The sequence below is a fragment of the Megalops cyprinoides genome, chromosome 3, assembly GCF_013368585.1.
Source record: "Megalops cyprinoides isolate fMegCyp1 chromosome 3, fMegCyp1.pri, whole genome shotgun sequence".
NCBI lineage: Eukaryota > Metazoa > Chordata > Actinopteri > Elopiformes > Megalopidae > Megalops > Megalops cyprinoides.
Genome location: NC_050585.1, coordinates 33,975,974 through 34,039,121, shown reverse-complemented (window position 1 = coordinate 34,039,121; position 63,148 = coordinate 33,975,974). Strand labels below are relative to the sequence as shown.

The 63,148-nt window shown below is 41.8% G+C and overlaps 2 protein-coding genes across 4 annotated transcripts; one reads left to right on the top strand and one right to left on the bottom strand.

Annotated features, from left to right (window-relative positions):
* Positions 1-7,955: 7,955 nt before the first annotated feature.
* LOC118775728 (glycerophosphodiester phosphodiesterase domain-containing protein 5-like) lies at positions 7,956-28,711 on the top strand. Of its 3 annotated transcripts, none has more exons than XM_036525781.1 (16): positions 7,956-8,026; positions 17,226-17,509; positions 18,053-18,156; positions 18,702-18,795; positions 19,291-19,350; positions 20,059-20,157; positions 20,636-20,729; positions 21,725-21,870; positions 22,411-22,493; positions 23,722-23,872; positions 24,555-24,779; positions 25,622-25,779; positions 26,008-26,155; positions 26,266-26,348; positions 26,748-26,827; positions 27,379-28,711. In XM_036525781.1, exons 2-16 carry the CDS (start codon positions 17,327-17,329, stop codon positions 27,501-27,503), a joined length of 1,833 nt encoding a protein of 610 aa, XP_036381674.1. In that variant the 5' UTR covers positions 7,956-8,026; positions 17,226-17,326; the 3' UTR covers positions 27,504-28,711. The 3 variants fall into 3 exon arrangements, with proteins under 3 accessions (XP_036381674.1, XP_036381672.1, XP_036381673.1); XM_036525779.1 differs by lacking the exon at positions 7,956-8,026 and adding an exon at positions 11,971-12,416; XM_036525780.1 differs by lacking the exon at positions 7,956-8,026 and having other exon boundaries at positions 17,048-17,509.
* A 4,015-nt stretch (positions 28,712-32,726) lies between these two features.
* On the bottom strand, positions 32,727-60,593 carry LOC118774475 (unconventional myosin-VIIa-like). Its single transcript, XM_036523817.1, has 46 exons — positions 60,465-60,593; positions 59,913-60,065; positions 56,819-57,003; positions 56,348-56,469; positions 55,592-55,734; positions 55,120-55,233; positions 54,729-54,882; positions 54,215-54,291; positions 52,806-52,925; positions 52,110-52,252; positions 51,618-51,828; positions 51,002-51,137; positions 50,606-50,712; positions 49,216-49,353; positions 48,819-48,977; positions 48,411-48,503; positions 47,886-47,980; positions 47,382-47,466; positions 46,706-46,924; positions 46,021-46,338; positions 45,348-45,551; positions 44,736-44,915; positions 44,124-44,213; positions 43,709-43,836; positions 43,149-43,275; positions 42,786-42,905; positions 42,391-42,564; positions 41,672-41,899; positions 40,843-41,013; positions 39,889-40,006; positions 39,553-39,679; positions 38,825-38,994; positions 38,427-38,620; positions 38,158-38,282; positions 37,760-37,908; positions 36,958-37,111; positions 36,372-36,527; positions 35,922-36,027; positions 35,589-35,702; positions 35,253-35,340; positions 34,704-34,810; positions 34,395-34,580; positions 33,831-33,947; positions 33,470-33,553; positions 33,231-33,350; positions 32,727-32,819 (listed from the first exon to the last, which is right to left on the bottom strand). Exons 1-46 carry the CDS (start codon positions 60,591-60,593, stop codon positions 32,727-32,729), a joined length of 6,531 nt encoding a protein of 2,176 aa, XP_036379710.1.
* Positions 60,594-63,148: the final 2,555 nt, after the last annotated feature.

The window sequence follows — 63,148 nt, the reverse complement described above, 5'->3', positions numbered from 1 at the left end:
AGAGAAAAATGCTGTTATTTCACAGCTGTTTTTATGGTACATTTGGGTGAGGATAAGTAGTGTTATTTATATAGAAGCACACAATTAGACAGAAATGGAGTAGTAGATTGCAAACCTGGTGAGAGGGGCTGGATTATAGTATTAATCCCACAAATCTTGGAAAATAGTATTGATCCTACATATCCTTTTATGCACTGCGGTGAGGAAAAAGCCCCAGCATCAGAATCCCTCCTGCAGGGACCATTCTTACATTGGGCCCCATGGTTCAGGGAACCTTCTCACTCTGGGCCCCTTAGTGTGCTGGTATGCATGCAGAAATGTCTGTCTCATAGAGCCTCCTGGTGCAGAAACAGCATAACTCATCCTATCGGGCTGTGAAGGACAGAGTATGGATAGCAATAAAACACCAGGCAGTTTCTTATATGTTGTCATAACATTGTAATGTACAGCCACATAAAACGGGGCCAGCGCCTCCCTCTAGTGGTAAGAAAGAAATGATGACGTGTAAGTGGAACATCTAACCTCTGTCCTCACTCTGTAACTTTTTGACTAATCTGATGAACTTCTCTCTTGAGTCTATGCATGGCGCTTGTGACTTTCTGCTGACAGTGAGTGATCACTTGTAACAGCAAGTGTTCAGGCTTTCTCTTTCACTGCTTGAGATTTTTAAACTCCACACAAGTGTCTTGTTTGATCAAGAGAACTTTTGTGTCTTCAGTGTCTCCCATTCACAATACCTTCCACAGTACACTGTACTACAAAGTGCCCCTGTACTTATCTATGCTCTATCCTTTCCTTTCCTACTGACATCAATGAGAGTTCTTCCTCCACTCTGGCATCTCTCCACAGATAAGCAAATTGTTCACCTGAGAAACTTGGAGTACCTGTCACCCACGCCTGATTGATTCATGAACTGTTTTGATAGGTATCCACCTGGTTCTGGTGTGTCAGTGGGCCTGAGACTTTTTCCTGTTTATGAGCAGTGAACACCTGTTTGAATATGAAGTGCAGTTAGTGATGTGGAAGGGTGTCCTGACTAAGCTATTAAGTAATGGAATACCTTGTAACATTGCAAGATGCACTAAATTACACTTATACACTGAAGTTATGATTGATTTACACTGTGCCCGTATACATTAGTTGTTTGCGATGAGTCGTAGTAATGAATCAACAACTTTTGCTTGGGCCTGTTCCAGTCAGCTATCAGGTGCATTATGGATGACTGAGCTGTAAGATAGTAAGGCAGCACACGGTTTCTGTAGCTGTATCACTGTCTCAAAATGTATGGGCAACAGAGTGGACAGGCTAGAACATCAGGTTGTGCCTGCTGTGGAATATCGCTTCAGAAGAATTTTTTTAATTTTAAACTGTGTTCTAACACAGATTTAATATTAGACAAGGTCACATCTGTCTACACTCTGACCAGAATAAGAAGCTAAATCCTGCCTGACAAACATCCCACCTGACAGGTTCCAGAACAAAAGCTCACTAAACCGAAAAAGAAAGTGTTGGTGTGAAAAGCAGGATGTGTGGCATTTCATTCTCTCCACCCTCTCTATTTCTCATTTAATTCCTTACTTCTAGCACCTTCCACCCTTTCCCATTTCTGTTCTTCTTCTTCCTCCCTCTTTCTTGTAACAAAATCTATGGAGCTTGGAGCAAATGAGACAGTTACTTCTCAAAGCTGCTCTTCTTTTTCCTTAACTGCTATTATTTTTTCACTTAAATGGTACATTCCAAAAGAACACATTCTGATCATACATGATTCAATTTATGTTTCACTTTCTTTTTTATTTTCAAACGTATACTACCAAACTGAACAGAGAGAAATGCTGTTATTTCACCACTGTTTTTCATGGTACATTTGGCATTGTTATGACTGCCAGATCATGCAGATTTGCGCTGTACAACATCAGGAAAATCAGGCCCTACCTATCTGACTATGCTGCCCAGCTCCTTGTCCAGGCACTGGTCATCTCAAGACTGGACTGCTGCAATGCTCTCTTGGCTGGCCTACCTGCATGCACTATTAAGCCTCTGCAGTTGAGACAGAATGCAGCTGCATGTCTGGTTTTCAACCAACCAAAAAGGGCTCATGTTACACCTCTCTTGGTCTCGCTCCACTGGCTCCCTGTAACTACCCGCATCATGTTCAAGGCCTTGATGCTTGCATACAGGGTGACCAACAAAACTGCACCTAACTACGTGAACTCAGTGCTGCAACACTATGGTCCCTCCCGACCTCTACGCTCTGCTACTGAATGGCGTCTGGTAGTTCTGTTGTATTGCGGCATAAAATCACTATCCAGCTCTCTCTCCACCGTTGTCCCCCCATGGTGGAATGAGCTTCCACACTTCACACGTGGCTGGAGATGAGCTGTTGGTGGTAATTGAGTACCTGGCTGGAGGCTGGCCGACAGTTGTGATAAAAGAGACACACAGTAAAACATGGATTTTTGCAGTACACTGTGAACTGAGTCCCCCTCAGTTACTGCAGGCTGTCATATAGTCAGTAACTATTAAAACATTAAGTCCCACAGTGGTGCATGACAGAGCCCTTGGTGGAGTGTCATTTTAGTTGCTATGGTGTAGCTCAATGTCAGAGCCCTTGGTGGAGCTCCATTTCAGGTGCTATGGTGTAGGCTCAATGTCAGAGCCCTTGGTGGAGCTCCACGTTAGGTCCCACAGAGGAGCTCTTGTTTAGTGCTTCCAAAGATGAACCATCATTCACAAGTGCAACTAAAAATGATCCCATCTTTATCCCTCCATTTGCGCATGTGTGTATTATTCAATCTTCTGGTGTGTTTATCAGTACCTGTGAGCAGTACTGTGGTGGGAAGTGAGTTTTACACATGCTGTAACAAACCACAACCTGCAGAGCTCAGGCACTCCAGGCAGGTGATCCAAAGGGACATCAAGAGCAAATAAGCGCGCCACCTCTTCAACAGTGAGAGGGGTGTCAATCACAGTACAGCCTGATCATTGCCCTGCTGCTAAATGTTTTACTGTACAAAATGTAAACATTTCAATAAGGGACAAAACTGTGAGTGATCGGAAGCCATGTAAAAAAAATATGTGAAGCATTGAGACACTAGGGGGAGATATTGTGACAAATTTTTGTTTCGATATTACCACACAGCGTTTTCACTGAAACGCACCTCATATATTGATTGCATGGAGGCGTATTATATTCTCAAACAGTATCAAATAAATCAATCATTAATATTATATCAATAATTTGTGTACTGTTCACTTATCATCACCTATTTTGTGTCTTAGTAGCCAATTTTGCGTTCTGTACCTAGATCACTCCAGAACTAAGTAAGGGCACCTTTATGGTGGGAACACTCTACTGGATGGCCTTTGAGGTTGTGACCTTCAAGGTGTATGGCTCCAAAGGAACATTTTTCCCCTGAATTCCATGGCCATCAAGATGATTGAGGAGGAGGCACCATACCTCAACAAAAACCCACTAAAGGTGAGGAGTCATTGGATATTGTCATGGGAACCACTCCAACAGCCTCACAATTATCAGCCCAGGGAGCTGCCTATGGGAACTTTATCATTTGTGGTTCACAGAGTTACCATGTGAAACCATGGATGACGTCAGCATCGCTAGTCAAGCAGTCTATCCAGTCTAAACACACAATACTGCAAGACAAACATGAAAAAAATAGTAAAATTCATTAAAGTGAGTGATGTACATTAATTGGCGGGTGACACACACTGAAAAATGAACTTATTTAAAAAGTCCACCCAGAAGTTTAAACTGTTCAAAGGAAAGTCATGGAGATTAAGCTTATTTTGGACACCATGATCAGGAGGAAAAACTATTTTTCTGAGGAGGTTGTTCTATCATATTCTCAAGACTAAAATTTTTAAACTTTAAATTTAAAATGTTTACATTTTTACCTGTTCTCCATCTCAAAGTTTTTGTATATAATAACAACCAAACTTCAGAATTCAAAATCTCAGAGAGGCTGTGATATTGTGATACCTCCTGATGTCTGGAGGTAAGCGTGGAGAAGAGGGTCTCAGCCAAGATGCTGCTGCAGGTGAGTGCCCCAGTGCCATAAGTCTTGGGGAGAGAGGGTGTCTATTCACTCTTGTTATTGCAATGACTATAACTGCAGTGTGGCGTTTGAAGAGAATCACCAAAACAATAAAAGTTATTAAAGTAGTATGTACTTTTCTCTTTCTTCAAATAATAACATGAGATATTTTCATCTTTGTAACCATTCTGAGGCCTGAAATTTTGATATTCCGAGAGATTCCGAGGGGGTGACACGGGGAGAGCTGCTGGGAGCCTACCTCTAAACAAAGAGACTGGAGCACAGTGAACCTTTGTTTTCTCCTAAGGGTAAGTCAGGGCAGAGCGGGGGATGGAGCTGTTTCTAAACAATGTCCAGTGAGGTTACATCACAAGCTGCTGCCTGGCCCCAGCCCAAAACATTCTCCACTCTCTCCTCTCCTAGAGCACATGGCTCGTCTTGGACCCACAGGTCTGGTGAAAAAGGTGTGGCACTCAACTCCTGTGAAATGTGTGGTGAAGAGGACCTGATTGAGAGCAGCAAGGTTGTGAGGTCTTGTACAAATTCTTCAGTATACGTTCCTGTAGTCACATTACCACACATACGCACTCAGCCCTGCATGCTTGCAGGCATGCACATTTACACGTGTTCCCCCATACTGTAAGCACACATACCCTGGGGTTATTTCGTCACGTTAGGCTGATTACTTACAAATAAAGCTCACAGTGTAGCTGACCAGCCCCCTGATCAACATCATTTCCTCTGACATGAGGGATAACCATGCTTTTTTTGCATGTGCCATTCACTAGTGAAGACCAATCTCATTACACAATCACTAGTCCTGCCCAGACATTTGGATCATATGCTCTCTTAAGGAGCTTATTTTTTGGTCACACGAAACAAAATGATCTCATTACTTTAAGCACTGTGACGTCTCAACTCTGACTTGCTGTTCTTGATATATGCCATTGGCACAGAGTCCTATTCCAACTGCCGTTACAGTGTGCCATCTTACTTCATGAATGTGTGACAGGGACGGCCTTTTGGTAACCATTCTGCCTGGGCTCAATGGAGTCATTGTTATCCGCAGAGTGGGGGTCAGCCTCACATTACGTTTAATTAAAGTACTGCAAAACCTGCAGGACTGATCGAGAACTGGCCTTACAGAACAATTTATCAATGACTCATTCAAATTTGATTAAATTCAGTGCCCTTGAAGAGTTGTATTGCATACATGTTTGGTCTTTGATCATCAGAAATGAAGTATAATCTGCGATATATCAGTTCATGCTCTGCTAACTCATTATTAATCAATGCTCTGTTTTCACGGATGATGATCAAGGATTTGTGTGATGTTGCAATGGGTTATTCTGAGTAGTTCAGTTGGCAAGGTGCTCCTCTTCAGTTCATCACCAATGGCCACAGTCTGAGCCCAATTGTGTCATCAGCTGGCATCAGTCTCCGGGGATAAGGGTGGGTACGTCAACAGGGTCTCCTCATCTCACCACATCCCACCACTCTCAGGAACCCTGCAACTCACCCGGCTCTTGTGAGTTGCTCATATGACATCAGCAGAGATACGACCATTCTCCAACTGGCATCCAATTCACTGTGGGATTTGTACTGTGAAAAGTTGCCATTAGTATGTTTATTTCAAATATTTAAAAAAAATCTTTTTACATAATTAACATCATAGAACACAACAATGATTCTGATAAATCTCTTCTTCCATTACTAACCTGCAGAAGGCAGAACTAAGTTTTCAATATTCTATACCCCTAATAGGATTCAGTTAATCTTACAACAACAAAAATGTAAATCCTCCATGAGTTAGCAAGTTCCTCCAGGCAGTCTTTTAATTGGCCAGCAATGTGAGCGCTTGTGGTTAGCTGAAGGACTTTGAACAGGGGATGTGGTGGGTTTGGTTTCCCAGGAGCTAGATAGATGTAGCTGAACAATGAATGCTGCCGTTAAAAATGTATTCTAAGTTTACTTAACTGAATATGCATGAAATCATGTAAGTATATAAGTATACTACCTCCCGGCTTCCATTCTGTTTATATCTTTTTGTTCATGTGTTTATTTTAACATAACAGATAACATTTCATTCTTCAAAAAACAATGTTTACTTTTGTTTTGACGAGAAAATAGTTAATCTTGCAATTTTGGTGCAGTGTTATGAATGCTTTATTGTTAAGTCCATCTATATGGCCTTCAGTCTGGAAAAACTTTCTCAGATAACTGACATTGTGTTGGTCATCATATCTGTGGGATCTTTCCTCTCTAGGAATCCATAATAAAACAGTTGAAAGAGGCAACACTGCATCAGTTTTACTTTTAAATTAGGAAATTGTGTAGGTTTACTTCCATATGAAGGGCTATCATTAACACTTTCCTCCTTTTATTTATATCCCATGAATATTAAAGCATATTTGTTCAGTGTTTCATTCTGTATTCAGTTTAACAAAGCAAATGTCATTTGCACTGAAAGGCAATCTGACCAAGGTATGTCACCTGCGTTTGTGTGGTATAAACATACTTTTTGGCTTCATTCAAATACACATGGCTCAGAATATCTGATAACTGTATTGCTAACACATTCATATTCAGATATACTGTATTATCAACATATCAGACGTGATGGGACATTAGACAGGAATAGCCATCCAGATTTATGGTTAAATCTGTTTTGATTTAATTGGGAGTTATCATGCTGTGTGCCTTTGTCCCTGCTGGACAGGACTTTTAAACACATTTCATAAAGAACATACTGTCCGATTGTGTGCTGCTACATTGGTTTCCCCAGATACGGCTGTACTGGAAACAAGAACAGAACTTCTAGGAATACATCCTGTAATGAGGCACCTAAAGAGCTGAGTTGGAATGAAGCCCAGCAAAATCGGAGGGCCCCAGGACCTGGTTTGAGTAATGTTATAAACTTTGAAATGTGCAGTTATTTTGAATTTAAGGTATTTTGAATGCTAAGGTAAAAGGATGAACTGTACGGCTGATTACTACTGTAAATGAGAGCATTAATTGCTGTTGGCCCTTTTGTGTTCACTCATGCAAAATGGGTTCTTTGTTGTTTTAGTGATTTTCTCATTTAGCTCTGTTGCACATGTATTTTTGATGCAGTCTGGCCTTTCTTAAATCAAATGAGTCCATTGTTGTTTTATAAGAAAATATAACTGAATTTAATATGCCAATCATGGAATACAATTTTTATGAATTTATTCTTTGAGTAAGAATGAACTATTTACGTTCAGTGGTTTTCAAACTGAAGTTCCCAACAAAGATTTGGGAGGAGAATTTTCAGGGGGGGGGGGGGCGGGGGCTAACAACCTTGGTTCATAGCCAGGTTGCAATCCCTTTGTTGGACTCCAAGCCAAATAAAAGCACTGCTGTAACCAGATCACATTCACACATTCATTGTATGGTAGTTTATATCTACTGAATAAGCAGTTATCTGTGTGGGATGTGTTTTTGTGTCAGTGTGCATAATAGTATATTGAGAGAACAGTATCTTACGGGTGAATACCAACCGGGTATAGGTTTTCCTGGCTTTGAGTCGAGATGATGGCCAAATAGACTTCACTTGAAACAAGCTCTCAATTTCAGCACAATGTTAGCTAATACTGTTATCATGCTTGAGGCACCTGTGAATCTAAACTTCCCAAACTCTCAAAATAATACAACAGAAAGAAATAAACAAAAGAGTGCTGCTATATATGTGCGGTGTGAATACACTGCAATTCCACCTCCATCTGTTTAAGCTTGACAGCATACTGAGCAAACCAAAACTTTGTTTTCAATTTCTTTCTCCATTTCCCCTTCATTGTTCAGAGAGGATGAGGACACCAGTGCTGGTCTTGGCAGGCTGACAGAAAGCCGTAAGAGTAGGCGCTGGCATTTCAAAGGCGTTAAGAAGATTACTGTCTCGTGTATTGCCAAAGGCACAGCCAGGCCACCCTTGCCCCGAGATGTTGGCACTTCTGGTATTTGTGTTCTGTCCCAGATAAATCATGAATTCAATTGATTGTTTGTCCCAATTACACAAGGTGATCCTGTGCTTATGGTACTTCAGGCAGTTGTTGGCAGTGGGGGATTGTTGGCTGGACACAGCGGTAGGCTTGAGCAGGAGAGAAAAAACAAGATTTGCAGCCAGATGAGATAGCATGAAATACCAAAGGCAGCTGTTTTGTGCAACAAACACAAGGCAGAAAAAGTAATTTCTAATGTTTGAGGTGTGGTTTACGATATGTGGTTTACTGTGGACCTAAAGAGCTGGTCCACTGTCAATCAGTCCACAGTGATCGTTCGCATTTAATGTAAAAAAATATTCCTGTACACAAATTCCTCTGTGTGGAACAAGATTCTATTTTTTGTTATAAACTAGCCTTTTTCAAACAATTCTAAGTATGTTTGCATGTTTGAACAGTTAGTGTGAGATTATTTGTTATTGAACTTTGAGTAATTTTGTCATGCAGGTAGAGAAATTAAACTCCCCTTTATATCCCCCTAGGTATGTGTTTTAGAAATTTAGCTGAGTTTGTTTATTTTGATTTGCATTCCAAGGAGGGTCTGGAATTTTCTGTTAAGATGTTAAGTTCTGTTAAGTTTTCTCATGCAATACTCAAAGGATTACATAGCCAGAAAGGTACATAACAGTTCTTATGAAACTGGTGTTGAGGGATTGACTGAATGTACATGCTTGTGTTACATGACTGGCTGAGAGTATCATGTTATGACCAGTTTTGTTGAGACATTGGATGGTTTTGTTTAATTTAATATCCTTGCAGTTGTCACCTGATTGTAAACTGGCTTGACGTTCTCCATTTGCCATACACTGGCCTCAGAGTCTCCATTATTGTACCTCTCTGATGCCTCTCACCTAAGCAATGGATTAGAGAGCATACAGTACATTGTTATCTTCCATTTTTCCATTTTTTTCCCTTTCCCTAAAAATAGTTGCTCTGTTTAATTAAACCTGTTTCTAACGCTGAATTGTAAACTGCTCTGTACTCCCAGCGTGAAGTGTGGGGCTGTTGCAATGGGAAATATAAATGGGCTCTTGTACAATTAATTCATGATTACGTAAAGCTGCAGACTGTTAGCTTTGTCCCTTGAGAGGAACCCAGATTGTGAGTGTACCTTATCAAACTGATGAGCAGTTTCGTCCCCTAGGCTCTGTTATCATCCCTCTGAGGAGATTCTGTACCTGAAACCCTGAAACATGAGCTCTGTGACCCTCCATAAACAATACACTCAGCTGATTCTTTCATTAAAAAAGATTCAGCAGAAGCTTGAATATGAAACACTGGAAAAACATACACTGTGAGGACAAAACAGGGTGGTTCTTAAGATCTGCAGTGTGTTTTTTTTTTCATTCCAACTGAGCTCTTAATTAAGCATGTGGTAGATTCCATGTCCTGTACAAGACCTTTGACTATGGAGGCAGATTTCTGCCAAAATGAGGAAGGAAATGCAAAAGGGAAAGAGATATTGCAAATGGACATGTGTTTTTGGTGATGCAAGGGTGTCCATCGCAAACAGAACAAAGATGATTAGGAGAATTAACTCTAATTACAGCTTGGCCGCCCACCTCATGCAAAAACATAGTCGGCTGACAAGCTACATTATGGGTCATTGGAAAAGAGTTACTTATAGGACATACAGTTCCATGATGATAACTCTCTTTTCTCACCCTTGCTGTTACATTTGAACAAACTAATATCTATTCCTCATTTTAGTGTTCAGTTGATTCCAATATTCAGTGTGAGACTAGATTATATGTACATGATATAATGCTTATCTATATATCATTCTTCATTATGTACTGCATTATATTACATTTGTATTACATTACATTTGCTGCTGCTGAAGCAGCCTCTAAGCATTGAAACATTGAGAGAGTGACGGCTGTCAATTCTGCTTGACTAGCTGGATACCTTTCAGTCAAGTGCTCCACCCACACCATTTCTGAGTTGAAGGAGCCTAGACTGAAATGCTGTGCAGCTGTAGGAAAGTCCAGATCATAGCCATTTCTGTCTTCATGTTCATTTTATGATTTTAATGTGCTTTTCCGGGGTAATTTCTAGCTTTGCTACCAAACAGAAAGTATTAATCAGTCACCTTTTACAAGATCAAGGTTACCATTCCCTCTAGTTGTATTATGTGGGCCACTGTTCCAGTTCGCTTTGGTGTTTAAACTAGCCCACACCTGCAATGGCTTATGGGACAGCTTCATCATATTTATTATTGTTCTTCTTTTGCATGGTAAGGGAAATCCTTGAGGCTGATGCTGACTATCTCCACAGAACAAGTGTCTACTACCTGGGGTTGGGTTCCCATAATACGGTATCAGACCTACCTTGACATTATACATAATACTTTGTAAAATGAGTTATTCTCCTCTGTGGATGGTTGGGTTCAGGTCTGATGTGGATGTATGTCTCAATTTTTTATTGTAACTGGACCCTGCAGATGGACTACTGTGCTGTACGATTTACTTTCATTGCAGCCGAAGCCCAGTTTTCCATTAGACTGTTGTACCTGGAATATTTTGTGAACAGACAGCAGTTGCTTATAATGGTGGTCTAGTGCAGTCCAATTAGAAAAGGAGTTACTGTGGAATTTTATGTTGTTGGGATTTACCAGTGCAGCAGAATCATTCAATGTGAAACTCACTGTGCCGTATGGGTCCAGGTGAGGGGACAGAAATCAGAGGACAGGCTCTGGATTGGATTGTGCAGGGTGTTTGTGCGTGCATGCATGTGCATTTTGAATGTCTGTGTTTCTGAAAGAACAGGGTTCAGCTGAGGATGCTGAAATACATAATGATTTATCGACAGCCACTCGTTTGCTCTGATCTATGACTAAATCCAGTAAGGCTGAGCTGGTCGAGATCAAGGCTAATCAGCATCTGTGGAATATCCACATGGAGAGTATTCAAAGATATAATGGTCAAACAGTGATCAAGATCAAGGCAGTATGTCTCAAGTGGGAGTCTCATTGTTTCACACTAGGCAGTCAAATGGCTCCTCCTCGACTGTGAGGGCATATTGAACTGAGTGAGCACTTGCACAAATTTAAGATCACCTTATTCATTTAATGACAGGACTGTGGAATACTCTGAAAATTGCTATAATATCTATCTCTGCACCTCCCATTGTAAGGTGGAGTAAAAAATCTTTACACATCTGTGAGATCAGATCTTTAGGGTTCTGATTCTGTGGATTTGTGGCTCCAGGCCACACATCCAGGTGTCTAAAAGTAAACTGGGGTATGTTGTGTGTGTATGTGTGTACACCTGTAGTCTGTCCCTCTTAAACATATACACAGCTCAAAAGACAAATTACACATTTAAATCCATTTACAACCACACATCACTCACATACTCACAGACAAACAAGCCCCCAAAGTGCACACGCAAACTTCTGCACACACACACACACACCTCTCTCAGAGATGGTTTTCTGTATCTGTACATCCTCTGCACGTAAGCCTCTCACCTCTGGGGAGACATAGGTGCGTGTTCAGAGATGTACAGTAGATGAGGGAGATGTTCTCAGGTATTTTATCAGGGATCCTTAGAAATACTTTTGCTGGGATTGTCATCTGATATTTGAAAAACAATAATAACTCTCATTTACATATGTATAATTTTAGCCGAGTATTTAACGCTTGATGACTTTTAAGTTACGTGAAGACGATAAAAACGTCACCATAGTCGTCTTTCTCCTATGGGTCGGAAGGGAAGGAATATTTAAAAAATATGGCATGCGGATTATTCCCTGATTTTTTTGGTCTGTCTGAATTTAGACCCATTCGTCAACAGTAGTTACATAACTGAAGAAGGGTGTTACATTACTGCCGTGTAGAGAAGGTTGTCGCGGACCCGAAGACGTGTGGAGTCTAATGCACTGTTTCTCAACACCATTTTAATCGCCGCCCACCGTGCCCAGTCTCATATCGCTCCTGTTTTATAAACCAAATAACACGCAGCAAACACTAGCTTTGTGATCAGGTAGTGAGTCAGGTATGGAGACGTCCTCACTGGCAGTTGCTGTAATTTCTCAGATTCCATCCGCATGAACACAGTTGGTACGAGTACCGCTGAACGAACCGGACCACTGCGCACCTTTGAGGGCATTTAGAAAAGGCAATGCAAAACAGAGCAGTCCTGTGTTCGCAACAAGTGGAAAGTTGAATAGATCGACGGGAGCCTCTTTTTCAGCTGTTTACCTGCACGCCATTTATTATTCATCGTTCCTCGAGTTCACGCACAAGTAGGAACTGCGCAACACTGCGGCTACACGTTAGTCGCTGGCCGTCCAGAAAGGATCCCGGAGCCTTGGAGGAAATATAATCCCGATATTTATAAATGTAAGTTGAAAATCATCAGTGTGTCAAACCTTACATGTTAAATTTATGGAAATGTTTTTGGATTCACGCATTTATATTGCCGCGTGACTTCTTAATGACTATAGTATCGCTGATACAAAGAACATCCTTGTATGACGCCGAATACCGTTTACATCGTATCAAAACACGAGACATATCGATACTGGTAAATTGTTTGCGTTATATTAGAGGTGTTGCAGTTACTAAACGAAAGACTTAGAATACTTAAACGAAAAAGGACACGCATTTATTCAAAGAGAAAATACCTACACGTGTGTGGTCGAAATAGCTTGAAGGCATCTAGCGTCAGCATTTCAAGATTATTTATTAGTAGGTTAATGTCAAAAACACGAGCCGTGACATTAAAATGCGTTCTAATCATTTTATGCTTGGCATTGTGCTGTGCACTTATATGGTCTGTATGTATTACTTGTATTTGTATGGTCCGTGTTTATTACATTTTGTCCTAGTCGTTCCGGGAAATTTTAACCGTATGTCTGGAAATTCTGCTTAGTACATTTATGGCATTGATGCAACACGAAAAATTTCAGTTTCAAATCTTGCGTGCTATTCAAGCCATGGCTGACTGACGACATGGAACCGTTTCCCCTTTTGCAAGCCTTCCTGCTTCCACATGTAAATAATGTCCTTAATGTCCTTATAATGTCCTTATATATCGCGATGAAAATCATAATATGCAAACATTTAACTCCCACACCAGAAGTGGTTTCACCATGCTGGCAGTTACATATAATTGCAACCACAATTACGTAGCATTACAAGATTTTATACGATTAAAACAGAGACTTGAAGTGTACATTTTCAAATGGTAACGGTCTGTTATTCTCCCTAAGAAGGAACTGAACAGGAAACATCTTCCTTCCTCTTTTAGTAAAATGACCTGTAGTGTTAGGAAGCACAAAAATGGCCAAAGAGCGCTGATACCGATTGTATCAGAATTCATATATAATATTCAACAATTCATCAGTTCTCCTTAATGATCAACATTTCATGAGCTAAACCCCCAGGTTTACGTCCCTTGTGGGGTAACGTGTCTGTATGTGTTAAAATATAAAATGCAGATGATAACCTATTTTTAATATCGGTCTGAATGTATTCATATTTCTTATTGATTGTTGCGAAATGATATGATATACAAGGCACCACAATTACACGAGCTTTTTGCTGAGATATATGAAAGTATGTAAATTGTAATACTGCAAACTGTACCTAACAACAACACGTTTTGCAAATAACTGTATTTCTCAAAAATGTATTCATATCCTACAATCAGTATTTATGCATCTGTGAGACTCCTACGAATCTTCTAGGTAGAATTTCTCCAGCTCCGGCTTTGGGAGTTTGGGAGATTCTTACTTTTGAGCTGCTAATTTGAGTTTGAGCTCTAGATGTTTTATTTCGTTAAGGGATCAAGATTACATTGGCCAGTCCAGAACATTCATTTTGTCTTCCGTTGATTGTTTCCATGTAGGACTTGATGCATGAATGGGATCCTCAAGTTGCTATGTTGTTTTCTCAGCCAAGTTTGAGTTGCTTAACAGGATGACTCAGGGTTTCAGCCAAAAATGTCCTGGTATACATCTCAATCAATCTTTTTCTTGATTCTGAACACTACAGGTGAAAAAAACAGCAGATGTAAATCAAACCCAAAGCAAAAGTGATGTGCTTCATTATTTCACAGAAGAGATAATTCTCTTTTCAACATGAGCATCAGCATTTTAACAACAAACACATTGATGATCAGTTTGTCCAAAAAGCTTGATTTTATTTGTTGTGTGAACACAAAACTTGGTCCCGTGCAGTTAAAGGTGCAGTTTTAAAATCTGTGCTTGTCTGTGCTTGTCATTTATGTGCTAATGCTTTTAAAGTCGATTATTTTTAATGGTTCTGCCATGAATCCCATTTTTATGTGGCCAACACAGAATGGTAATTTTTGATTTGTTATATCTTAATAATTCTAGATATTTCAGATCTTTTTTAAAGACCTGTAATTGTTTCCTTTGGGTATGAGTTTGCCTTCTTAACCACTTTCCTGATCATGTTGTGGTTAAAGGTTCTTGTATTCTCACTGTGGAAAGGTAGTGATCATCCCAGTATTTTAAAGCTTCTGGATAATAGACTTGTGGGTGTTTTGTAGCTGTTACCCAGACTGCAGGGGTCCACAGCCCTTTGTCTGAAATCTTTAGGTAGCTCTCTGACTGTTCCTATGGCAGTGATGCTAGTAATGGATTACTTAACCTTGTGTTTATTTTAGGTCTGATGGTACACAAAAGTGTCCCTAAGCTTCCTGAAACATTTGTTAACTTCAGGGCAATGGAACTGTGATGAAACATTGCATGTTCTGAATTTTATTCTGAGCTGCTGTAGTTGTTGTGTAAGTAAATTTGATCATTGTGATAACAATTATTTGTCAGGCATATTCCATTACTCTGGGTAGTTTTGGAAGTATTAAAATACTGCATATTTCTAAAGGGCATGAATGCATTTGGAAGCCACTGTATGTTAAAGTACATGGTAGAGAGTGTATCAATAACTGATACTGTCATATGTGTGGTTTTGGACGTAAACTGTATTATTGAATACATCTTACACAGTATGTTAATTTTATGTTTTGTTTGACAGTTTAAAATTTATAAACAGTGGATATCTGTAATAGCTGCCATGTATATGCAGTATATATATGTACTCCCTGAACCATATGTAAACATTTATATTTTTCCATAGGGCTTGCATGGTGTTTTGGACTGTAGGTTCAGAGTTCATGATCTTACATCTTTGGGTCTCTTGTAACTCTGGGTGGAAGGATGGAGGAAAGACTAATTTGTTATCCATGCATGCCTCAATTCTAGACTCCTATATTATTAAATAAATGCCTTTCAATAATTCAATATGTTGGGAGACTTTTAGTACCTTTTCAATCAGAATATCTTATATCTCTACAGTCTGTATACAGTATTTATTCTTTTTGAATTGTGCTTATTGTTTTTGCAATCCTCAGCTCAAATGATGCAGTCATACAACAAGTTAAAGCAAACTGTGTATGTTACTCATTTAGATTTACATTGATCTCCGAGTACACAAGCACAACATGCTGTTGACTGAACAATGAAATCAAAATGAGTTGATTTCTCCCAAGCTTTTCTTTTTGTGTGCTGACCATGGATAAGACAAGATGGCAGTTCAGTCTGCCAAGGGTATTGGGACACTATGGCCTTTATTCAGGCATTATCTGTTGATTTTGCTGGGGGGAAAGACGACAGCATGAGTCACCTCTGAGAGGGGGACTCAGCAGAATGGACAATGAGCTCTGAATACCAATGATGGCTGTTCATCTCTGGGGGGACCACCTGAAAACACAGCTGTGAAGAACAGAGGTTGCCATGACAACAGCCATTGGATGGGTAAGGACTGTATATCAGTCTGAACTCCATGCCACTCACTCTAATAGGTCCACTCTGAGAGGACCACAGAGAACTCAAGGGATCTTGTACCGTAAATCCTAAGGCTGTTGACCAATCTTTGCTTGAACCGAAAGCAGCTTGTCAGTACCAGCAGGGTTCCAGGTTCGATCATACCTTTTAACAATGACCAACAGGAACTGTGACTTTGACCATCACCGTTACTGAGCAACTAAGTGACTGTGAATGTGACTCTTGACTGATTTCCTGTGAATTGTCTACATGCTTCCCGTGTTTGCTGGTACATTTCTTCCTTATCAGTAGTGCTGCAATAACATCACTGCATCCCAATCCCTGTCCTCAGTTTAATGTTAACCTTGAATGGGTACATGGTCTTGATCATTCTCTTGCAATTTCTAAGCCACCCAAAGATGTATTGAGCTGATGGTGTTAGTGTGTTAGTCTTACCCCTGTTTCAGAGGCATTAGTGAAACTTCATTAGCTGGAAAGCACTATCCCTGTAATGAAAGACTAAACACCAGTGTAGCCTTGAGTAAACATTGTTTTACTTTATTTGCTTTATATTGGATGTGTGTTTGGCTATGCATTATAATATTTTCTTATCTCATGTCTGCCTCCAAGGTGGGTTAATTACATAAACCATTGTTTATACACCACCTGCACCCTGGTATGTGCAATTGCCCTTGCTTTGTGACGTCACCAGGCAATTGCCTTTACTCACAGGTACAGGGATCCAGGTTTCAAGCCCATGGCCCAACAGACATAAGTCCCATGCCCTAACTGTTCCCAGCAGAATCAGAGCTAAGCAATTCTGTCTGTTATCAGGTGCCAGTGATATCATTAACACCATAGGTTGTGCAGTGCCTCTTGTGGCAAGTGCTTAAATATTGCAGCCATGACACCACCCTGTGTACACAAAACATTCTAATAATATTTGCATATTTTTATGAATATTGCAGCATCTTTGAGAGATCAGAGAGAGGAATATCAGACTGAGGTACTGGTGGGGAATACAATTTGTTTGATATGATAGAAGTGGTATTTTTTGTTTTCTGACTTGGTGTTCTGCTATATGTTGATTTGGTATTGTACAATATGTTGAAGTATACTGTTTAGCGTATCATAATAACACTTAACTAGTGACACTTTGTTCTGATGTTCAGAGACAGGAATTAGGCTTATGTATTGAACAATCCTTGTTGAAAGGGTATCCATCTAAGCTTCATACTTTTGAAGACAGGATCATTGTGTATGTACGGTATTTAATAATGATTACAGAATTAAGCCTGAGATATTGGGATTCATGCCAAAAAGGTTCATTACCCTCATAACTCCTCCTTTCATTCCACAGCTCTCCACTGCGTGAGGCCCGGGCCATTACTCTTCCTCTCCCGTTGCCTCTTCCTCCTTTTCTCTCACTCTTATGCATTGATGGCATGGTGTGTCTGACCCATGGGCCCCTCTCCCACCACCCTGTCAAAGCTGAAGCTGGGGAAGCTGAAGGTGGTGCGGCGGCAGCTTCTGCAGCGCTACGAGCACCAGCCCTTCGTGTCCTGCCTGGCGGGCCTCTACGGCTGCCAGTGGAGGCGCTACCAGCGGGCACGCACCCTTCCAGGGGAGTGCTGCTGCAGCAAGGTCAGAGGGCAGGGCGCATTCCGAAATGGCTCTCCTTCACAACCACTGTCACAGATAGCCTCATTCCGACCATATTTTCGCTGATGCCACTCAATGCTTTCTTATAGCCGTCCATATGTCACAGCACTCCTCAGAAGCCACATTTTAATATCTCCCTTGCAGTAGGCCATTCCCAGCTCCTCGCAAACGGCAGCTCAGAAACCCACACCACAACAGCGCCTGCCTTCCACACAACAGGGTTACTGCTTTCCCCATTCTGAAGTAGCACACCTGCTGTCCTGCTGTGTCTCTTATGCTTTCAGCACCCCAACTATGCACATCTCATGAGCTACAAGAATATGCCATACCCTGACCTAGTATTTCCTCCTTTCTCCCTTTCTCTCTCACTCTTCCACTCTCTCTCTCTCTCTCTCTCTCTCTCTCACTTTCTCTCTCTCTCTCTCTCTCTCTCTCACACACACACACACACACACACACACACACACACACACACACACACACACACGCACATACATGGCAGTCATTCTTTATTCTTCCTCACAGGTGGAATGTGGCAGTTTTGGGCTCTTGATAGTGACATTTTGCCTGTCCCTGGTGTTTCTGTATTTCTGGAGTGAAGCACAGAATGACTACAATGACTTTGACTGGTAGGTCACAACCATTTGCTCAGCCAGATGGTCCAAAGGTGGTGTGTGGCTTGTAATACATTTTTATGGAGGACTTAACTGAAGATTCCTTTCTTTCACTAAGGGTCTCCCATATACCCTTTTTCAAACATATTGTATGTCTGAAAATGTATTTCTAGTTATTTGAAAACACCCATAATGTTCCCTCTGGTTATTATTCATTTACTTCAACACACTTATCTGGGGCACCTAATATACTGTTACATTTTAGCATACAGTGTTGGATGTTTATTGAAGCAGTTCAAATCAGGAAAAGTATCTTGTTTCAGGAGAGAATGACAGTGACCCACCCAGTAATAAAACCTATAAACCTTGGGTTACTAGCCTAGTTCCTTAACCACCAGGCTGAACTGCCATCCTTGTGTTGAAGTATGTTAAGCTTAACTGACGCTTACTAAAAAGGGTAGAAATATGAAAATTTACAGAGATTATATATTGTTGTGGAATTTCTGTATTGTAATCCTGTATCCAAATAAACTTTGTTTCTCCACTCTCCACTCTTCCAGGTTCAATTTTGGAAATTTAGGGTTCTGGTTCCCATGGTCGGTGGTGCTGCTGGTTGTTGCCGCTGCTTTCTTCAGCTATGTGACTGTGCTGCTGGTGAGTTCAACAAGGACCAGATCAGGGGCCTGAAATAGGGAATACATACACTGTACCATTCGGGACCTTTTCTGCTTTCTCAGTTAGTGGTCTGTGACCACATGTTTCACGCTGTTCCAATGGTTGTTTTAAAACAAAACAAACCTTTTTGGAAAAAGGGGAATGTGTTTGTGTATTCTGAGGAAAAATCACACAATGGCTGTACATGTGATAAAAGCATGGCTCAGGATCTCCAAGATTCTGTATACTGCTCCCAAAATGGTAAAAGTTCATAATTTAGCTCATGTTGCATCTGGAGAGTGCATAGCATTGCTGAATGAAGCTACTTGCTAAACGTTTTCCTTGTTATGGAAGCTGGTTAAGACGTCTTTCTGTCTCCTACTGTTTCTTGGGAGTGAAAGTAGAGAATATTCCCTTGTTATTCTCCTGAAGTTGAGACGCTCCTGTATGACAGAAATTGCTGTTGTACTTGATTTAGGACACACTCTTTTGCAGGTGCTTGCAGTATGTTTGCTCTCGGAGGGACAGCGGCTGTATCTGCACTGGGGACACAAGGTAGAGCATGACCATCCCTTTCTATTCAGTCCCTATCCACTGACTTCCTGTCTTTTCCTCCTTCTTCACTGTCATACTTTGTGTGTTATCAGTGCTCTGTACCCCTCATGTTGTTTTGTAGATAGTTGTTTTATTATGTTTGTGTGCTAGTTAATGCTGTATGTCTGTTGTTTTACAAAAAAGCTGACTCAGGGAGCCACGCACAAAAAATTCCAATGCACCTGTATTGTCCTGTACCTGTGCAAATGGCAATAAAAATCTCTTGAATCTTGAATCTTGTAATAACATGGAACACTATCTTTTGTTATTGATTCCCTTCAATGGGCAGAATAGTCTGACAGACAGAAGTAATTTTGCCTTCTCAGAGTCCAGATATAAATATATACTCTCAGGGTTTTATCTGACGCTTTGGAAACATGACTCAGAAATACTGTTTCATTCTGTCTCTGATTTCTGTTTATGTGATCAGTGTGCATCTGAATGAAAGCTGAAGTAGGTTGAATTTAGAAACTTTATTCCTGTTTATTTTGTGGGCATAAATGTCTTGACCTTCCCGTATTCTCTTAACCTTCCTTCTCATGTCTATAATATAATAGTCAAAGTCATCCCAGGAGCCAGAGGCCTACAGTATTAGCCACTTTGTGTTGACAGTGTGGCATGATAATGTCTGTTTTAACATATTTAGTGTTGAATGTTTCTTCCATACAGATTGGTATCCTGGTGACTCTGACATTCTCCATTGTGGCCACAGCTGTGCTCTCAGACCTGTGGAGCAAAGAGTGGTCTACTCTCCTGCTCTCCTTCCAGGTTGGATCAGCAGTCTCCAACTCAGGGCCAAGAGTTTGAGCATTAAGCATTTATCATTGAGCTATGCAACTTACATCACTGCTGTCATGGACACCTAGTTGTAAGAGTATTGCAGGAAGTATCAGGGCTTAGTGTACAAAATTACAGCATTTGTTGTCTTATTTTCTCCATTATAGGTTTTATCTAAAGTCTTTGATGATGGGTTGTCAATGCTATTGGTTTATCAGCGTTTTAATACAAACAAGCTTCCATGATAGATCAACCATTCTATATAGGGAAAAGACCAAATAATACAATAATATGCCATACTTTCCCTAACATACCTCTGTGTCAAGAGAAATTCCCAAACGATTATTTCTCCAGAGTGATGTTACCTGTGTATGTAGAATGAAAAACCACTTCATTGTGATGATTGATCATCTTATTGCATCTAATATTACTCATACTAGTCCTCTGTTGTCCTTCGCTGATTGGCTAGGTCACGGCACCATATCTGCATGTGGGAGGGGTTCTGATGATGACACTCCTGTCCTGGCCAATAGCCTTACATTACTTCCGCATGAACAAGAAAGGTAAGCAATGTAGGATTGAGTTGAACTGAACTGAACAACCGGAAAAGCCGGACCCACTTTACATACATATATTTGTACTCCTTTACTTGGTAATTATACATAAGGGCCAACGTAAAATCCGCGTTCCCATGTAACAGCCTTATAGCTCACATGATTACAAATATTGTCTCATTAACCTTAACCCTCCATTCATTACAATAATCCTAAACTCAGTCTTACTTGCTTATTGTAACTGTATCATTAGATGTACACAGTACTTATTAATGTAAGCAATTTTCTATATTTATGGTGAAAATGCAAACGAGTAAAAAAAATGTAAATGTAAAAAAAAAACTTTAATACGTCACAAGGATTTCAACAATGCATTTAGAAGACATTCATGGTGATTCACTTTCAGTCACTGCTGTTCAGTGACTTCCATATTTTTTAGCAATGTCAGCCACTTACTCCTTTACAAAACCCTCAACTGCTGTTGACGCATGTCTCAGCCTTCCCTGCCGTGCTGTACTTTCACTCTGTCTCGTCTCCATGGTCACTGTGATTAGGATGCCTGTGGGGGACATGGTGAGAGTCCTGAGTGCCTTAGTCATGTCTGAGCTTTCAGAACTCCAGGCCCCTTGGTGAATTCATTAGGAGAGAGTGAGTGAGAGAGTGAGGATAAAGAGGACAGGTTCGTCCCCATGCCTGCCTCCTCTGTGCTGCTGCCTTTGATCTGATTAGGAAACATCCCCTGACTCTCAGCAGAGCTTGCTGGCTGATTCTCAGGCTTGCTGAGAATGGGACTGTGAATGAAATAATTAGTATTGAATACCATGCATAAAATAAAAATTGTGAGAATATCTGCATCTGCATACTTGCCCATTTGGTTTGCACACCTGTACCTGTAGTTCTCTTTATATCTGTGTCATATTGCATCATATTGAGGCATTTGGGCTGCCTCACCGTTCCTGTCTGCTGTGTGTCTGATTCTTGGAGACTGTGTGTCTTTGTTGCAGTGCGACGGGCAGTTACCATGGGGCTGTACCTGTCAGTGCTTATTGCCCTGTACCTAGTGCCCCTGGGTATGTACTCCCCTTGCATCAAAGAAGAGGGCACCCTGGGACCTGCGCCTGTTCTCTTGGGACATAGAGGTGCCCCCATGGTGAGCGTCAGCCCTCCTCATTAATACAAAGCAATATGACCCTCAGACTCCCTAGCTGGCTCACTGTAGCAGAGCCGCTAATAAAAAATGGTAGATTTCCTTATCACATTGCCTAGCAGAGAATACATGAAAGTAACAGAAAGACTGCACTTCAGGTTCAGCGTCTCACTGATTGATTTATTTTTTTTTTGCAACTGGGAAAAGCAGAGCTAGAAACGGTAATGCCCCTCAGTCATTGACTCACAGACTGACTAACTGCTTGAGAAACTTCTGCAATAACAATGTTTTACTGCTAGGGGCAACAATGAATGGCAATGCCTGAAGAGCTGTCTTAGCCAGCATGAACACTGTCTGTTCAGTTCTTCTTTTGAATTAAAAACCTTACAACATTCCGATTTCCCCACACCAGAAGATTATTTCCTTTCATTTCAAAAGTTCTTCATTGGTTAAGGCTGTGGTAGCAGTGAAATGTCTCTGTCATTGAGAGAGGAGCTGTAGTTATACATTAACTTGTGTGTGTGTGTGTGTGCGCATGAACAGCTTGCACCAGAGAATACACAGATGTCATTTGAAAAAGCGGTGGAAGCAGGAGGCGAAGGTTTGGAAACAGATGTGACCTTAAGGTCAGTATGTACCGGCTGCCTTTAGATCACTAAACTCTCTGCCCAAAGAGGTTGTCATTCTACAGATACATTTACTGTAAGTATACAGACGTGTATACTTCAACATTAATGTACCACTCGCTTAAGCATCGGTGAGCATGTCTTTTTTAGGAAATAATAAACTGTTATAAATGTACTACAAGATGATAGATTACATTAGACTTTAAATGTACAAAATAACATATAATCTGTTATTTTGTCTATATTTTTATATATATTGTCTAGTCTATTTTTAAAGTCTAGTTATTTTTCCAAAATCTATTAAATGAAGTGTGCAGGCCACTGGAGTTCCTCCACACCAAACTCATCAAGCTATGTCTTTATGAACGTTGCTTTGTGCACAGGGGCACAGTCATGCTGGAACAGGAAAGGGCCTTCCCCAAACTGTTGCCACAAAGTTGGAAGCATACAGTTGTCTAAAATGTCTATGTATGCTGTAGCATTAATGTTACCCTTCACTAGAACTAAGTGGCCTAGCCCAAACCCTGAGAAACAACCCCAGACCATTATCCCTTCTCCACCAAACTTTATAGTAGGCCTTGTGCATTCTGGTAGGTAGCGCTCTCCTGGCATCTGCCAAACCCAGATTCATCCATCGGACTGCCAGATAGTGAAGCGTGATTCATCACTCCAGAGAACGTATTTCCAAACCAATGCTACATATGTTCCCCTTATGATTAAATGGATAAGATGTGCTTGCTTGAAAGTCCAAAATCCATGTTTTCCTTTTGTTTTTGGGCAGAGATGGTGAATCACACCATACTCTTGGTTAAAAGTTATTAGCTACTGGTTAAAAAAGGTTAGTAAATAGCAACAGCCCACACCTTAACCAGAGTCCTTGGGCAGAGATAGTTAATCAACAATACAACCCCAGAATCCATACTTAACCAGTTCTTTTGATGTCAAATCTCTGTCCATGTATTCATGAAGATTCTTAAGCAGCCAGGCTAAGTCACAATGATTAGAGTTTGTGTCCATTCCACAAATTTTGATTTAGAGTTTATTCAGGAGCGAAAGAGTAACACTTTCACTCCTAATGAATACTCTGCCTTCAGATGTACTCTGATGGTTCAACAGGGACAGACCTTTTCAGTTTAAAGCATTTGGAGTCGTGCATCTGCAGATATGTGGTTTTCCTTAGTCAATGTTATGATGGGTGACAGTTGATTGCTTTGCTTTGTTGTCATAGCTACGATGGGGTTCCCTTCCTGATGCATGACAGAACCTTGCGGAGGACCACAGATGTGCAGGATGTGTTCCCCAACCGCACAGACATGCCAGCTGCCATGTTCACCTGGAGTGAGCTGGAGAGGCTTAATGCTGGGGCCTGGTTCCTCTCGGTGAGCACCTATGGGCAGACAAAGATTGCCAAGTGTTCAGGAGCAACTGCAGACCTCCTGTGTAGTAGGACATAGACCCTCCTGTAGTTACAGCATAAATTGGTTGGTTTGTGGGTGTGCTATCAATAGAGAAAGAAAGCATTACGATATCTAGTTGTACATATTCCTCAGGCAACTGACAGCCCCAAAACTTCCACAGGGGCACAGCCAGGGGCACACACTTTCAGTCATGGTGAAAGCACTGAGGCTGGACTTCATCTAAGCAATGGAGACCTGTAGAAGTTATTTACATTTACATTCTGCCACTTAGCGGACACTCTTACCCAGGGTGATGTTCCAAATGTGAGTTCATTCATTATATTAACATTTTTTACATCAATTAGATGCTCTTACCCAGAGCGACTCCCAAAGTCAAGCACAAAGTGCATCCAGCAAAACAACAGAAGCTGTTACACAAACAAGGACACCGCCATCCACACATGAACAAGTTCATTCTTCATGTAGTTCAAAGATGTCCAGATATGATAATGGTTGTATTGTGTAATTAAACTTGCTTGAGAAAAAAGAGAAACCTGAAGGAATAGCACACTCTCTTGTGGTTCTGTTGACAATCCTGGCTTACCCTGCTCTTCCCATTTGCCCTGCATCCTCTCCCCTTCCTTCTCCTCCCCATCATCATCAGCGTGACCCATTCGGGACTGCCTCTTCGTTAACCCCAGAGGATCGGGTACGGGCACAGAACCAGTCAGTGTTCACGCTGCGTGACTTCCTGGACCTGGCTGCCCAGCACAGGAAGTTGGTGATCTTTGACCTTTACCGCCCACCCCGGGGCCACCCCTACAGGAACACCTGGATCACTCGCACTCTGGAGGTGATACACAATGAGTCCTCCATTCTCTCCAGTCAGGTGAGGTTCTGCAATTCCCCACAGTCCTTATCTCCCTATCTGTGTTACACTACCAGAACACTGATGGAGCTGGGGAAACAATGACCTCAGAACCAATAAGTCTGGACACATACTCTCAGAACCACTGGTGTAAATAGGGTACCTGGATTCTGAGCCAGCTCAAAGCTATAAATCTCTAGCTTGACACTGCTGTTGTGCCTTCATTGCTACAGCAATGCCTGGAGAAAGACTAAGGTCATGACTCAAGACTAAGCTCATGTATAATGTAGTGTTAACAGTGGGGCAGAGACTGACAGACTTTATCCAGGGATTGAACCTGGGTTATGTGAGTGAAATCCCTGGTTAAGTTCTACTTACTTGTCCTCCCTGAGTTTCACAATATGTTTCTGCAATGACATTTACTACCAAAACCATTCAAAAGAGAAATGGCCTCTTCCCTGTACTGTATGTTTGTTTTGCTGTTAAGATATGGACCTCAGATATACTATTGCTATTAAGGCCACTGCAGAATAATTATAACTATAGATTATTTTGCCCTCTGTGTCCTCTCTGTCTGAAATTTACATTTGTCTCTCTAATGGTGTGTTGTTTAGTGGTTTTGTATTATATGCTCAGTAGGTGCCCTTATCCACCAGAGTTATTTAGTGAGATTAGTTTGAAATGTATATATATATATATATATATATATATATATATATATATATATATATATATATATTTCAATGTATATATGTGTATATCATACCATTCAGTTAGCGCAAATTTGCTCAAATTCACAGCAACTCTACCCTATTCATACGTGATTACTTTACTACATGACAAGTGCTGGGCATTCTTTGCAGGTGCTCTGGCTGCCTGCCGAGTTGAGGGACTTAGTACACGAGCTGGACCCAGCCCTACAGCAGACCTCTGGGAGTAGGGCATCCATTGAAGAACTGCAGGAGGACCACATTGTCAAGCTCAACCTGCACTACAGCACTATGTCCCGAGAGCAGATCAGGTATTTAGTCTTTGGATCTGTAAACCTTTTTTCTTTGAACATAAACTCCACGCTGCTCCTCCACCATTCCATGTCTCTATATCGTGTGCATCTCAACTACTGTGGTTCTAGAGTTGGGTGTCAGCTCATATCCCTTCCTCTCCAATCCTCTCTTCCTTTTACCCCCCTCACTGCCCTAGTTGTAAATCCATTCCTCCATAAACACGTTTCTTTGTGTGTTTTTTGCAGTAAGTACGCATCAGCGAACATCACCACCAACCTGTATGTGATCAGCCAGCCCTGGCTGTACTCTCTGGCCTGGTGTGCTGGGGCCCACTCCGTCACCACCAATGCCCTGCATATTCTCAAAAATCTGCGAAGGCCACTGTTCCTCATGGTAAGGGGCCAACTGGGATTATAGTAAGGACATGCTCCTGTTTGCACTGGTGTTTTTCGGGCCTGACCTGTCCTTTCCCTCTCTCCTCCCTCTGTCTGTCTCTTTGCCAGACTCCTGAGGAGTACAGCCGGATGTGGATCCCGACAGATGTTGTGTCTGCTGCTCTCATCCTCATTGTCTTCATCTTCCACTGGTGAGTGTGTAACTGACTTTGTGTAAGGGTTCTCTATATTTGTCTGTGCGTAAAATGAATAATAACAAAACATGCTTAAAAGCAGATGGGGTACAGAAATATGAAGACTCACGGAATATTGTATTAAATTTGTAAACCAATGTTTGTGCTTTGTTTTCACATGCTGTAGCTGTGACTTAATCTTAAGACTGTGTCATTCGGCGTATTCACTGAATTTAATTAACCAGTCAAGTTCATTTACCTTCATCTGTTTTGCTGTGTTCTGATTTCACACTCTTGTCACTAGTTTTAGCTCCTGCAATGTTTTGTGACATCAGGAATGAGGTGTTTTTGACTCTGTGGAGGGGTGAAATGATGAACTCTTTTACCGCTAAAGGTAATTCTACATCTGTGTTCCAGGTGGAGGGAGCGTGGCCTGGCTTTCTATTCAGGCAGCAGAGAGGTGAATGAGAATGGGACCTACAGCAAGTTCAGAACAGGTGAGTAAGAGCATCCCTACTCCACATCTGCTGGGAGGCGATTTTATATACCCAGTGGCACAAGAGAGGCTCCACCAACACCATACATGCATCTGGTTGTAACCCAGTCAGAACTGCAGAACTGTGAAACATACAACATACATTTCTGTGTTCTGGGTCTAGATCCACAATGAGATTCAAAAAAGCACCTTGCTGAAATTTAAGGTGGCACATTCAAGTGTTCCTTCAAATTACATCCAGACAGGAAGAGGTGTCCAAATGAACTATCAGGCTGGTGCCACATAGCTTGCAGGAGTGTTCTGTGTAAATGTATGTTTTGAGAGAGCCCAGCTATCTGTTCCTGTGGCATGGGCTACTATCACATTGATGCATCTTCAATTGTCCTCCAGTGTTCTGCTACAATACACTTGTGAAGAGCATGCGCTTGTGTGCCCTAAAGGGCTGCCTTAATTATGCTGCCTGTTGAGTATGATTGAGGCAAATTCTCCTTGCATGCCCTCTGGACTCCCCAGCCTCACTGCCCATAATCTTGCAATTTTTGTCCCCAACAGAGCTGAGTGACGTATGGTCCATCTCCAGCGTCAATGGAGTGGGACAGGCTCTAAGCCCAACCATTGACCCAAAACTGAGTGCCATTTCTGAGCTGCAGGAGCCCACTGATTTAGGGAGAGGGTAGAGACCGTCCCTCAAGTCTTGATCTTCAACCTTCAACGCTTAACCCTCAACCCTTGTTCTCCACTGATGAATGGTGTTCATTGGACCCACTGTAAATCTACAAATGAAGAAAATGGCTTTCTGGAAGTGCTGTCAAGACATTCATGCTGGCTCATCATTTCAACATGTGGAGTGTGTGTTGTCTACTTTTTCAGAAAAGAAAGAAAAACAAATGATTTTATTTTTGTATCTTAAGTATTTGTATGAATGTTAGGTCGCAAATGTAAAGGCTAGCTAAAGGATTGCTGGCTCACAGAGCAGCAAGTTTCCACATATAACCAGGCTCAACCAGGTGCTCTCCATTCATTGAGTTCTTCTCTACCTCCCTCTTAGCACTCCTCTGTCTGAGTGACGGCTCTCCCCTTGAAGATGCACAGCATGTTACCATTAATAGTGAATGCAATATTTTAGTACTTGACATAACTTCCCAAACATGAAATACATCCTGGACATCCTATACGCAACAGGTGGTTTTTGTTCTGATGAATGTACAAACATCCACTGCTGTAGTGAACATGGATGAAAAAAATTAGCATGTCTTCACACATGAGGCATATACTGTATTTCTGAGTTTTTTTCTGTGATGAAGTGTTAGATTTTTTCCTCCTCAGTACACACAGTGTCCTGTTTTTGTTTTAAACATGAACCACAGCAAGCAAGTGACAATTTTGATGTTTCAACAATGCAGTCAAGTTACAATAACATTACAGAAACGTGAAAGCTGGACACTGCCAAACACGATCCTAATGATGGATTTATTTAAATGGGTGTCATAGATGTGTTTTTCAGACATTGCATTTCAAACATTTAGAGAACATAGAAGGTTAAGTGACAGGGTGGAGTAAGTGAAACTGCTCTTACAGGCATGCTTTATCTACAGTTTTCATGGATAGGGAAGCATGGATTTTTTTTTGTTTTGAGTTTGACAGATTACTTATTGTGTGCTGGTAATCAAGGAAATTGCGAAGAAAGGAGAAAGAAAAGCAGCATTATTCAATGCAACCAAATCCATTCTGGGGAAGAAGTAGCTAATATAATACAGTGTTTTAAGCCTTTGTTACTGGTTGACTTCCTAATTAATTACTAGAAATGATACTCCTTGCACTGGCTGGATCCACCATTGTCTTTTATGTCCAATCAATCAAAACCCCAGCTCAGGAAGCTGAGAGAATTTAGTGGACATTGCTTGTATTTGAGAATATATAATACTGACGACTGAGAACTCATATATATATATATATATATATATATATATATATACTGGGGTGGCTACACTGTATATATGCTGACACACAAGAAAAATGACAGTGCAAGGTGGCAAGGCAAAGCCACGTTTGCTTTGAAGCACTTTTACATGACATGCAGCCAAAGAGCTACCATGCATAAATCACCATGGTATAAACACATCACTTGTTATTGAACTGTAAGAGAATTGTAGCATTGCTGGTTGTGTTATAGTACTAATTATTTTTATTTCTTTGCATATTGAGAGGCATTGTGGCATTATTGTACATTATGGTTTATCTGATTGTAATAGTATATATTCTATAAAAAGAGATTTTGAAATTTTGTTTGTTTGTTTTTGTTCTTTAACTGGTCCGATTGCCTTGAGGACCGGTACTGACACCAAAACTACTAGGTTTTATCCACCCCAGTCTATAAAAAAAGGCATCCTTTGACTGTATGCTAGGAGCTCTGCATTGCAAAGTTGATTTGTGGTAAATATGCCTGTGATGGACAAGTGTAATGTCTAGAGAGGGTGCTTAGAAGCAATCTTATGAAATCACAATAAGCTTTGATCATATCAGTTTTCAAGGCAGGAATAATTGAAATTTCATCATCCCATTTTATGTAAAAAACGTATTACAAAAAGGTACACGGTTTTCAAAATGCATAGCCGTAAAGACGTATTTGATTGCTTTATTTGGATATCATTTTATAAAACATCAGTGTCTATTGTAAGACATGTTAAAAAATCGAACAAATGAGTGTGTTACAGGGATAACCAACAGTTATTTCCACAGTGAACACATTATGCATAGTTTTGATATGTATTTCATAAAACATTAACTTCTAATTACTATTATTAACATGTATACTCTGTGTGAGAGCAAAATACACAGGCCATGGTGCTGCCATGAAACAATGGATTAATTGCAACATGTCTTGTGGTCTGAATACCATCACTCTTGTGAGATATTGATGTAGCAATATGGATTTAAAGATTATTTTAATACCAGTGGCATACCTGGTAGGCCAAGATCTTGGCTGATGTTCAGGCAGCCTGATAATGCTTCTAACACAGATTATTCAGAAGCAAAAAAAAAAAAAAATCACGATTTATAAGTAATAACTCTAATGACATACAAAAGATTCTACCTCATTGTATCAATCTGATTGATTTAATTATTTACATTGTTCATTTCCATATCTTACATGCTTTTCCAGGATCACTTAACAATACTTACAGTTTTACATATTGCACATTCTGTAACCCATTTCAACACTTGGCATTTTACTGGAGCAATTGAGGACTTCAAGGTTCCAACAGCAACAGAGTCCCACCACAGATCTGAAATCATGTCAGATTGAGTGCACAGTGCCCTATCTTCTACACCACATGGTGACCCTGGCTATGAAGCCAAAGCAAGCTTATTTTACAGTTCATGTACAGTACTGCAGATGTAATGGTCAGATTGAACTGTTTCATACAGCAAACATTTTTGCATATGTTGTAGGTTATATTTCTCAATACAACATGTATGAGTGTAAAATAAAGCCTCAGATTTTGTAAAATAGGGGTTTTGTTAAACTTATGGCACTGCTGTACTATAGATGGATTATTGTATATAACAAAAATTGTTTTTGCTTGGTTTCCTCATGAAACCTATTCCCCATAAATCAACATCATTTGGATCATCTCTGTGATTATCATTATAATAATGACTTGTAATAATGAATTGAAACTCTTCCTATGAGACAAGTTTGCACCAGTACAAAACACTGGCAGCGCATGCCTCTAATGCCACAAAGGCCATGGGTGAATATAAGACTACACTGGAACAGACCATGTACTATAATTAACCTCTGCTCTGTCCTTAAGTACTGTACCGCATATGGGACATTACAGGGGTGTTCACTCATGGTCCCAGAGATCCACAGTTTTCAGGGTCATACAGAAATCTTCACCCATGGGTGATTCAAGTCCCCATCCAATCAGTGGCTTTAATTAGGTGAGTAAGACCTAAGTTGGCACTGTGGCTGAAAACAGGTGCTCTCCAATGGCCATCAATGGCCACTTCCATATTCACTTAAATTGCTTGGTTACACATCCTCACATTTACAGAAAGCCTTCAGTACTATTTTGTACTCAGTTAAGAGACCACACACATGAAGGAACTATCACCCTGCTCAAACAGTGCACACTGACATGACACATTCAGTCCATAGTTCAGGGATGTTGGTGGTGAATATGTAAAATAATTATACCATAAAACATGAGAAAGAGATTTTACTGGGTAGTCGTAGTCAAATACAATTGAGAGATTGAGTCAGGTGCAGTGTCTGAGTTACCTCTACTTCAAACTGGATCTTATCTTCACTCTGTAAAGGAATTCACTTTTTATGGCCATCCATGTAATCACAAATTATACTAAGCCACTTTGCAGTCATTGAACCTCTCAGAAAACCAGTTTGGATCTACCCTGTATTTTTCCTTTTAAATAGAGCCTGAATTATCAACAAAATATGCATCACTTCATTACTGTTTTTGATTGTCTTTGAGACTTTTTCCTCATAATACTGAGGGTATGAAATCAGATTCTAAAATCTAAAAAACCTAAAAATAAATAAAACCAAACAATGTTGTGACTTTATCAGTAATGCTCAATACAGGACCTTCAGACCTTCCTAAAAAAGCATTACATTTAACAGAAAAAAACACATCTTAAGGCTTCCAGACATTAAGGAATTAAAATGGCTAAAACACTTGAAACTCAATCAACACAGATTCATTTCTGAACATTATAAAGCTAGCATCTATTAAATTTGTAAGGTCATCAATCTCACATATCCGGAATATATTCCGGCTTTCCCGAGTGGCTAAGTGGGTTAGCATGCTTGTTTCAAGTGTAGGCTGAGCCCTAACGCCCAAGACATTGCATGTTCAATTCTGGGCTGTCATGAGCTGACAATGGCTGGGATTCCATAGTGCCAGAGCAAAATTGTTTCCATTCTGTTGGAGACAGATGGGTGCTGCTGGCCAGGGCCAACTCCTCTCACCACTCCTCAGCACTCTACAGTGACATGCTGGGCGCCTGTGAGTTACTCAGATGACATCAGTGAAAGATGCACCTATCCTCCAATCGGTGCTCACTCTCTTGTGGTGCACTGTGCAAAATAGCTGTTGGTTGCGTGCTAGTCTATCTGAGGACTGTATTTGTCATGCTTCAGACACGAGTGTAGAGGCTGTTGCAGTGAGGCAAGCTTAATGTGTGCACAGTTGATGATTCCACTGTCACTGGAAAGGGGAAAAACAGAATGGATCCATTCATATGTGCAACATTAGTGGTACTTGGACGATGACTAGTGCTGGCATTTGACATCATACCTTTGGAAATCCATTCTGTTACTAGCTGATGACTAGCTGTTACTATTCCTGTTATCCTTTCATATTTCCAGGTCACAATAACGATATGCCCAATTAACACATAACGTTCCTGCAACATTTCTACAATGTTACAACATCATTATTGCATTAGTCTGGAGCATGGCAATAATGTGGCTCTGTGTGGTCTGAGACACTCTTCAGTCTGTCAATGGGATGTTTAACTGCACAGGCACACCTCTACAAATCCATAATGAAACTACAGACTTATCATGTACCTGAATGCAAGGCCTAGAGCCTCTTCTGCAACCCTTTCAAAACTAGCCTTTGGTCTGCTACCATAGATGGGGTTTGTTTATTTATGTGTGTGTCGGTGTGAGCATGTGCATGTGTAACTAAGACATCCATCGCTAGTCTGACCTCAGCCATGCCGACCCTGACTAACTGACGTGGCAGAGTGAGTTAGAAGAGGTGTTATCCTAGCCTTTTAGACAAGGTGCATAAGGCCCAGCTGCAGGGCAGGCCCAAGGGGTGGAGCCAATAAAGGGGCCTCATTCCCTCCTGTAGGCACGAGTCCCTTCAACTGCTATTGCCACGGGAACTGCGCTGTCTGCTCATGGTGGTCAACATCTGGCTGATGTAGGAGGTCAAAAGGTCATCCATCTTGTAGCCCTGTGAGTCGAGAGCCACATTATACTGTTAACATAACTTGACATTACATGACACATAACATTACATGTTATTTAAGTGGCTTCATTTTTTTCAGTTTTGTAGTATCTTCCATCTGTTATCCTTTTATTCAGCTGGGTCAACACTGTTATTATTCAACTTTACCAAGTTTTTTGGGTACAACATCTATGTCCCTCATGGGATATGAACTCAGAGCCACTTAACCTCTACATATAGGACAAATATGTGGAGTTCCACTGCTGACTAAGACAGCTGTGGGGTCAGTGTTTGGTCATAGAGCACAGGAAACTCCACACTCTCACTCTTGATGTTGTAACAACTCTTGTAGTTGCATCCATGCTGTGCTTGGTTGAGTAATGGCACCAGAGTATTGTAATGAGGTGTCTCTCTTACCAGGGACGTCTCACACAGCAGCTTGCTCCCCCGTACCAGGTTGCCAATGGTCAGGTGGAAGTAGGTGTTGCCACTGCTCCAGTTGGAGATCTTTGTGAAGGCATGCGTTGTTAGGATGTCCTGCAGAGAGTCATAGTGTGAGCACACTATCTCTGGCACACTCACAGATTTACAAAAGCATGGACACACACACACGCACACACACACACACACACACACACACACAGAGTCTCACTCACCTTGGTCACTGGGTCTATCAGACTGAATCCATGCTTGTTTATTGCTATTAGCAGGATCTCAGGGAAATTTGGCTCAGTTGTTTGCTGTTGGAGATGTTGGTTGAAAGCAAAGAGAATTTTTAAATGAAATTGTCTGTAAAGATGTGGACCCGCTTTACCATACTTAATGGCCTGGGTGTATAATATCTGTGAAAATCACAATTCCAGCCAGGATGTATGCAACAAAACTAGGTCAGAAGTCCATTGGTGCAAAATAATTTAAAGCCTTTTCCAGTTAGCAATATATGCAGATTAGCAATATATACAGATTAACTGATGTATAACACACAACACATTCAAACATGTATAAAACATTCAGTACCTTTATTTCAAAGAAGGCAGACCCAAATGTTGGCCACTTGAAAATGATCTTTAAGAACATGAGCTTGGCCTCCTCTCTGGACTTCCCTGATTGTTTGTTGAACCATCCCACAATTGCCTGGAATGACCACACATGAACACAAATCAGGCCACTGAGGACAGACTGCATACAGGCACAAGCATTTGGACTCCAGTCTTAAATTCAGACCCGCTTGCTGACATGCATTAGGTTGGAGTAGGAGCTGCACAGATCAACAAATCTTTATGTCATGTGGATGTAATCAATCTAAACATCAGTGTCCAGTTTCCGCTTAAACAGAGAAAATGGATTGGGTGCCAGAGAATAAGCAGGCCTTTCTTCAGTTGCTGCAAATGGCCATGCTTTCCCATTTGTAATAAAAAGAACATTTCCACCAACTACAGTGACAGATTTACATGAACACAATTAGGAGTTCTCTATGGAATAGAGAAAAAAAACTGTTGTGATAAATATAGTGTTCTGCATCACTTCCATCCTCACAGAATAGGTTTTCGCATGATGCCAGTTGAACAGTTTCTCACTAACCCGCTTCCAGTCATCAGGAGAGAGCTGGCGAATGAAATCCTGGGGCACAAGGTCCTTCAGCATCTTGGGAATGTTGGCAAACTGGGACTTGTCCTCATTAAACCTGACACGGTAGATGAGGGCTGCAAGCTGGCAGACCTCCTCACGAGAGCACTTATGGTAGCCACGCAGATACTTTGGGAGCTCCTGGGGAGATGACAAGCAGGATGTGTTATACATGCAGCAAACACACATGCACACACACCTCCGCATATGCTTACACATACTGTACATGCACAACTAACATGGCCACGGATGTGCATTGTTCACCTGGTAGTAATGGAAGATGGAGTCAGCCATGGGGTCTTTCCCCGGGACAGTGTTGGTCCAGAGTTTCTTCATGAAGAACACCTGATACGTCAGTGAAGGCACTATACCTATACACGAAATTAAGGGGGCATTAATGAGCCATGACAGTGCAGGAAAGGGACTCTTTTTTGTAGTGATGAGTAATACTGTAACTGTTTACAGCAACTACACACATACAACATATCTGTCCTTCTGAAACAGGGGGCTTCTGATAGACCAATTATTCAGACAAGATAAATGACTTGTATGAGCTGGAGGACTCAGTGGTTTCAGATTCTTGTGCAACTTTGGATCTTAATACTGCTGTTTCAACACACTCAGACAGAATGTAACAAATATTACACAGATCCATAATATCCAAATGCATCCACCATGCATTTAATTTAATTTAATTTAATTTAATTTAATTTAATTTAACAATTCATTTCTAATTCAACTAATCTAAAGCAATGAATCCTGCAAAAATCTAATAGAGACACAAATAAGAAGTGAATGACTGGCAGACTTTACCATCCTTTGCTGGCCTTGCTTTTCTGATCCAGTCAGTGAGGTGTCTGACAAAGTCAAAGAAGAAATCTCCCTCTGGCACACTGATCACCTGAAACACAGTGTCAGGACACAGACAGGACAAAGACTCAACATTGCAGGGTGGGAATTTAACACAGGTTTATTATGAGGCGCTAATCACACCTTATAGCTAAAATGTAATTGACAGAGAGATTGATTAACTTCATAATGCTGAAGAGAGTAGAGTTGTAGACATGAGGAGGAGTTTAGCTTTATAATGCTTAATAAGAGGCATTTATTACACCTGGGCTTGACTGACACACACACTGTGAGCCTTACCTTGTCTGATATCTTCACAAACAGGCTGAATCCTTCTGAGGATTGGAGGTGCAGCCTGTTCGAGATGTTGGCACAGAAGTCCTTGGCTTTTGTACTTGACTCCACTTCAAAAACCTAAATTACAGAATATTTTCATTTTTAGTATTACTCATATCTTCTTTACTTTTTGTGAACTCAGACAGCAGCCTGGATGTTTTATTTCATTCATACGTATACCACATTGTGCCACTTGTTGAAGTCCCTATTAGGGTCAGATCTCACAGACACGCTCTCGCTAAAATCCCCAATGAGAGGGCGGAGACTAACATATTGCTGGTCATGTGACATCCTCACCTCATCTGAGTCATCGGGGAAGAACACTTTGTGGAAGATCTGGGTGGTCTTGTGCTGGATGGCCTCTACTTCCACCAGGTGCGGGGGATACTTTCTGGACCCATTTCTGGTTTCCAATGGAAAAGACCAGCAATCCCAACAGGTAGCAAAACATAAGGAGTTAAAAAGAAAATAAATCAGTGTGAGACAAATTTATGGATGTTATTGACATTGATAGTTCTCGCTGATATGCAAAAACAAACATATATGTGCATGAATACACACAGTATATACACGCATATAGTATTGTCTGTGTGTGTCTGTGAGTGTGTGCCTATCTACCCGTATGTGTATGTGTCTGTTCTTGTGTGTGCACTGTACAATGTGCGTTAAAGTGTACGTCTGTGTATGTATGTGTGTGTGTGTGCGTGCGTGCATATGTGTGTGCGCGTATGTGTGGTAGTGTGTTACCGCAGGGCCTTCTGTAGACGCTGCATACAGTCAGGGGCCAGGGGGTGGAGCTTCCTGGACTGCAGAAACCTCTGGACGTGGGGCAGCAGTACGCTGCTGGGGGGGAAGAGACCTGTGCACAGCCACAGCAACTCCCAGCCCTTCTCCTCACTGTACCTACAGCAGCATCGCACAGACACCCCGCTGTGGTCAGCGCACACATGCACCTCACAGAAACACCAACGCTTTCAGCTCACACAGACACACCATGCATGTGAAAAGCATTCTGGTCATCATACAAAGACAATAGCAATTAACCCTGCTATAGTTTTCATTCCACTTATAAACTGTTATATCTCCTTCTCCAATGTGGATAATTGTCAACACTTTTAACACCCCAGGGTAATGTTAGTGAAATGAGAAACCTGTGAGAACAGTGCTGAATTTTAATGACCTCAACAACATATAATTTTCCGATTTTCCATTTTTTCCTGATTGGTTTCAGCTGTGTCTGTTTTTTTTATTCTTTCCAGGAAGTCATGCTATCTTTGTCACAATTTGAATCAAAAAGTGCTATAACAAATAAATTTGATTTGATGTAACTTACTTGACATGATTTTCGGTGAGCTGCTTGAGGATCTGGCAGAAGATCTCATCTTTCAGTGGCTCTGACTTCAAGGCACCCTCGAATATCTGGTCAGTGAGCTCATTCACAGAACGTGTTCGTTTGGAAGGGTAATCGCCCATGTACTTCAAAATGGGTGCAGCAGTAACCATCAAGGAATAACTAACAGGAGCAGTGACCATATATGCTGTATATGACTCACATCACTCTGACATGAAATCTAAACTAAACCTTACCTAATACCTAACAAATATCAAATATTGCATCTTAACATTCATTGTATACCCTCTTGAAAAAATAGCTGGTACACAGAAGAACTTGACATGGGTGAGCCACTAGGTGGCACTATGCTCTGCTAAATAATACTTTTGGTGAGCGCATAGGAGAGTAGGGAGTGAGAGAGTAGGTAGCTCATCATATCTCCTGGTTCAGTACAACAGGTCTTATGACTGGTACCCAGGCCTTTCTGAGTACTAGAAATCACAGTGAGGTTTTATACCAGGGCCTCATGCTGTAGGTGCCAATTATTCAGTGGAAATAGTGCTTTTTAGTCATTTACACATCTTTAAATGGAAGCTGTACAAATGTAAATAATTAAGCCTTCCCTGGCAAAGGCCAGCTGGTAAACAAATATTACACAGGGTAAAGAGCAGTGAGACTATGATGAACACATGTCTGAAGGACAGTGAAACTATGAGGAGCAGAAGTTTAAAAAAGAGACTACGACAAGCAACAGCGTAAAAGACAGGAAAACTATCATAAAAAAGCAGTGACAAAAAGATATCGATGAAGGCCATACAGGCCTCCTGGGAGAGCACCTCATGGTTGAGGATCTTCTTGAGCAGTGGCTGCTTGATGGGTTCCCTAGTACAGCTCCATAGCCGGTCCTTTCCCCAGCTTATCACCCGACTCAGAGTACTTTTGGGAGGGGGCCTAATGGAGGGAGACACTGTGTGTCAGTAGGGAGTGTGATTAAGGGAGGAGGGAGTGTGATTGTGAGGGCGAGAGGAGTGTGAGAAGTGTGTGGGAGAAGAACACTGTGAACTCAGTGTGTTTGGAGCATGGGACAATCTAAGCATATGTATGTGGGATGGGGTGTTGCTGGAAGAATAAGGGTTGATTTTCAGGAGTTATAACAATGCATTGTAAAAAGAGGTGCTCTGGACGAGGAGCTCTGGGTACCTGAAATAGTCATAGGAGTATTCCTCCAGGGTGTACGGCTTCACCTTATCCTCAGTCTCCACCAACACCAGCTGGGACAGGCCTGCTGATTCCCTATACTGACCTGGTGTAATGGTGACCAAAGCCTGCACCACAAAGACAGACAGTGTGATATTTACAACTGTGCTGACCCACAGCCGAAGTGAGGGAGCCATCGAGAAATGGATGGCAGACAGTGACAGACATAAAGACAGATAGACAGACAGATTGATGTGTAAGAGGTCACTGACCACGATGTCGTATCGGGGTCTGGTGACACAGGGCAGAACGTAGACACAGTTAGCTGGGAAGTCACCCCTCTGCTTGGTCCTGTCATTGATACCGTGAGCCCATCCACAACTCATCACCCGCTCCCCAGTGAAGTCCTGGTCCAGCAGGATGAGGTCACCTCTGGTGAAGCTGAGGAAAGTGGAGACCTCCACAGCTGAAACAAACAGCATCCCGGGACAAGCTCAGTATTTTCAACGATCAGTGTTTTTGAGGAAAGACTTCAAGATGGCACACATCTGGGGATAATCAGGTCTAAAAGGGCTTTAAGAACAGAGTACTCAGGGTATGTGAATCTTGACATGCAGTGCAGATGTGAAATAGATATGATTTGTACTTTCTCAACTGGCCATGTACTTACGAGGATTGGGGCTGTCCATCAGAGTGACAGCAAACTTTGACCTCCTTCTCAGGCCATCCAGGAAAGTGACGACCAGGTCCCGTATGTCCTCCGCGTTGTTGGAGGTGAAGGTGTACTGGTCCCCTTTGATGGTGGCCAGCGTGAAACTCTGTCCCTGCAGCTTCCCCCCTCTGTCACAAAAACAGCAGCAGAACTCTGAGAAAGTCATAATAATGATAATAATGGTAGTTTTTATTAAGGTAATATAATAGTAATAGTAGATAATATTAAGTGATAATATTTAGAGAATATTATCTGCTTGGTAATATTCCCAAGGTGATCTTGAAAGACTTAAACCATAATTCTCTGAGGTTTTGCATGTATTATATATTATCTGATGAGAGTTTGAAAGCTTGGAATAGAACAAAAGATTCAAACAATTGCAATATTATTTAACAACTAGAAAGGTATTGAAACAAACTGTTTTATAGTTTTATTAAGCATGGATTTAGACTTAGCTTTTCTCCTTTCAACATTTTTTATTTTAATTCAAGCCTCCTTTGTTTGCTGTAGTGAAATTATTGTGATCCCTGGTGACACAATTGTAAGGGCTAGTGACATTCTGCACACTAGTGAATCATTCTGATTGGTTATTGGAGAGATAATTCTTAACAGTAGACAGTAACACCACTGTAAATGGTAACAAGACCAATAAGAACAGAGAAAGATAGCGGTGGGATGTGCCGCACCTGCTGCTGGACACTGCCAAGATCTCTGGGAAGGAGAGCTCTAGCAGGACCTGCTCTTGTTCATCCACAAAATAAACGCCAGTCCAGTTTACAGCCACAATGACATCATTCTTTGGCAAGCTGGGACCTGGAGTAGGGGATACATTATAAACAATACTGTGGTGAACACTGCCAGGAGATGGTAACCTGTTAACAAAGCAAGTAAGCTCCTACATACTGCACTCTCAAAGCCTGTCATGGTTGCTTTTAATGGACAGTAAAAAGACAGTGCAAGTATGGACTTTTTTAATAATTTATATTACTTTATGGTAATTACTAGTGCATAAATGTACGTACCAGAAAACTTAAAGGCCTCATAAAATCGTGAAAAAAGTAAAGGCCACTTGAACCGAGCAAAATCCACCACTCCCTCTTTGACTCTCTGCGGGTCTATCCTCTTCTGTGTGTACATTCCCTGTGGCAGTGAAGGGGTTAAAAGCACTAGCTGTAAGGACACACTGGCAACCTCTGATAATAATTAAGGTAATATGCATAAACTATAATATGCACATGATTAAAGATGCAATGGATAATGAAAAAACAGTTCACTTAACATTAAAATTCATAAAATTAAAATTCATAACCGCATAATGCTCTTCAATTACTTTCAGAATTGCACCTGCGAGAAAAAAAGATCAGACAAACTCCTTACATGTCCTTGAAAGATGGAAAAAAATGACAAATCTTCCCTGTGACCGACACTAAATCAGGAAGCACTCGATTAAGAGCAATCATCATCACAGTGATTAGGCCGGGTCTAATTTTAGAAAACAGTACTAATGGCAGGCCTTATCTCTGGGACAAGGAGAACACACACACACACGCGCACACACACACACACACACACACACACACACACACACACACGCACACACACGCACACACACACACACACACGCGCATGCACACATGTATGTGCAGGATGACAAGGGCAAATCCTCCTTTGTTGGTGTCAGTTACTTGCCAATCTAAAACCATTTCATTAATGATACTGGAGAGCAATTATGGAAGTTGCCCTTGGACAAGCTTTGATTGGATGATACTCCTCTGTGCACTATCATGATAAATACGTACCTTCTGGGACAGAGGCCTCTAAGAAAAGGAAAGCAGGACACTGTGAGTAGAGTGTGTTCCCCTCTGACCCTCATAATGGTCTCTCTGGTACCTTATGGGGTGGCTTTAATTGGTGCCTAGGCATGGCAACAATGTGTTTTTGTGCTTGGCCTTGCACCTGGTGTGATTAGCGGATACCTTTTTGTGACCGGTCATGATGAGCTGTGCCCACTTCTCCGTATTCTTGGAGGAGCTGATCTCACGGTCAGGGATGTAGGAGGAGACAAGGCTAAGCAGACGCTCCTGCTGGACATTCGCCCCGTAATCCACATAATACTGCTGTGAGGCCAGTGCCACAAGGTCCTCTTCCTGAGAAACAACACAAAGAAACATGGAGAACACATGATGGTGTTTTAAAAAAATGTTCACATTCACGTTGTCAGCGCACAGAGAGACAGAAAGCACATCGTATTCACAAAATTACATTACATAGTCATTTAGCAGACGCTCTTATCCAGAGCAACTTACTATAAATGTTACTATAAATATAGACACAAAAAGAATACACAACAAAATGTACACAATGTTACTATCACCACAGAGAGACTGCCTAACCAGCTAAGGATTTGTATCTATATGACAATCATTTCACAACATTCCTGCAACTTTAATCTCAAAAAGGTGATGCATACTGTTCTTGTAATATAAACCTTTACATCAACCCTGGATTTGTAAGCTATAACAAAAGCTATAGCATCCTGTAATGTCAACCCATAAAACTGATTTTACTCATCGACACACGTACCGTGCAGCTTCTAACACAAAGGATCAACTTTGCTGTAGCAACATTCTAGTTTTATTCTGACATTATGACTTACATTCTCATAATGTTGCTGTCACTTACTGCTAATTTATGGAATGATCAACATGCTGATGTCAGTAAAACTACAGGACTACAAAACCGGTGTTGCAAGGTCAAGGTTGGTATCGCCACTTCATTCCCTCCGGCCTCAAGGTGTCAGCTCACCTGATCACAACGATACTCCCCAAACTTGACCCCACGGATGATCTGCTGGTAGATGAGGTTGGTGGCCACGCTGTCCTCGGCAGGGTTGTGCCAGGGGGTGAAGATCTCCTTGCGGAAGAACAGCCTCCAGGGGGCGTTGCGCTCCTGTGCGCCCTGCTCCTTGGCGTACTGCTCACACTGAGACACGGCGTCCATCACGTGGTCGTTTCCACTCCCCAGAGAGGAGACCTGCGCAGGGCAGAGAAGTGAGGGCTAATCCAGGTGGAATGTGCTAAATCTTGAAGGCTGCCTGATGGGAGTGTGGTGCAATGCAGTACAGGAGTTAGACCACTTGAGTCTGATCATTGAGGTGGTCATTGAGGAAAATAACATTATTAGTAGCGTGCTCCTGAGTGAGGCACTCAGCCTGTGCTGCTAAAGTAAACAGCTAACAGTAAATGCTGACAGATTGATGTTATAGCCCATATTGGGAGTCATTGAAACTGAAAAGCTATCCTTCCTGACTGAAAGCGCTAACTTTCCCATTACATAAATACTGAGGGAATTAAAACCCTCAACAGCAATGAGAGGAAGAGTAAGTGCTTGTCAGATAATGAGTTTGGCAGTGTGCTTGTAAGTTGAGAGGTTAATAAGCATGAGTTTGTGTAAATGCATATCCATGTGTGAATTAGTAACTGAATTCTTTATGAGTGCACGCCGTTGAATGTAAGTGTGAGTACCTTGTCAAAGAGGGCGATGTAGAGGGAGAAGCCGAATCGGTCCCTCAAGCTGATCTTGTCAGCGAGAGCATTGCACAGCTCTCTGGCTGTGGTGGCCGAGTCTGTCAGCAGGGTCTTAGTCGTGCCATCCATGAATGTCACCGGGAGCATGATGGGCTTTTTGGATTTTGTGGCCTGGGGAAGCAGAATACACATTAGGTTTACAATCTAGATTTGCCATTGTCCTGTCACCATACCAGCCTTTTTCTCTCAGAGTTCAAATGTCAGTGCCTGCACTGATAGAATTCACTGATGGAAGTGAACCAGGGTGACATGATGTGACAATTGGGTAAGATAAAGAGAATAGATTCTTTTCCAGAAATTGGTCTGGAAGGTGGGTGGGAGGAGGGCAGTACCTGAAGCTCCAACCAGGAGGGCGGCTGTGTCCTTGTCCCATTCATGAAGGTCCTTCTCAACCTCTCCTCACAGAAGGGGGCGTAACCAGGAGGGCCTCCATTGATGAAATTCCGCAAATGCTGTAGGTCATGAGAGAAAGATCTCATTGGTTGAAACTGCCTGATGAGGCATTATTCAAACAAAGGTAGAGTCTGTGTGTAAGTATGAAATCTCTCCGTTCTGTGCCTTTCCTACCACCTGACATTTATCAATAAGTCTTCATCACGTGTAGAATTTTAACAATTTCAGTGGATACTTATAATAACTCTTGGTTTAACTTATATGATGAATAAAGCTGATGAATAAACAGATTCTGGTCTTACTTTGACAAACTTCTCAGACGGGGCGAAGCAGCCTACACAGAGTGAGATGAGTATCCACCCACGTGCGTGGCTGGTCCTGGATGGATTCTGGGTCAGTTGCTTACAGATCTGACAGTAGATCTCATCTCTGTGTGGAAAGGGTGAGGAAAACCAGCAATCACATGTACATAATGGTACCACAGACATTTAAGTCTTCTCAGGTTTTTCTGTTATTGGGGCATCGATGGATATGACAAGCTCACAGCACCAAGACTATCAGAGAGGACATAGTGGTCATCTGGGTAAATGGGATGTTGCTGAGGGTTGTCCGAGGGGGCAACCACTAAATTCCCTACAAGAATATATTACTACATTTGCACAGAGGATCTTATCTAGTGCTGATGCCACTTCTGTAAGGATATCTATGGTAGATAGAGAATAAGAGTGAGAGCAGATGATGCATACATATCACACAGTGTTTGGAGCAGTGTAACAACCTCTTCACACAGAAATGACTGACTGCTTTTGCTTTGTTTCTGGGATATCTATGGTAGGTATGAAGCCATAAATTTGTAACCTACCTGAGGGTGGGGCGCAGGATGCCGTTACCAATGATGAAGTGCAGCTTCTCCAGGTTGGAGGTGGGCCGCTCCTCCAGCATGCTGCTCACCTGAAGGGAGTACTCCCCTTCGCTCAGGCGCCTGGCCACCTGGGGTGACCAACAGGAAATGCACCATTCTCTCACTGCACTCACTTCCAAACTATTCACTGTAAACCTCTATATACCTCTCATGTCAGTATCTATTGTGACAAAAGTCTTTCTTTCAGCTGATATAACAATGCTGCCTACCCTTGTTATGAAAATGTCAAAACTGCAATTTTAAATGGTTTCAAATTTTGGTGAAAAAAAATATTTTTTAAAATCACACCCTGAGACAGTTTTTATTAGAAATACCTTGGTTGTTACAAGACTGACTAACAAATATTTATACTGACCTCCTCTGTAATTTTAGACTTCTTCTTGAGGGTGAGGGACACCAGCTTGTGACGCACGCTGTTCCTCTTCTGACGTTCATTGGGAGCACTCTGTATGGGACACAGCATGCGCTAGCATGGTTATAAACCATGTTTAATACTGTGCCAGACTTGAGCCAACAATCAAAATCCATGCTTCCTATAGAAACCCATTACCCTTAATTGGATGGGAGATGCAATTTTTAAAGGAAAATACCCCATTTGGGTATGTAGTTCATTTAAGTTCATTACATGTACTTCATTTATTTAAGTAAATGTGTCTTCTGTTTTGTGAATTCTTTAGAGTGGGCATATATGAATTTCTATTACCATTTTGCAATTCTTAGGTCCCCAGATGTCTAGAGTGTTAAAAGCACTTCTGTCATTATGCTCAAGCTAATGTTTTGGGCAGTGGTCTTTATGCAGGAGTTAATGCAGGGGAGCGCCCAGCCCTCAGCCCACCACATCCCAATATGGCTCTTTCATCTCCATTCTCCATTCAGATCTTGAGCCCCCCTAACCTCCCCACCTTTCCATTAGAGAGGACACTGGGCTGAACTCCACCCTCTCTTCAGTTTTACCCTCCTCCCTCACCTCCTCTCCCTCCAGCTGCATTGCCTGCAGATCCCTTTTGTAGGTTCTCTTGCTCAAAGTTTCGTAAATCTTGGTCATAACTGGGATCTTCTCACTGCCATCGCTGATGACCACATGATACTTGGGCTCTGGGAGATCTCCCATGAACCTCAACACCGTGATCCACACCGCCATGGCAGCCTGCAGAGAGAAAGAAAGATGAAGCATGTGGATCATTCTAGGTTGTGTTTCTAGGCGAAAGTGGGCACATAGCTGGGAAATTACTGTTGCTTTTCTTTTTCTGTACTGAAGTGAATAAAGTACGAAGGATGTACCGTAGAAAAAAGGCTCTGTATGGTAATTTACTGTAAAGGTCTATGTCAAAAAGCTCTAAGCTATGTGGACCATTCCGATTTAGAGGGTCAGAAAAGGCCAGTCTCTGTACTCAGACTCAGCTCTGGATCTCATCTGCTTGTCATTAAAGCTTTGCTTTTTCCTTAACTGTGTATGTAAATAATTTGTGTTCAGTGGGTGGATGTAATGACTTTTTGAATGTGGGCCCAGCTGGGACAGGGTGGTTATGTGTGGTTTGGTGTATGTGTAGGAGGTAGGTGGGGTCACTGGGGAACCCACCAGCTGGTCTCCCTCATCCTCGTGAAAGAGCAGTGGCTGCTTGAGCGGACGGCGAAGATAGGTGTGCGTGGCGGTGCCTTGGAAGTATGTGGCAGCAAACTTGGCAAACTTGTACTCTGATAGGTCCTCCTCCTCATCCTCAGGAAGAGGAAGGGCATCATCTATGTCCTCCTCGTCCAATGCCATCTGGGCTTGCTCCAAGTCCTGATGTACAGAGATACAAAAGCATAAAAACAGGTCCTCTTCCTCATCCTCAGGAAGAGGAAGAGCATCATCTATGTCCTCCTCGTCCAATGCCATCTGGGCTTGCTCCAAGTCCTGATGTACAGAGATACAAAAGCATAAAAACAGGTCCTCCTCCTCATCCTCAAGAAGAGGAAGGGCATCATCTATGTCCTCCTCGTCCAATGCCATCTGGGCTTGCTCCAAGTCCTGATGTACAGAGATACAAAAGCATAAAACCATAACACATACCACTCTCAGAGTTTAGCTCTGTTGGCAGTACAAGGTAACACAAATAACATCCATGTAAGTGTATTATATACTGCTTTGGTTTCTGCTGCACATACATCAGTGAGTAATTATCTAGAACCATCCATAAGACATATGAAAGCCCATTCAAAAGAATAGCTCCAAGATGACCCTTATATGGGCAACTGTATCAGGCTGTTACCTCAAAGCCCTGGGGCGCTTGGCCCTCCTGGCCAGGGAAAGAGTTGCTGCTTCCCAGAAAGCCAAACATCTTGTCCACCATGTCGGAGTCATTGACTGGCTCCTGCTTGGCCTTCTCCATCTGCTCGACCATTTCCTTCTTCCTCCGCGACTCCTCCTGCTCCTGCCTCTCGCGCTCGGCTTCCTCGCGAGCCAGCTCTGCCAGGCGCTCCTGGTGCTTCCTCTCTGCCTCCTCCTTAGCTCTTCTGGCTGTCATCTGTTGCAGGAGCTTCTCCTCCTCTGCCAAGCGGAGCCTTTCTGCTTCAAGGCGGCGTTCATACTACAGAGGGAGAGGGGCAACACTGCCAACTGAATTCTCCTATACCAGTAGTCAGAACACTCTCTTTCAGATTTGTACTGGGAAATCCGGTAAGACCCTTCACCCAACAAATACCATTTATCATTTAAGTACCAAATTTGAATCAGAAACTTGTATCCTTGTTCAAAAAAGTTGAAATAAGTAATTCATGATCAGTATGGACTATGACTACGTTATACATGCATGATACAAATTATATGGACATTTCCTTCAAAACCTGTGGCAAGATATCGTGTTAATAATTTTTGTACACTGACGTCACAATACAGGTCTTTAAACTCAAAAGCCCAGTATGGACATGATGTGAGAGTGGTGGGACAGGGGGTACCTCGATCTTTAGTCGCTTGCACAGCCTCCGTGCGATCATGCCACGGGCATGGGCCTGGAGGGTGATGATGGCCCACCGCCGCCGGTTAAACGTCTGCCTCAGCAGGAAACCCCGGCAATGGGCCTGGATGTGCATGACACACCAGCGGAGCCTCCGGTAGACCCTGCACACCTTGTAGGATCTGAAGAGGGCCTGGAGCCGCAAGAAGCCGATCTGCATCTGGAGACACATAAACACACACACACACACACACACACACACACACACACACAATGGAAATATGGTCATCAGAATCATCTGAAAGCTGGAACAATTAGTCCAGAGCAGAAGTCAAGGTGTCAAGGTACAACAGCATCACAATATGGTACAGACAAAAGTATTGTGAAATTACTGATTGTATATTTGGGGGGGGGGGGGGGGGGCATGAATTTTAGACTGAAGTCTTGATTTGGGCAGACACAACCATTCATTACATGACATGCTATTTCTCTGGTTTTAGGCATTGCAGCATAAACACAATCATACTCTTTCAGATCAGTCAGCCTGGTCAACAGTGGAAAAGGGACATGAGAAACATCTGGGAAGAGCAGACAGTAGTTTTAGGGAATAATCTGTGATCAGGGAAATTATATCAACACAGACAATATTCTGTAATCAGGGAGACACTACAACTCACTGCACTGTAGTTCTTGCGACAGTGATACCCTCTCCAGATTTTCTGGATCAAAATCACTGCACCCCTGATCTTCAGAAACTTAGTTCTGTGTGGGGAAAAAAAAGAGAGAAGTTGTGAAAGTAGGCTTATTCTTAGGTTTTTAGTGTGAATCAGAGGTTGTCTTTGGGGACATGGTTTGTTTCAGGAGTGTGATTGCTGTATTAATATAAGAAATTAACCGCATACTTGCAATACTTACATATTACTACTTATTATCAGTATAATTGCTTTTTCTATGGTGGTAAACAGCAGCTGGCATTGTTACATCTTTGTAGATAAATACATATAAACCACAAAATCATCCACTGTAATTGCAAGAAGTTATAAATAAGCACTACTGCACTTGTATGTTGGGAAAGGTATGCATTTGTGGTCTCAGCCTTGTGTGCCTAACACTGTGTTTTGTTGGATGCCCTCTGTGCTTGACTTATGCAGTCATCCTGGTTAAGAGTGTCCAGCTCTCACCTGTCTTTGTAGCGACGCACTGCCTTCTGGATGAAGATGACCTTGTTAGTGATGGCCTTGTCCCGCTCAATTTCCAGAAGCATGTCGTGATGGTCCTGGAAGGATTGCGAAACCAAATTTAAAAGAAAAAGGTTCTCGTTTTACTTGGCTAATTACTTTGTGCTGTATTCTGCAATATAGAATCCACATACAGCCTTGACCTCAAGGCTTAGTATGGCCACTTCCTGTTTCTCTGCCCTTGTGTTGTTGGGCCTTCCTGTTCCAGCTGCTTGCTCTCTTGATAAAAGCTCCTGGCCAGGAGCAATCGTTGGAAGAGATCTTCCCATTGTGTGTTCCTCTTTGTTGATGTCGATGTTACAGTTAATGGTGTGTAAAATAACATCAGACCATATTGCAATATAATGTATTAACTGTACAAAACCCGTGGGTTGGGGGTCCATTTGTCTTTTGAATTGAAAATGAAATTATTATATAATACAGCATTGTCAGTGAATCTGTAATATGATAATAGCAAGGGGAGGTCACCTTGAGAAAGATTTTAGTCTTCCCTATCTGCCAGTCATCATTCCTCCCCAGAACAACCTCTGCAATGCGCCGACACGTCCTCTGCAAGTTGTCCTTTGAAAGATCAAAAGATTGTATTTTTTTAACCTGTCAGTCATCTACACCAGGAGCGGGCCAGGGAACCTAGATTTGACTGAAGAATTAAACTGCAAATATATAAACACATTGAATATTGTTTTTACAGTTTTCACCACAAGGAGTTATATGTTTTAACTGTTAGCAGGAACACTGCACAATATTATAGTGATTATTTGGGATTTTCTCTATACTGAAGTAGAGAAACAAATACATGAAGCAGCAGTATTTTGTGGGAGTGTGGATTCCCACCAAAGACTTTGTGCAATGGATATGTCAGGCACTTTTTCTCACCTGTTTGTGGGCAGGTTTGACACCAGGCAAAAGGACACGGTAGCGGTCCACAAACTCCATGAAGGTGTGGCGTATGGGATATCCAGCCCGGCGGATCCGAATTGTCTCCATCATGCCAGAGTACCGCAGCTGCCGAATGCACAGTTCTCTGTCAAACAGCTGCAGGGAGGAAGATGAAATACAGCTGTATAAGTAAGTCACTACAACATGATAGCAACATTAGAATGACAGCATAGCTCAGCTTAGGATGAAGGCGTGCCCGTGTGGCACACGTTCCACCATCAGAGAGCAAACGTCTTTTTCTATTGGATGTGTGCTACGGACACATTGACGACCCGCCCCCGTGCAGGTCATTGGTTGGGTCAACGTGGCGGCAGGCTGCTGATGGAGGACTCACCATGGGCTTCTTGAACTCGTTGGGTTTGATGCAGCGCACGAAGAAGGGCTGGCACATGCTGAGAGTCCTCATCAGCAGATCCAGGGAGCGCTTGAACTGGCTGCTGAGCGTCGGCGAGCGCTTCCTCGTCTCCACGCCCTGCAAACGCACAACCGACAGCCTCAGGAGAGCGGGAAACCGGAGCGGGGAGAGGCTGCACCTCTTGCTCCGATGCCTCACTCCCTTTCTGCTCTTTCTCTTCCCTCGGGCTCTCTCCCTTTTTCTGTGCTTTCCATCTTACCCTCTTAGTCAGCATTTTCCCTCACTCCCTTCCAGCTGTTTCCTGTTTCCTAATTTATAATGGAAACCGATGCTAAGATTTTATTTTTTTTAAAATGGTATAATACAAAGTACATACAGTGTTACTGATTTTTTTCTCCACCACAAATGTCAGCTGGAGAAAACATTACAGCAGACTTTCCAAAGCCAGAAATGGTCCCCAGGGGGAAGAAGAGACCACAGAAGATTCATTTAAATTTCTGTGGCTTTGATGAGTAATATTTGCTGAGAAATTAATACCGTTTCAATTACTGTTACTGTTTCTAAAAAACCAAGGGAGAAGAAGATGAAATCCCTCCACATTTCTAAACTGAAGGATTGTAAATCATATATAGAGAGAACATCAGGGCAGTTGTGAACACTTTTGCTCTTCTGAAGTTGAGACTAATTGTTTATCACAGCATAACCTGAATCAGCACCAGGGGGTCATGGGTTTGAATATTTGTTGGAGATCAGCCATTCATAAATAGAAAAAATGAATTGAAATAATGACAGGGGGAGAAAGCAAGTTGGATATGACAGTGCACATAAATTTTACCCTAAGTTCTTATCCTGGAGCAGTAACCACCTTTCACACAAAATGGTTACTGTTGGGAGACTTGGGATGGATATTCTCATCTTGAATCAATTGGGGTTTGGAAGCAGTTGGAATAAGGTTATATGTGGAGGAGTTATGCTAATTCTATGCTAAGTTCTAATGGTCACGAGGCATGGGGAAGGTGCATAGTAAAGGACCAGTGGGACATTGAGAAGGAGCCTTGGAATGGGGATGTGATGGGATAAGGACTTGGGAGAGAGTAATGATTTTTACCTTCAGAAAAGGAGGGGCAGGATGTTGATAGCCACAGAGAAACTGAGGTCAGATTTTAGGCAGAGAAACAGGAGAGAGACAATATCAGCCAAGCCATTATTATGAAGGGGAAATCAAATGGAGAAACAAATCAAACACGGCAAGCTCTGTTTTAGCCTTGCCAGGTAGAACAGTCCAGTCCAGGTGAGGTTTGGTTGATCGGGGAACCCCATCTTTACCTATGGACTTTCTGACAAAATCCTTTTGTTATTGGAACATTACCATGGCAACGTCCGCCTGGAAAATTTGCTTGATGAACTTGTTCTTGGATGAGTGAACCAGCTGGATGATGTCACCATGAAGGCTGTCTCTGTTTTTCTCCAGAAAGCCTAAAAACAGTTATCCAATTAATTAGATTCATCTACAGAAAAAATAAAACATTCTTGATGGTATCAACTATAACTATTTGGAGATAAATAAAAACAAAATACATTTTTGTATTCTCAGAATCAATCAATATTCTCTCCTCCATTAAGATATTTTTGACACTTGTCGTTTGAATGCAATTGGAAACAAAAAGCCTGGACCTGTCAATGTGTAAGAGGTACATATTCTTCTCAGCATACAACTTATATTTTATCCTACAGTTTTCAAAGGGAGAAAATCATTATGCTGTACCGCTAGTCTCATAGTGAACAATCCCAGCGAAGTGCTGGATCCCAAATTGAGTTTCATAGGTGTTCTTGGGATGGATGTAGTGAATGTTAAGTTTGTGCTGGGAGTTCAGTTTATACAGCATGGTGGCGTCTGTCCCCTGTGAACATATAGGGATATAATTGTAAATAAAAACCATACAGACATTGATGGCAGTTCTGGCCACTAGGCGGCAGAACATAATTTGGTTAGGGGTGAGGTGAGGAAATTTGAGAGGAAAAATACTGCCTACCATTAAATACACAAGATGCTGAAAATTATGAGTGAGATTTTATAGGGTTGTCAGTGGTATGAGACAAGGCTGTCCACACAAGTACCACACAGACCTGGCTGTGGGACAAACAGGTGGGGAAATGTACATCCAATATGAATTGCAAATCTTATATATCTTAGCAAACAAGCTGGCTTAATGGAACTCTGTAGAGATGTATACTATGTATAGAGTATGTACTCTCCTATCTGATCTAGAGGAGCTGGCTGTCTTTGTCAATGAGGGCTACAGTGGTACTAATGCTTTCTACCCTCTATTTTCCACTATTCCCTACGAAAGAGAAGAACTGAACAACCCTTCATGCGGTACCTTGGGGAACTTGCTCTCCTCATCAATGAGGGAGATGATATTCATTGGTTTGATGGCTATCATGTCCAGTGCATCCTGGTTGTCAGTGAACTCAATGTGCTGCCAGTTGATGTTCTCCAGGTTATACTCCTCCTGCTCCAGCTTGAAGACATGGCGTACGAAGAACTGCTGCAAGTTCTCATTTGCGAAGTTGATGCACAGTTGCTCGAAACTGAGGGATACAAGCAAATGACCAACTGGCTTAGTTGCTGAACTGTGTGGTGGAACAAGTCAATAAACAATCTTTCAAGAAGTTGATGGTTTGAGGGCTGAAATCAGCAACCAGTCATCTGATACAGAGTGTTCAGGTCATGCAGATTTTATGACATCAAGAATGCTCTGCACCCTTCAATGGGAGTCTCAGTTGAAGTTAAGCATAAAATGAGTCATCAGTGAAATGGTAAAGCACACAAACAACATCTACTGACTATATTTACAGTATGAGAGGCTAACCTATTGATGGTGAAGTTCTCAAACCCAAAGATGTCAAGCAGGCCGATGGATCTCCTCACTGCTTGGGTATCACCGGAAGGTGGCCTATAGATGGCAGCATTAATCTTGTCCACGATCCATACAAACAATCTTCCATAAATTCCCTGGGAGATGAGAAATCTTCACTTTTTCAGTTGTGTATCTTGGTACAGTGCTTCTCAGTACGCACATGAAAACATTATTACTTCTGTTCACGACCACTTCAGCCACACCGCATGCACACACAAAATTTGCTCTATCTGTTCTAGGCTCTGTTCAACTGATAATCGGTGATTCAATTTCATCCTGACTAAATTTAGGCATAGCTGGCCCTCATAGTGGCGTCGTTATGTCCGATCATTCGGGGCTATAGCCCTGAATATTTTAAGCCTAGCCCTGAATATTTTCGCCCTGACAAAGGAGGTGTTTATAGCAAAACACCAGACTGTGTAACAGAGCAGAACTTGACTTGCAGCGTCCGAAGGTGTGATAATATTTATTTATTATAAAGGTAGATATAACCTCCCCAACCTACTGATGCCGACTCCCTTCCAAAAAAAGACAAGCCCCAGGCAAACTTTACTTAGCCCTGGATCTTTTCAATAGCTAGAAACGTCCCTGGGCCTTCAACATCACATTGTTCCTCAGGTTAAGAATAAGGAGAAGGAAGGGGCTGACCTTTACGAAGGCATCCCGGACATCCAGTGCCTGCTCCACGCTGAGGGGGGTGGTAACACTCTCTCCCCTTGTAATCAGGGTGCGAGTGGTCAGACAGCTTGTCAGCTCTTTAGAGTCCACCTTTACACAACAAAAAACAACAACCATTCTAACTCCTCTGTCACACAATGCAACACAACACAATATCATCACATTTGTTATGACTGACTAAGATTTATACCACAAAATGCAAGTCCAAGAATCCAGAAAAACATACATCTTAAACCAAAGGCTCTAACTATTTTTGATCATGCTGTAAATGCTAATAACTGGTTTTGTTTTCTCTGTGTTTTTTACATGTGTCTGTGTGTGAATTAAGGTGCACTGCCTGACACAAGTACCCTAATGGAATATAGGGACTAATCTCCTTTAATCTTAAAGAGATTACAACAAGCAGGGATGATTACACAGGAAGGTGTAGTCTCAAGTCTGCGACTGGTGTGCTCTCACATCCATTGTATCTGTTGCACTCTACTTGGAATCATGAACAGTTTGCAGGGAAGGTGTGCTCATTTTCCATTATGATGACCTCCCCCCTCTACTTCCTTTTCTTAATACGCATGCAGCACATGCAGTGACAATCCTCTTTCAATGGTACTCATCACAGTTCCGACCTCTCATCCACTTAATAATGGGCATTATCTCTACACAAGTGCTGTCCAGAGCAAAAACACCTTAGAACTATCACATCTAGAGACTATCAGGGAGAATAGCCATTAGCTCTTGCTAGATGACTTGTTACAGGCAAAGAGAATAAGGGCAGAAGAAATCTGCAAAGATTGAAGGTCTTGATGCCATGTTGTGTTTGTTTCTGAAAAATCTACAGTAGCTCACGATGACTTCCGATGCATGATGATTGCCCTCTTTCACCCAACTTTACAAGTCATGTATTATGCATGTTAGCTTGTTACCCCTGCAATGACAACTGCCCAGGCCATGTAGGATTGTGGGGGGAAAACGTGAAATCCTTCAATATGCACGCACATCTATTACGCCTAACACACAACAAGTTCCACAGTGTACCACGTGCTGTGATGGGAGAAAATGTAAGTGAATTGAACTAAAACTGAACTGAAAGCAACTAGCTAACACAGAGCACACACACAAGCAAAAAACTCCCCTTAACCTTGTGACTTTTTGATTGCAGTGTGATGCAGTGTAATATCAACTTCCGTCTTTGTCAGTGTTAGCTAGCTGCCATGCTTTCAGCTAGTTAACTGATTGAAAGATGTGAAAGCTAGCGACCAACATCTCAGGAATCAGATTTGAGGCAAATATTATGTAGGTGATGCCCAGGCATGCAGTCAGTTGGCTTGGCAAGTTGGATAGAAACATAGCATATATAGGCACAGCAATTTCATTTTCCTCACCTCCAGAAGTGTCGCCACAGAGACAAGATCAGTGGATTGCACAACCACACAGGCATCAAGATTGTCGTACGTCCGAGCTGAGGGGTTGAGGAGGGAGAGCAGGCAGGACAGAGTCAGAGGTAGCAATTATGGTAAGGTACAGGCAGGGGTTAGAGTCAGAATCTTTTATAACTTGTCACCTGTCAATTATTATGCTAAATTAATACAAGTGACTCTGAAAGCTGATCAGAGACAGGCAAAGTGTTTCATGCACATCTGGAGAACTGGAGATAATAACCCAGAATCTTGTTCATAGCAGAGCTCACCAGTGAGTCTTTTTTCTTGGAAACTGGTAGCACACAGATGAGCTCATATTTTAGGCAGCACCCCTAGTTCTCTACCTACGGTTTGCTTAGCACTGCCAGCAGTATTAAAAGCAGTTTGGAGAGCCAGTGCTTCTGGTGGAATATCAGCACTGTGTTGCTGAGACATGCCCTGAAAGAAAGCCACTCCCTTGCACCCTCTGCTGGCTGACCTTTGTAGTGCATATTGCCCATGTGCAGGATGGCTGCCAGCAGCTTGGAGATCTCCCAGTTTTCTGTGTCTGTGAACATCAGGACCTTCATGGCAGAGAGGATGTTGGAGTACTCCTTCAGGTCATCACGCCCATCACACACAATGCAGTTTCCCTGGAGACCACAAGCAGAGAGCAAAAAGCAGTTAGTAAAACTGCGTTTTTATCCATGCCACGTCACATAGCATTGAGGCACTTAATTTAACTTCACAGCTTTGTCAAAACATTTTAGGGGCAAGGAATGTAAGTAATTAGCGTGAGGTATGAGAGACACTGTATTTAAATTCTAGTGGGATTTTTATTAATTATGTGTCTGTTTTCATTGCATAAGCAGTAAGTGTTACTCTCTCACCATAGTGAGGTAGGCATAGTCTGTTGCTTGAGTAAGCTCTAGCTCCTCCTTCTGGGCAGGAGTCATCCCTTTCAGCATGCAGTAGAAGATGTGGTAGTTCCTCTCATCGTGGGCCTGGGGAGAACAAAGTTACCAAGTTATTCTGTATTTTATTATTAAGGAAAATGGCGAAAGTCCCTTCCTAGATCATGACTGGTTGATAGATTTGCTGAGTGAATAAAATGTCTTAAATGACTGATTTCTTGACTGACTGACTGAGTGATGGACAGTTCAACTGATATTGAAATGAATACATTCAATAAAGCTGTGTAGAGCTCCAGAGCAAATCAGGGATGGGACCAGGTATGTCTCAGTGTTCTCTATCATATCTCCACATCTTGAAGTTACTGTTTGATCAGGTCACCCTATATGCTGTCACCTGCCTGCAGGTACTGCTATATTGTGGCCAATTGACTGCCCCCTTCTCTCCTACCTGTCTGCATACTCTGGACTTCTCCAGAAGGTACTGCTCAATCTTGGCTCCCTCAATGGCTCCTCTCTTGTTGAAGTGGATGTCAATGTATTTTCCGAAACGACTGGAGTTGTCATTGCGAATGGTCTTAGCATTGCCGAAAGCTGTTGGACAGAGATACTCACAGTACTTATTAATACTAACAACTCACACTAATAAAGCAAACAAGGGGTTATTCATCAGACATCTTATATTCTTATATTATATACCCCTTCTCTTAAGGAGTAGTAACAATGATGTACTGATAAGTAGTGAGTATATTGTATGTTATGTGCTGGTGCTGGCCCACTCCCTGCAGTGGGCTATGTTACAGGGGTTTGATAAGTGCTGTATATATGCTATGCAGTTTCACTGATTTTAAGCCATCATCTAGATGGTTCAGCCTATTCCAGATATTATAAAGATCAATAAATCTGTGGTATATCTGCACAGCACTAATAATAACAAATTCACTGCCTTCTCAGTCACTTGAGAGGAGTCAGCCGCAGTAATAGATTTAGTTAGATTTTCCTCCATATCAGACTTGATCTGATTGGTTTGTCTGGTTATAAAATGTCATGTTAAATTCAAGAACCAATGTGAAAAATGTTCTCAGTGGCAACTCTCAGACAGAATTTGAAGGTCAATTTCAGGCCCCCCTTTATGCTCCAGTTCAAGTCTGATTTTGGAGGCACACCCAGCTCAGCAGCTTTGGAACAGCTTTCATAGTGGCCTGACCTTCCAGGATGGGGTTGGCCTCCAGGACTTGCTGTTCGATCCAGGAGTGCTGGCCACTGATTGAGGCAAGGAACTGCAGAATCAGCTTAGTGCTCTCGGTCTTCCCTGCTCCTGACTCACCACTGGGAGAACATGCAAATCAACACACTCATGAAAACAAGTCTCCAACTCTCTCTCTCTTTCTCCCTCTCTCTCTCACACACACACACACACACCACAATTAGACCACATAAAGGATCGGCAGAAGTCAGGGAATTGTTAGTTGTTTACTCGCTTCTCAGATGGTGTGTAGCATTAATCCGGTGCTGGTTTGGTGAAGCATACTGTAAGCCTATTGTTGTTCTTTATTTGGAGAGATTACAGCAGAGGGTGATGGCCAAATTCTTGGAGGTGGTACAGTGTAAGCTGCTTGGTGTCTTGGAAAGAGTTGAGTAGAAGCTGATCATTGGTTTCTCAGACAGCGTATGGTACCTGATGATGCAGCACTGGTCCTTGTTACTGCGCTGCATGTTGAAGTAACAGTTGTCTGCGATAGCGAAGATGTGGGGAGACATCTCTCCGATCTTCTTGTTGATGTAGAGGCGGATATGCTCAGCTGAGTAGATGGGGAGCAGCTGGTAGGGGTTTACTGCCACCAGGATTGACCCTGTGTATGTCTGCAGGGTTGAAGGTCAAATGGCAATCAGAAAAGGGGAACAGGGTCCATCCCTTTCATCCACTGTAGTTTCTTGTACCAATCTTGTCTTATATGAAAGCCTAAATACCCAGAGAGGAAGTAACAGATATTTATGTGCCTCCCCACACATCCAATAGATATTCCTATTCCATTGGATATGAAACACAGGATTGGTAGGCTTTTTCTCTTGGTTGTATTTTTCACGCTTAATTCAAAGTTCAGATGTGTATAATTTCTTAGATAAGGCATGTTTTTTGGATAAGAAATTTGTGCACAGAACAACAAATAATTTTGTGTCATAATCAAATTTGGGTGAGGCCCCAAACAGTGAAAACAGTGCGAAGAATGGGGTTTAAAGTTCAAGCTGTCTTGGCACCATCCAGGTCACAGTAGGAAAACACAACATCAAAAAAGAAACTGAAGTAAAACTATAACTTAGTAATTGTTTGGACTAGTTTTGAGATGCTTTCTGTGATGGGATTGAATGTCATTATTATGAGACAGTTGCTAGTCATAGAAAGTCTCTAGAATAGTGTGTGGACTAAGTATTTCCTTTCTCTTCACTAGTCAATTACCATACTTATACTGATGGCAATACTTATTAGAATTTTTATTAAGGGGATGATTACCCTGCATTGGCACTCTATTGATCAGCTCTTAACACATCAGTTTACAATATTTATGCTTTACATATGAATAACACCTCACTTGCCAGTCATTGTTCCTACACACATGAGAACAGCAGCAGTAACTGGTCTACTGAGTAATAGCTATAAAGGGGACAGTTTTGAATATTTTCAAACACGGAATATGGTTATTGAATACATTATACATATGTGTTTAACAATGAGAAATTCTTCTATAATTTACACCTACCAGGTTAGTCATCTATTTGACATCTATTTGTTGCTTTGTTATTTTTTGTAATTTACTTCTTTATTTATCTGGGGATACTCTCCTTGGCATGGTTTAGGAGATACAGAAAATGTGAAATTAAAAATAAAAATTAATGTTCAAGCTGTTGAGAACTTTTTAAACGAGTGACTGTTTGTCATACAACTTCTTTGTTAGAAGCATAAAAATTCATGTGAATAGAATTTACATTACAGGGTAAGATAAGTACCACAAATTATTACTTCATATTTAGGTAGGGGGCACCGAAGAGTTCTTTCTCTCTTTGCATGCTTCAGTTTCAATGCAAGTATAGAACAATAGCACATTTCCATTAATCCACTAAGGAAAGGTAGCATCACACATTTAATTCAGTTCACTTTTGAACAGTCACTGAACGGTTTGTATATGTAGTTCACAAACTATATGTCAATTTTAATTTTAATAAATTATGGGATTTAAAGCATATGCACACACAGACTGTACCACCTGCTTAATATCATAGGTCTTTGACACTCATTAAACTGCATTCGCAGTTGTTTGAGCTCTTAAATATATAGACTATCCTTCTCTTCAGGCTTTCATAAGAAAACTAGAGTAAAAATATTAGTGCTATGTTAGCTTATAAATGGTCAGTCAACATTACCACATGAATTACCACATGAATGACTATTGTAATTGACAATTAATTTCCTTGCTACTATTATTGCTATTTTCATGAGCTAACTGTTGTCATAACGAGCCATTTATAATTGTTATTGTTCTCCCTTTCAGAGGTAAGTCTGACTGCCTATTTGTTTTTACTGACATGAAGGTATGTAAGCCAGTTTAATTGTGCAGAAATGAGATTGGAAGTCAGCGACACGTTCCAGCATATGACAAACTGCCAGATTCTCACCTTGCTCTGTCTGTACTGAACCTCCAACACTCTCTACAAATGCAGTGACAGCTGCAGTAGCACTGAGTGTAGCAGGGGAATGAGCGGTTTTGACAGACAGGTGTGAATATACGACTGTAACTGGGCTAATTTTACTTTAGCTGCAGGGTTGTGTTGAAATCAAGTACATACACAGCAAGTACACATTTCAGCGAATGGTTGCTGGATCAGCAGTATGGGATTTTTCAATATTTCCCTCACAGTCTTTTCAGAGAAAGAGACAGAGAACAGACAGCAAGTTGATTAAGGGCAGGTACATGCAGAGGAACTGATCTGTGGGTTGAGACTGAAGTTGCCTGTATTCAGTTGAGTATGTGTTAAAGCTGGGGCAGGACTTGGTTGAATATGAGTTGAACCTGGGCACTGGTGTCTATGTTGTCACGAGGGCCACGTTTCCTATCTCAGACCCTGATTGTCAGTGGATTGCACACATCCAGATCTTTGAGAGGCATTTCTGTGGCATCTGCCTCATTTGGGAAATTCAGATCTCAGTAAGCTCTCATTAATCTATGGAAAAGTCATTACATTCAGATAAAGATTGACTGCTTAAGTTATTAATCTCAAAGCTCTTTTGTGCTAATCACCAGATTAATATGCTTTTAAAAGAAGTGAAAAAATAAAAATATGAAACAACACATTTTCTGCATTGTTTAGTTATATCATTATGACTAGAGGAGACTGCTGCGTGAAAAGCAAGTCTTGGTAATTAATTTTGAACAAAGGTATTGCCTATGTCATCTGTTCCCTCCTCAGAAAACCTGTGATGGAAGTATTACGTTACATTATGGTCATATATCTGATGCTCTTAACCTTATATAGGTTACAATTTTATCTGTTTATACCACTGCATATTTATTGAGGCAATTGTGGGTTAAGTACCTTGAAACAGCAGTATCCCAGCAGAAAATCTAATCAGCAACCTTTCAGTTAGTGGTAACTACTCCGTACCACTATACCACACTGCTGCCTGTAGTGTATTTATGTATATTAACAACCTGGGTGACGGTGGCAAGTGGAAGGTGAGCATCCTGTCCTCAGGATAACACAGAGGTGAAACTCACATAGATGACGTGCTCTTTATAGCGGATGAATAGGTTGCGGAGGATGCCGGCCTCATTCAGGTCTCCGAGCCGGATCATGTCCTCCACTCCATGCACAGAGGTGGGGTGCATGGGCTTGATGTTGGTGGCATTCTGAGGTTCGATCCAGTGATCCTGGGGGGTGGAAGGGCATCACAGGAGGGTGGGGGCACAGGTGAAAACACTGAAAACCATTCTCTTTCTTTGTCTACTCCTTTGCCCTACCTGTGACACATGCTCAGACATAGTATCATAATTAGTTGTGGATTTAAAGCTTAAATTTAGATGTAAATTAAGCATGTGTTGTCCATGTTAAAAAGGTGATAACCTATTTTGCCACTTCAACATTCTGTTACTTATAAACCATAAGAGTGAATGAAGAGAGGTCAAAGCCAAAGCAGGGATGGAGTGGTCGTCTGCATTCATTGACCTGACATCAGATGCACCTGCAGCCCCATTCTTTACATTATTAGATTGGGGACAAAGGCTATTGTGCGGATCAGCAGGAACACATAACTCTCCTGTGTCACACACCTTTCCATCATCGTCCACCACCTGGATCTGTCCCGATTCGCAAAGCTTGACCATGGCACCAACGGGGACATCAAACTCTCGGCCGGTCTTGAGATCCAACCAGACATAGTCCCCCTGGAACAGAATCATCAATCAATCAAAATCCATCCACTCCTCAATCAATTAGAGAGGCTGACCGTTGCATAGTCACAGCTCCTGATGCTCAAGTGATGCTCAGATTGCAGTGTGAAGCCACATAGGAATGAATATAATGTAACATAAACTGCTGCCATGTGGAACTGAACAAACCCTTAATACTTCATAAGACACGGTCACTGAAACCACACCTCAGAAGTCAACAGTCCTGAGTAACCTGAGTGACTCAGTTAGTAAAGGCATTCCTTCCATTACATTACATGCATTTAGCAGACGGTCTTATCCAGAGCAACTTCCAGCATAATAGAACATAAGTGTATCCATTCAAGTTAAATGAGAAACAGCATCAGTCCAGGCTAACCAGACCAGTGAGTGTGAGCATAACACCATTCAAGTCCTACCACAAGTTAACTTTTGCAATTTGACTAGGCAACGGAAGCCAAGTATTCTATAATACATCGGTCACGAGAAGACAGAATCCAAAATACATCACAATACCACACGTAACATAAACATCAAATTCTAAAGGTAGCAGGTGTTGGGGGGGGGGTATTGAGGTGGAACCGAGATGCAGTTTGAAGAGGTAAGTCTTCAGTCTGCGTCGGAAGATGACCATTGATTTCACTGTCCTAACCTACATGGCGTGTTCATTTGACCATTGAAGGACCAGTACAGAAAGGGACCATGTCTGGAAGGAGCAACCTCATCAGGATGGGACAGTCAGTTGCCCCATAGTTGCTGAGCATAGTGGTCTTGATGGAACACGGGGCTTGAAGACTGATCGTAGGTATGAGGGGGCTGTCCCATTCACTGTCCTGTATGCCAGCACCAAAGTTTTCAACTTGATGTGAGCGATAACAGGAAGCCAATGAAGTGAGGTGAGGAGGGGAGTAACTTGACTACATTTAGGAAGTCTGTAGTCAAGTCATGCAGCTCCATTCTGGATTAGTTGCAGGGGTCTGGTTGCACAGGCAGGAAGGCAAGGAAAGAGGGAGTTACAGAAGGCCAGGTGTGAGAGGACCAGGGCCTGAACTAGGAGCTTCTTTAAATACATAGTGAGGTAGGGGCGGATCCTTCGTATGTTGTACAAAAAGAATCTGCACACCCAACTCACCGCTGAAACTGAGGAGAAGGACAGTTGGCTATCAAGCATTACACCAAGGCCTTTGACAGTGGCATTGGTGAAAAGGCTTGTAGAGTCTAGGCTGAGGGAGAGGTCTTGAAACGGGGAGGACCTGGATGGGATGAAAAGCATCTCAGTCTTAGCCAGTTAAACCTTAGGCCATGGTCCACCATCTACTGTGAAATGTCTTTCAGGCAAGCTGAGATGCGTGCAGAAACCTGTGTGTCAGATGGTTGAAAATGCAGGCCGAATTGAGTATCATCAGTGTAGAAGTGGTATGAAAAACCATGGGAAGAGATGACAGAGATGAGAGATTGCATGTAAAGAGAGAGAATGAGGGGGCTGAGTACAGAGCCTTGAGGGACACCCATAGAGAGGCTATGGGGTGTAGACAACCCACCATTCCAGGACACCCTGAAAGAGCATCCAGAGAGGTAGGATTCAACCCAAAGAAGTGTGGTGTCAGCGATCCCTAACATGGCCAGGGTAGATAGAAGTGGAGTGTGGTCCACTGTGCCAGAGGCTGTAGAAAGGTCTAGAAGAATCAAGACTGAGGAGTGGGAGGAAGCTCTGGCCTCAGTTATGGAGAATAGAGCAGTCTTTGTTCAAGCACAGACTATGCCCTACAGCCTGAGAGATTGCAGGTTCAAGTCTAACCTGTGTCATTAACTGACAGTGACCAGGGATCTGCTGTGGTGGAACATAATTAGCTATGTTCCACTGGGGCAGGGTGGGCTACAACAACCAGGGTCTCCATGTTACTCTGGTCACGAGCATCCTCCAGTAACTTGTCAGATGCTTATGAGCTGCTGAGATGTCCAAATTGGCACTTGGTCTCTTGTGGTAAACTGTGAGACTACAAGAGGGGTGAAAAATAGTTTGCGGATTCATACAAATATATGGGAGTATTGCTTCATCATGCTTCAGCATGATGTATAGGAAAAGTTGCGGTGAGGTGAGCTTAAGACATAGTTACTGCTTTTTAAAAAGTCATCTTGAAACAGGGGGGAATGTTTGCTGTTATTTTCTGTACTAGCTGTTAGTAATACGCATTATAATTATCACATTAATTCATGATCCATTATATTCATCCATAATATTCATTATACATGTATTCATAATACTCTTTGCTAAGAAGAAAATCAGGTCCACATACTATTTTTAGAATGTAATTTACCATAGTGCCATGGTATTTTGAATGAATTAGACAAAAAGTTCTGATGTTGCAAATGAACTATACTGATGAGTAATATTTAGCCTAAAAGACTCATGTCAATGGCTGTTAGTGGAGAGATAGCATGCCTGATGAAAGCAACATTTGATATGTATAAACATTGTTAATAGAAGCAGTAAATGTTATTATTTCCATATTCTCTCTCATCAAAGAGTATGGTATCTCAGACCAGAGGCATAATAAGGGGTGGTA

Bases quoted from the DNA above. Each gene is read 5' to 3' on its own strand.
- LOC118774475 (XM_036523817.1), bottom strand. From the start codon at position 60,593: ATGATTCTGTTCCAGGGGGACTATGTCTGGTTGGATCTCAAGACCGGC. The intron at 50,713-51,001 runs GTACAGCATAAT...AACTGTTTTTAG, and splicing joins TGTTCACTATGAGACTAGCG to GCTTTCTGGAGAAAAACAGA. The intron at 43,837-44,123 runs GTCAGTATAAAT...TGGTCACCCCAG, and splicing joins AGTCTAAAATTACAGAGGAG to GTGGCCAGGCGCCTGAGCGA.
- LOC118775728 (XM_036525781.1), top strand. From the start codon at position 17,327: ATGGGCCCCTCTCCCACCACCCTGTCAAAGCTGAAGCTGGGGAAGCTG. The intron at 20,158-20,635 runs GTTGGATCAGCA...CTGATTGGCTAG, and splicing joins CTCTCCTGCTCTCCTTCCAG to GTCACGGCACCATATCTGCA. The intron at 20,730-21,724 runs GTAAGCAATGTA...TCTTTGTTGCAG, and splicing joins CTTCCGCATGAACAAGAAAG to TGCGACGGGCAGTTACCATG.